The 72,089-nt window shown below is 43.3% G+C and overlaps 1 protein-coding gene across 2 annotated transcripts; it reads right to left on the reverse strand.

Annotated features, from left to right (window-relative positions):
* Positions 1–19,978: 19,978 nt before the first annotated feature.
* On the reverse strand, positions 19,979–26,993 carry LRATD2 (LRAT domain containing 2). Of its 2 annotated transcripts, none has more exons than XM_058810323.1 (2): positions 26,772–26,993; positions 19,979–25,971 (listed from the first exon to the last, which is right to left on the reverse strand). In XM_058810323.1, exon 2 carries the CDS (start codon positions 25,964–25,966, stop codon positions 25,070–25,072), a length of 897 nt encoding a protein of 298 aa, XP_058666306.1. In that variant the 5' UTR covers positions 25,967–25,971; positions 26,772–26,993; the 3' UTR covers positions 19,979–25,069. The 2 variants fall into 2 exon arrangements, with proteins under 2 accessions (XP_058666306.1, XP_058666315.1); XM_058810332.1 differs by lacking the exon at positions 26,772–26,993 and adding an exon at positions 26,156–26,325.
* Between the last annotated feature and the right edge of the window lie 45,096 nt (positions 26,994–72,089).

Raw genomic sequence — 72,089 nt, forward strand, 5'->3', positions numbered from 1 at the left:
CTGAAAAGATCTCTGAGTTCCAGTATAACACACCAGAATATGCTGAATTACTCAGCTGCATCGCCAAGCATGGCAAGCGTGTGTGGATGTGGATGTGTTTGTGTAATTTCTGTCAAAAACAGGAAGTAAAAGGGGTGAGGCTCTGCTGCACCAACAGATGCCTCACTGTGATAACCCTGCTGCCCACTTCACTGAACTTCCCATGCAGAGCCCAGGTGTGTCTTGCAATGAGTGCCAGCTCTCCACACCTCTGGGGTGCTGCTCTGAAGGCACTCCGTGCTCCTTTCAGTCTCCTGGCACTGGCTCCTACTCATCACAAAACAGGCGCAGATCCTGTGCTGCAAATGAACCCAGCCTGATTTCCCTGGAATGTGTTCCCAGCCTGAAGGGGCTCTGGAGCAGCCTGGATCCTCACAGACAGAGCAGTGCCACGGCACACAGCCCTGCTCTGTCCCACAGAGGCCCCTTCTGTTCCATGATGGGCACAGCCCTCGGTGTGAGCTGGCCCACACCAGGGAGAGGTTGCCCACAGGCTGCCCTGGCAATGGTTTGGGGCCAGCACAGAGCAGCTGCTGTGGGCTTGAACATCTTGTGCTGAGGACAGGGGCTTGGAGAGGGGGAATTAGATGTTGGATATAAAATTCATGTTATCACTTTGCTTACTAGGACCAGAAGAATGGTCTCTAGGAGGTTTTATCTAGACACACAATCTGAAAGATATGAGCCCAGCTCTTTTTACACGCAGCTTCTGAATCATTAAACTACAAAGCCCGCCTAAAAATGAAAGTTGGGACTTTGCTTCCATAGTGTTTTCCCTTCTCAGCGTCATTAATAAATACAAACTAAGTTTTACTCTCTATTACATCAACAATGTTTGGCTGTGCTTGCTCCTGTTGTAATTCCTGCTCTGTATTTTGGAAGGAACACAGCTAATGAATGATCTTTGTTGCCAGGGTTTCACTAATCATTTTCTGCTCTAGGAAGCTGTTGGGAAATGTGAATGTACCATGTTGCTCAGAAACTCTGAGTTTACTCAGTGATACCTGGTCACTATAAGAGTGTGAACCAATTTTTTTCTGAGATTAGTCTTCCTACAAATCTTCCAGGTATTAATTTAATAGAATGATTTACATAATTTATCTGCACTCACCTATGTATAGCCTGCCCCAGTTTTGTAGGGATTGGTTTAAACTTGTGTTGTGCATCCATATCAGAGAAAATATCCCTTTAGATGCTGATGAATCTATGGTGATAATTTAATATAAGTGGCTTTGATGTGATAGGAGGGAGTCAGACAGAGAAATTATGCCTGTGACTTTGACCCCTTGTTGAACCTGCGGTGCCTGAGGGGAGACATCTCCAGTGCTGAGAAGTGCACAGGATCCTGTCTGAGATCAGGTTAATCTCAACCCAAGTAAAATTTTAATGAATCTTTCCTGTTTTACTGCAAAATTTCAGGGTGTATGAGCCCCACTTAGCATTTGCACAGACAGGCTCCTTCTCCTCAGTTGTCACATACACCACACTACCTTTACAGAACTTTTGGCCTTTACCTTCCATTTCTAGGACACCTTCAATCTGGGACTGCCATGCTTATCAGATTTGGGGTCTTCTACCTTTATAATTCTCAGAGAGGTGAAGGGTCTTGAGTTGCTCTATTCATGGACTTGCCAGGCTTAGTGCATGGAAAAGGCTTGTAAATTGGTTTCTTTCTTTTCCACTGAGTTTGTTTTCTCAAAGACACCATTAACAGGTACAGTACAATTTTGCCTTTTCTTTCGTGACCAATGCAGTCACATGGATAACATCCACCTGGGTAGGAACAAGCCCATCTCTCGAGATGCCTGGTTCAGCCTGGAGCTGCTGGTATGAGTGGTTACTGAAGAGTGAAATGCAGCATCTTTAGAGCCTCCATTAGAACTCATAAGTTTCACCACTGCCTTGTTGGTTGTGCTTGCTTTTATTTACAATATAGGGTACATTGACTCCTCTGCCTTTCTTTCTCAAAATAAAAAATTATCTTTTCTCCTTCTCTGTGTTATCTGAAGGTAGGGACCACCCTCAGGGAAGATGCCAGTTGATGTCTGCCACCTAAGGTCCTGCCCTTGACGTTGATGGGATACTTGAAGATAATTCACATCTACAAGTTCATATCAAATGAACCCTTACACAAGAGACAGAAGAACCTGGGGCATGACTCATGATTTTCAGAGCTGGTTTTATGTTTTACTTTGCTTATTGAGTCACTTTTTATGTCCCTTTGTGTGAATTCTGACTGCTGCTTCTGGCATTACACAGAGCATCTTTTGGTCAAGTTCTGCTTCCCTTAGTCCCATAAAGCCTTTGAAGTCTTTCATCACTGACATGGTCCAGCTGCACTGAAGCATGGTCTCCAAATCATTTCAAAGCACTGATTCATGTTGATTTTTTGCTGTGGTATTATTTTTCTGTTTAACTTCCTCATTCTATTGCAAAATTTGAAGATGTCCTCAGTGCTGCCCAGCTTTGGGCATACAGTGCTCTGCTGGGAACTTTTACAGGTGACAGAAGGTTCCTGGTTTCTGGGATTGCAACAAGGCACTTCACAGGGCGTTAACATTTACTGCCACAGATAGTGAGAAAGTTGCTTTCTGTTTATCTTTATCTATAACCTTATTTGTGAGAAAATAGTGGCTCAACCTTTTTAACCTTCTGAACTTCCGTATGCTTTCAGGCAGCTGCTATGTTTCACTGTCTTTCTTTATTATAATCAACGTGTTCATGAAGTGTTATCTTCTGTTCCCAAACAGAATTTCATTCCTCAAACTACTGTGACTGAATTCAAAATAGATAATATTTAATCTCTGCCTGTATGAGTAACAAACAGAGTATTCACCTATCACTGGTCACAGTGAGTGCTGGATATACAACATGAGGATTTCTTTTAAACAATGGATCCAGTGTGAGGAATGGGAAATATCTGTTATATTCTTTTCACTCTGAGCTTCTCCTTTGGATCAGGGTAAGTAAATCATCTTTAGATTGAATGACAGAAATACTGGTAAAATGAAAAAAAATTTGAAAAGAAACAGCATTGCTGCACATATACAGAATTTATAGTAGGCTAAACTTAAGCTAATCTTTTTTTAGCGGCCAGCATTCTTTATTCTGTTTTGTCACTCTGTCTGTTTATTAAGTTATACTGAAAAGGTTAAGTAATGCTGCAACATAATATTGTGGCTTGTGTACATCACAGTATATCACAGACCAGATGCTCTGCAGATGTAAATCAAGGGGGATTCAGTGGCATCTGAGGAGCAGTATTGGTTTATTAATCAATATATCAACTGGAGATCTGTCACTTTATATGTAGACATACATTCATACATAAAAGAGCTATAGAAGGTATGTTCATTGAATTGTCAAGTTCCTGACACTTGGAAAGGAGAGCTGATAGATGAGGTACAAGTGTCCAGGTGATTTCATGGAACTGCATTTTTATTTTACAATTGACAGCAGAGAGAAACAAATTCAGCAAAGACTCTGCTTCAGAAGTTTAATCCTGACAAGAAATGTGTGAATATATTACATTATGTGTACATGCACACAAATGTGTATTTAGAGTGAGGATATGCATGTGCATACATGTGTGCTGTGCAATGTATATATAATATCAATTACACTATCTGCTTCCCTTACAGCTGAGCTGGGAACATGAACAGGAGCAGAAGATGTGTGTAAACAGCTGTCTCCAAAGAATCCCTCTCCTCTCCTGACTGCAGGTTGCCAGTGTTTCCTAGAGACTGCACAAGCTACAAAGTTGTGCATTATTTAAGAGAAAGGCACATAAATCCCTCTTGAGGATTCAACCCGAACGTGTTCTTTAAAGAGAGAGGTTGATGATGCTGATGCTTGATTGTACTGTAAAGCTGTGCACTTTTCCATGCCAGCAGAGAATGTGCACTGAGTAGTCATTCAGTGCCTCAAAAACATCTGTGGCAAGACACCTGATTCGATTTAATCCCTTACCTTGCCAGGATTTTTGCAAGGCTTTTCATGTTGAATACAATGGGCTCTTCAGCTTCTTTCCTGAAACCCTTGGCAGCTCTACCAAATACTCCATTGCCCAAACCTGCTGGGGGATATCAGTTACAACCAAGAATACATGACAAAGTGTGCTGTAGTATTGCTAATCATCCACACTACGCAAACAGGGACTTGGTCTATCAGGATTCCTCAGCATTTGCTGTATGCCAGGATATTCATGGTGGGGAATGGAGTTGGAGGAGGTGACACTGGGGCACCAAGCTTAAGGATGCCCAGCACAGCACATTCAGCACAGCCTGCTGCAGGTGCAGCCTTAGCTTGGCAGCCCTCTTTTGTGTGGTGCTGTTTGACAGGCTGCTGAGAAAACTGCACAGGCATTTTGAGGCTGTCAGAAGCCAAACTTTTCCTTGGGGCTGAGAGGTCTCTTGGCTTCCAGGGTCTATTTGAGGTCACTGTCATTGTCACATGTAGGGACAGTGACAGAGGTGTTTCTCCCTGCCCATTGCCAAGACAGTGGTTCCGCTGACTAATCAGTGAGTTTCTGAAATGGTTGTTTTTGTACATTTTCTGCTTAGAGATTAAGCTGAGCAGAATGACAGCCCTTGATCTGCTCTCTGTTCAACATGAGGGAGGCAAATTAACACAGACGTGGGTGGAAGAATCAAGAACTGAAGTCTAAATCAAGAGGAAAGACAAGTTTTGAGAGGGGCTGATAAGTGATACAGCAGGTTATGAGCAGCTAGGAAAGGAGGATGAAGGAGCACGAGAAAGGCCACCTCAGAATGATTGGTGAGTGCTCACTATTTTGGGGGAGGGTGTTTGGCTTGTTATGACCTCCCCTCTTTGCTGCATTTCTAGGACATCTCAGAACAGATGTCCAGTTCACCATGTCCACTACTAGATTTGATGTACTAAAGCCACTGAGCACCAATGCATGCCAGATCCTGTTTATGTGCTGGACTAAATATCTCCATATTTCCTAGAAAATGATTCACCCACATGGGGAGAAGAAAAAATGTTCATCAACACTGCAAGGAATGGGCTACAATACTAAATTAATATCAATAGAGTGAAAGTGGCTAAGGTTGGAAAAACTGAAATACTCCAGCAATCAGTTTGAAACATTAATAAAGACAGACACACGAAACCATCCTTATGGAGTAAGTGAGTTAACAGAGAAGTAACTCACTAGTGACACAGAGATAAGCCACTAGGCTATCAGCTCATGGTGTATTCATCAAGCCATCTCAGCTTAGATATGCTCAGTAAACCTTTATCTTCATAGAGCTTTACAACCTATGCAGTTTGTTTTGGCTGTTTTTTTCTGCACCTCCTGATTTCTGAGGAATTACAGAGAAGAATCTACTCCAGTCTGTGACCTGGCTGTTTATATTGTAGCTAGAGGTCACCTCTGTGCTTGAACAGAATTCTTATCAAGCTAAATGCTCTTTTTTCCCTCAGGCATCAAAGTTTTGGCATGATAAGATAACCTGAGTTGAAAGTTCATATTGATATGAATTCATATGAGTTCATATTCATATAATAGGCAGCATACAAGCAGGAAAAATAAGTTCTATCTATTGTTTTCCCATTTCTAGAATCCCATTTTGTTTGTGGACACTAGAAGTAACCGGCTCCACTCAATGGTAATAGTAGTGATGGCTCTTCTAACACTTAACCCTAGATACTAAAGTGTAAATCTAAGTTATACACACCAGGGTGAAAATGGTTGTGGTCTCTATAGATTTCCACAGCAGATACAGTCTTACCCTGCAGTAAAACAAAGCAAATAATTAATAACCTAGAGCCATCTCCTTCTGTTGGAGTATATTAAAAGAATGAGGGGAACTGCAACTACCATTAGTGGAAATAGTATCTACCCATTTTCTGATATTTACTCCTTGTTCTTTGGGTGACTCTGAATGCAGGGTTGGACATAATCTCTGAGGCCCAGCAGTCTCCTTTGCATGAGAGATGAGGGAATTGATTTTGCTGCTTAAAAATCACTGGCTGCCACATGGGAACTAGGGACTATGATCAGGATGTGGAGCTGACATTCCAGGGGTGTGTGTGCCACCTGAAATCTGGGGCTCTCCTTTAGCCAACTTGCTTTGAATTTTTAGCTAGAAGGTGGGGGGAAGACAGGAATCACTCTAATGTAATATTAACCACTTGTACAGGGATAACATGTGCAGCTACAGAGTTTTTTACTCAAGACTGTCAGTCATCACAATTTAAGGAATTCCCTTAAATCCTGTGTGCTACATTAGGTAACTGGACAACTATTTGCAGTAAGATAAGCCTGGCACTCCTGATGTTCGTGGTATTTCTTATGCAGGCAAAGACTGCAGACACAGAGTTTACCTGTTTATCTCTGGTTATATTTAGTAATCTTAAAAGATGGTGAAACTTAATGATAACAGTCACACTATGAATCCATATTGTAACTAAAAGGTAAAATGTTTTGTGTTTATCTGATTGAGATGGAACAGCTTCAGCCCAATCTTGTCTGTGACTGGAGTAGGATATATATTTACTTTCTGTTGTAAGCTCTGTAGTGACCTGCAAACAAGAGTCAAAATTCTGTTCTCCTGCATGTGGGAGGTTAAGCCTCCTTCCCTGAGCACTGTGCAGGGAGCGTGCAGCTCAGTAATGCTCATGCATTTTACATTGGTATCAGCAGGGTTTTGTTTCTCCACCGTGCTCAAAACTGAAATGGCACCTCTGGGTCAGAGAGAACCAAGGGCACAGCCCAGGCTGGAAGGAAGGGATCTGCCTGCTCTGAGGGCATTGCAGAAGAAAACCTGAGGCAAAATGATCCCACAGGGACATGCAGGGAAACCCAAATGCTGATCAAGGGAGGCTCTGACCAGTCCCTCAACTGGTCTGTGGAGGGCTAAGGTCTTTGGCTCATTTCCATGAGCTTAAGATGTGACTGTGACCTGACATATCTCTCAGGTATGATATTTAGTTTGCTGAACCATGTGTTAACTACTTAACTATCAGTTATATTCAAAACCATATAAATATTACTATAAGATGATGTTTTTGTGTCCCTTCCAAGTCAGAATATTCTGTGATTCCATGATTCTGTGATTTTATCTGATATGGTTTATTTTCAAAGCCTTTTACTAATATGAAGTAAATTCAGAGTAAGTCAGATAAAACTCCTCTATGCAGTATAGTCATAAAAACAGTGAAGGAGCAGAATCATAATTTGCTCTGTCAAACATCCATGATTGGATTTATCCACTGTAAGTGTGGGTGACAGTTTTGGATTTAGAATGCAGCTTGCAGGGGACTGTCAGCACATGCACACAATGTGTGTGGAACACATAGACTCACACAGATGTGTATGCACACATCTAAATCTTTCCTTGTGTGTGTGACTGTGTGTCTGTGTACACATACATATCTATAGAGAGAAAAGGTAAGAGATTGAGTACATATGAGCAAATAATTCAGCTCTCCTAAGATCCAAAATGTCCTCTGGATATGTTTGCCTCCCTTTGCTAAGTACTGAGAAAATCTAGGGAGGCTGAAAAAAGGCTATTTTTAGTAATACATTTCCTAGCTTGTGCTACTAATTCTGAGGTAATTTACCACACTGAAAGGTATTTGGGATTTAATTAACTTGGCTTTTAATTCTGATTGTTTGCTTTGTTCTTTCTTCCACTGTGGGCAGGGAAAACGAATTGTGGACTTTCACCTTTATTACCAATCAGTGCCCAATCACTTCCACTTTTGCATTCTCAGACATGTACACAGAGCCTCTGTGCAAGAATACAGACATTTCTCCTGAATTCAAAACTCTTTTTGTTAGCAGAAAGAACTGAATAAACAAAAATTCAAGGAACCTTGTCTGCTTTGAAAAACAATATATTTTCTACTGTCACTGTTGCTTACATTTCAAACTATTCAAGTTCAATTCTGCCTTTAAAACTTATTGTTTAATATATTTCTGGTCTTAGTCTGGGGGTCTGCTAGTCTGAGGTCCGTGCAGAACACTTCATTATTTCTACATAAAAATGGTTCCCAGTGCTGCAAGGCTGAGCCAAACAAGGGAATTCACACCACCCAAACCTCCTTTGAACTCCAGCCAGTCCAGACTCGTTTTTGCATACTTTGGCAAGCCCCAAATGCAGAAGATGGTTTGTCTTTCCACAATAGGTACAGTGACACTGAGTACACAACAGGGGCAAATTCTCAATCTTCTACTTCATGAATTGTTGCCATTTTAACCTCTTAATTTAAAGCCATTGTCTGAGATGACTGCTTCTTCAAGAACGAGGAACATTTGCCCAGTTCTGCCAAAGGCTGTTGTTATTTAGTTCAGAAAAAATGTATTGATAAAACATTGCTTAAATCAATGGCAGTATCTACCTGTTGATAAAACTGTTGTAGTAGTACATTTTAAAAGAACAGCAGAAACAAAATTGCATTTAGTGACTATTTGACACATGAAAACAAAGGTGTGTGGTTGCCCCCTTTCCTAGTCTCAGGGCAGAATCAACAACAGGAGGGCAGTGCAAGAGGCTGAAGAAAGAATTTAAGCCTCTTTTTCCTTATTCATAGCAGTCAGCTTGTTATTCAGAACCCGCTGTGTTGGTGAGAACACCTGTTGATGAGTGTTTCAGTTTTGTGGAGTTTTAGCCAGGTAAATTGTGTTGAATTGTGTAATTGTAATGTTTAACTGAAAAAGTCCAGTTTCTTCCAAATGTGAGTACTAGAAGAGCTCCTTGGTCTCACATCAACTTTCTGTGTATGAATGGCACAGTGCTGTTCACATTATCCATGGTGGCACTTCCATGCAGCCACTGGACAAGACTGACCCTTCCTCAAGCCAAAATTTTAGTTCTATGTACAGATCTGCATCTTATTTGCTCCCCATTCTACTTTCCAATTTGCAGATGATCCTTCTACAAGAAACTTATAAGAAGAAAACCTAATTTCAAGGTTGCACTGGATCTAGTTCACATCAACACAGGGTCTTTGACTCAGAGAGATGAAACACTGGGCACTGCTATCAATAAATAATCATATCTTCCACATGCCCTTTCCTTGTATAAGTATCTTCCATTTGGCCTGCATTAGAACATACTTCTGTCTTTGGCTAGGTTGTATTTTTGTTTCTCCACCAGAGATTTTGAAGTGTACGTTTGTGCCTGAACAGAAATTGCTCTCAGCATTGCTTGAAACAGCCTCTGTTTGCTAAGTAAACAGTTTGTACTAGTTATCACTAGCCTAAAATGATAGCAGACTTTTGAAAACTGATCTAAAGCAAAAATGGCTGCTTGAGATCAAAGTCCAGATCACAAACTTCATTCATTTTGCTTTTATATACCAGGAAAAATGACTCATATTCTCTGTCTCTGTTTCTTTTCATGCACCACAGTAGGATGTCTCATTTGCAGCCAAAAAGAGAATAAAGACCAATGAATGGCAAATTAAATTCTTGAAATTCAGTTTCTCTGCCTTTCCTGAAATTTGCAAAACATTATTGCTATCTTAACACTTCAAAATCTACAATATATTTTGCCCCATTTGTAGGTGGGCTTCTTTATTAAGTCACAAAACACTAACTGCAGTATCCTATAATAATGGTCTTAAGTGTGGCAGTAAATTGGCAGGAAATTATTGTAATTTCCCTTCTTGAAAAAAACAGGCAAACCCATCCACAAATTCATGTTTGTGTGAAAATACCCAAACTCCTTTTTTTCCATTTAACGTCTCTATTACCCACTCTAACATTACACACCCCTTATTTGCGCTACACATCTTGTTTTTCAGAAGCTACATATAAAATTATAGTTTAAAAATATGAACCAAATTTTTTAAAAAAATTATGAAATTCGCTCTAGAATTACGTTTCATGACACAATGTAAGCAATCACCCTATTTTCATCTTTCAAAACAACATTCCAGCCTGGCACAACATTAGCCTGCAGGAAATATATAGGACATCAGCAGAGCTGGCAGCCTGTTGGGACCATGTTTGCTCAGTTTGCTCAGTTTGCAGTGTTCACATTGCTCTAACCTTTGTACTTTTGCACAAGTGCACGAGGGATTTGAAACCTCTCACACCCTCCACAACCACACATTGCCAACCCACAGAAGTCTTTGCCTCCCTGGTTACCCAGCTAATGGAAGAGGAAAGGTGGAATGAGGAGTGGGTGAATGAGCTGTCTGCTCAGATTTGGACGACAGGGAAGAGGAAAATGCCTGGCCTCGGGAAGAGTTAATCCTGCCTAGCCCAGCCTAGCATGACAAGCTGCGTCATGGTGACTTCCCTTGCAGCACTGAAAAGTTTGACAACGCTGTTTATTTAGGGCTGTGTCCAAAAGCACAGTCACACCCTATCAGGAGCTACAGCTTTCCTTTGGTGCCAGCTCTCTGTGCAGTCCCCAGGGACCAGCAGGGAGAGAATCCCCTGGTGAGGCAGAGCTGGAGCACCAGCAAACATTGAAACGAGGCTTTATCATTTAATCGTTCATTTTCAGACCCTTGATTCAGAAGCATTTTTGGGTGTAGGCTTACAAAGAAGCAGGAACTTCCGCTGAGTGTCAGAGTGTTCTTTCAAGTGCACTTCCCTCCCAAACAGGCTTACACATTTCCCATCAGCTCGGGGCTTATTTAGCTCTAAAACATGTTTTGCTGTAACAAAGTGGAAAACCTGTATTTGTCAAAAATGAAGTGCTTCCAGGCCTACCCACATTTTTAAGTAAGGTTTCTATTCTGTTATGGCTCTGCTGTTGCAATTTATCTTTATGTGCACGTTTTAGTGCTTGCAGAGATGAATTCTGTGTCTACAAGTGGCCTGTTTTTCAAAGGCATGCTGTGGAGACAAAGGTTGAAACCCAAATCACTTCACAGCAGTCTGCAAGTCTGCTTCTCTCTTCAGAAGCTGTAAATGTGTCTAAAGCAAAAAACAACAGTTCTCTCCCATCTGTAAATAATGGGTTTGGGTGAAATAGCTCAAATACCTGAAAAAGTCCTTATTTAAAACAGAGAAAGAAATTCTGGTTCTGGGCAGTAGCCTGGAATACTTTAGGGCTGGATTAGTATGCAGGAAGTAAAGAAATGAAAAGGCAAAGGGTGGTTTAAAAATGTCATTGCACAAACAGGCATGCATATTCTCTCAGGCCCTGCTTGGTGGTTCAGTAATGCAGTAGGCAATGATAATGATACAATTTCATAGCTCCTCTAATCCCAGAGGATGCACAAAATGCTTGACAAACTGATGTTCTCTATAAGCAATAGTCTGGGCCTCTCTTTCTCATCTGTAGAGGAGTGAAAAAGATTACAGTACAAATATAGCAAAATCTGGTAAGCTCAGAAGCAAGGGGAAGGAAAATACATTCCATTCAATGAATACACTGAAATTTGTATAATAAAGAAATTAAGACAACTTTACACTTAATTAGCAGACAAGCTAGAACTGTTCCATTTTGGTTTTGGGAAAGCGTGTGGTAATAGAGAACAGAAATCACCTAGAAGACACATAGGCCTCTTGTACACATAAACCTCTGATTCAGAAGAGAATATGGAGGTCTCCGATCTCATTACATGGCAGAGAGAGAAAGATACAGCCCTGGTAAACTTTATTTGTGAACCTTGTAATTTCCCTTACTGTTGACTTTGCTTTTTGCAGTTTGCTTATTATCTTCTAAGTAGATTTTATTTAATTAAATGACACCCTATTAGAATCATGTAAAAATTCTTCTGAGGAAGGAGTCACCACATGTGAATGAAAGGTTTTATTTGAGTGGAAAGGTGAGGTTCAGTAAATTAGGTGTTGTTTCTTGTTGAAGCCTCTAAAGACAGGCTGCCTTTAAAGGTTTCTCAATTGGGTGATGGGATTAACTCTAAGAGTAGCCTGTCTTTTTTCACAGATAGGGAACCCTGTCAGACCAAATGCATCATTTGCCTGCCTTACATCATGCTCACAAAATGCTCCCCTGCAACACAAATTACCAAATTTGTGAGCCAATAAGTGAGCTTCTTGATTTGTATTGGAAAAACCTTAGTGCAATGTAAAATTACATTCTACCAGGCAAAAAGGAGTGTTCATAAGCTTAATACATTGATATACCTCAGCTGCTGGTGGACAATAAATGGTTATTTATCAGGACATCAAAATCTTTCAGAGAACTTCCAAACCTTTACAGTCTCTGGAGCAAAGCAGTCCAAAAGTCCAAGAAAGAACATCTTGTGCTTTGAAGATCTTGATACAGACTACACATCTGCTTTGCAATGTTATCCTCTGTTGTTTCTCTGTGGCATATTTAGGTAAGTGTCTTCAAAAGTGTTTGTAATCTCAGTGACAATTTCTTCTAAGAAAAGAAGAAAGAACTCTTAAGGTGTTTTTATTGTCACCTTAGCCACAGTCTACTCCAGGAATAAAGCAGCAGCCAAAGAGCATTGGGTGTTTCACACAGGAGGAGTGCAGGGGTGGGATGCTGGCACAGATCCCCAGGCCAAGGAATGGTGGCAAGACTGTGAGGCTGAGAGTGCTCAGCTGAGAAGTGTTGGTGCTTGTGCTGGGTGGTGATTCCTCACCTAATCCTCTCCCAGAGGAGAGCTGGTATCCCAGGGAGAACACACACACACCAGCACAGCTCTAAGAAATCAGACTAAAAATATTCATCATGGGACCACCTGTGGCACCTGCAATGTCATTTATTACTCAAGGTCTATCACATGGTGAAGGGACAGATGCTGTGGTCATCCTCAGCACTGACAGGCTGTTCATCACTGTTATGAACTTATATATCTCCTACAGGTTCTGCTCTCAGTTCTGACCCAGTTAAATGGGTCAGGCGAGGAAGTACATTCCCTAAAGGAATTGCAGTCTCCTATACCTCAAAAACTTCAGTCACAGAGGAAATATCCTATTTTGATGTGCTTCAAGAAGGTGGCAGGGAGAGGAGTAGAAACTTTATAGCAAGACCAGTTTGACTCAGAAGAGGGACTGTGTGCTACATATTCAAGACTCTTTGGGATGAAAAAAAACAGAGAGAAGAGCAAGAAAATTGTTCTCAGTCTACATGTGGAAATTGTTAAAGGCGCATAGAGCGAGACATTGTGATAATATCTGTATTATTTGAAGAATTATTCTTTTTATAATGCCTTTATTCCCACAACAATACATCTGTTCCAATAGCTCTGTCAGAGCTACTGAGTGGTGAGTTAACCCTGCTGCAGATCTGAGAGAAGTGGAAGCTGCTGAACTAAAGCAAAGAGTGTGGATAGACCTTTTCAAGCTGGAGAAGCCATCAACATAGAGGAGAGGAAGTGACTGAAAAAACAGGGTAAGGGAGACCTAATAACAATTTCCTGAGGAAAACTGTTGGTCAGAACAATTAGCTATGAATCTAGGAAAAGCCATAATTGAACAGAGAACAGAGGATTTATTTATTTTGGTATCTGGGAACACTTTGGATGGGAAATAAAAGAATACTTTCCCTTTCTAAGCAGATGTCTAAAAAGAGGTGACCAGAGCAGCCTCCCAGCTCCAGCTCTTCACTCTTCATTATGGCACATTATGGGACAATTGGAACAATAAGTATGGTGCAGTCATTATGCCAGTCACAGCTATGCTCTGTGAATGTGACTGCATGGAATATCTGGTTTCTAACACGGGCTGTGAAGGGATGTCCCTTTTTACCACGGTCAGGTAGGAGCTGACAGACTCGCCAGAGACTTCAAAAAACCTCAGCCTTTCAGTTAGCAAGGAGCTCAGTGCTCTCATGTACTCAATTTTCTCAAGGGGAATGCCATGCAATATTGCTCAGAGTAGTTATAAGGCATTAGCTGCCATCTCATTTACAAAAAAAAAAAATCACTCTTTTCTCTGCTGCAGTTCACCAGTGATCACAGTTACCCACAATACATCCTTGATCATGTCTCAATGGAAAAACTTCTTTTTCATTTTGCTGGGCTTTATGTATAGCTTGTGGGAGACCAGGCCAGTTAACAGTGTAATGTACTTCTAAAAGGAATGTGATTACTAGGAACTAATTTTCTCCATTAAAATCGGCAGAGAAGTTTACTTAACTCTTTGTCCTTTAATCAAAGCAGTAAAAAAATTCAACAACCTGTAAATCTGGCTGTATAGAGTAGGGAAAATTCACAATAGTGTCATTTTTCTTTGAAACTCTTTTATCTCAGTGAAAGATATTTGAGCAAACCCATCACAACACACACTGCTGTACAATTGACTGATGTTCCTGTTAGGAATTCTTGCCACAGGTTTTGCAGCGGAGGGTAAGAGCAGAGCGCAATCACGTTGAAAAGCGTTGGTGCTGGTGGTTTTAAAAATCACTGCTCTTTTTCTAAAACCCCAACTTTGTACCATGTGACACACACAAGCTGTGTTGTATTAAAATGTTAATTAGAAATATGAGTTATGCATTGCATAGTAACAAGAAATCACCATAAAATAATGTATACTCTGACAGTCTCAGACTATCACAGCAGTCATGCATAAGTTCAAATCCTTTTCAGTGGGACATTGATTAATTCATTCTTTGATGAATCTAGGCTCAGGCATTCAGCAGCTTCTTCCCTTTCCCAGCATGAGTTTAGTTATGTGAAGCCAGAAATGGCCTTAGTATGTTTAGACTTTGAGAGCACATTCAGCTGGAATCCTGCCTCACACCTAGGGCTAGACCTCTGCAATAATGCAGCTCTGCTTGTTCCAGCTCTGAACAAAGACAAGCAGGGCTGTGGAGTTATGTTACTCACTGCAAGTTGAGGAATCAGCTTTCCATGTGGCTTTATCCTCCCACCCCCTTTCCCACAGGAATAACGCAGTGTGAGTTAAGCTTGTGCCTTTGCCATTATCTTGCTTTAGTGGCTCAGGTCCAACACATAGCCATGTACCACCTCATTATTTATATCCTGCTAGCATCTTATGTAGTACCTCAGCTTCCACCACAAATGTATTGGTATAACTGGATAAAAGACTCATTATAATTGCAGCTTCTCTGCAGGGGTCAGCACCTCCTCCCCATGAATATTATAAGGTGCTCCAAGTGCCACCTCACCTGCAAATGGTGTTTTTCCCTGAAGACTCACTTCCCACAGGCTACAAGCTGCTGTTGAATTTCTGAAGTAATATTTTAATAACTTAATTTAAGATTTAACAGCATTCTTTCCTGTGCTTTGTTGTATAATTAATCCATGTGACGGGAACTCATTAGACTTAGGGATCTGAGATGCATCTGGACATGCTGGGGCTGTAAACAGCCCTAAACCTCTGTCAAGGCCTATTTAAGGTGGGCAAATGAGAGCTGTGTGTGGAAAAAATAAATTATTTTATCCTTGGGTGTAATCAGAAACTGCTTTTGATAGTTGGATGTGTCTTTCAATCATATCTGTAATTTGTTATAATAGTAGTAAAATCTACAATTTTTTGTCCACTGATATTTAATGTGGAATCCTTGACTTCCTTGGCTGAGAAGATCTGGCCCAACACCTCCAAACATCTTGCATGTCTGTGTGCATGCCCATGAGCTGTGTGCTCTCCTGCCTCCTGAAAACATACTGCAAGCAGATACTACAGAGACCCTTTGAGCCTGACACTGAACAGTCCACCATGGGATTTGTCTCTTTTGCTTGCTTGGTGCTGTGCTGCTGTGTTTATCACACGGAAGAGATGAGACCTGCCATCCTGAATTGCTGAAACAACTGAAGCCTTGGGATCCCACTTCTCCAGAGTTACTTCTCTGTAACTGCAAGCCTTCCATGAGGTTTCTTGTTTCCTGCTGGTATCAAAGCTATTCTGCTTTGATATGACCGAGAGAATGCAAATGGGTCTGGCCCTAAGCACTGGTTAGAGCATTTGCTCAAGTTTAATGTCCAAGGCCATGCTCTGGATTGGGCAGAGCAGAGGTTTGGAATCACTTTCCAGGAAAACATGTCTGAGTGAGCTGCCCATTTACCTGTAAGCATGGTGTGGGTATCTCATTTCTTCAGTTTGCAGTGAGAGCTGTGGAGCCAGCTCCAGGAGACAGGTTGTAGCAGAGAACACAAGGCTAAGTGTGCACACCAGTCTGCCCCAGTGCTGAATATTTCCCTCCTCTGCACATCCCTTTCAAGGGTGCACTGCTCTCTTGAGAAGCTGAGGAACAAAAGCATAGAAAACACAAAGACAAAACAACAGCATGAAAGGAGTAACACCTTTGGGCATCAGGGATGTGTTCCTCACTGTGTGCAGTGCTGAGCTTCCCAGCAGAGCACCTTTTCCCCACTGGACAGGAGCAACAGCTCTAATGAAATCTTTGTAAAGGAGAGTGCTGCCAGCTGCCTTCTCTGGGAGCTGGATGGGTTGTGTGCAGAGACCTGTTTTCCACAGACAGGACTTACATAAGCTCTGCACACATCTCTCTGAGTGCTGTCAGGGTGCCTCCATCCTTCTCTCTCTCAAGGCTCATCTTCCCCTGTACAATTTCTGTGGTGAGCCAGGTACACTTGTGTACCTGTTTTGCTCAATTAAAGCTTTTCCATGGATGTGAGTCATCTATTTCATGGTCCAGAACATGCTCATTTCATTTCCTCCGCCCTCTGGTTATTGAGTTAATGAATACTTTGTAAACACCCGGAGACTTCGTCACACTAACTACTGTACAAAGAACAGGGCTTGTCCCACAATGATTCTTCTGAATAGGACAGGTCAGAAGAAGCTCAGGAGAAAGAAAAAAATTAGAGAGCATAGATTTTATATGCTGCTCAATTCTTAATAGTCCCAGTTAATTTCTGCTGACGGACTAAATGCAATCAACAAATTCTGGTTTCAACATAGGGACTGACCACAATTCTCAGTGACCTGGGGTGAGACAAATAAGCCTCACTGAGCATTTAGGTTTCTGGCAAGCTCCAGACACTTCGAACAAGCTCTGCCAAATCTTCCTGACCATGGGCTGCTTCGAGTTCTTAATTTCCACTGGACTTTGGATCCAGTGTTTGGGAGAGAGGTGATGGCTGGCCCTGGCACACAGCCAGCAGTGTGTTTTGGCTGACAGGGGCTTTCACTTGCCCAGAAGGGCGAGGAACTCCATTGAGAGCAACAGAGATGCTCAGCAATGGTGGCGATGTGCCACTGGCATCCAAGGAGGGAGCAGCTCCAGAGGGACCCCAAAGAGAAGGCCTGGAGGAGGAGGAGTGCAGAAGGGGCTGCAGGCCCAGAGCAGAGATCCCCCTCAGGCAGCACCTCAGCTGGAGCACAGACACTCCTGTAGCCCAGGGAACACCCTGTGCCAGCACAGGGAGAAGGGGAAGGAAGGGGGAGCAGCCAGGAGAGGCTGGCAGAGACTCACCACAGCCCATCTCCACCCCTACACCCCTTGGTGTCATAGGAGAAAAGGAGGAAAGGTTTGATTTCATTTCATTCTTTCCTTCTCTCTTTCTCACCATTCAAATCTATTTTAATTGACAATATATGTAATTTTCCCCATTATGTGTCTGGCTTGCCTGTGACAGTCATGGGTCACTGATGTCCCTGCCCTAATCCCGACCCATGAGTTTTTCCATCTTCTCTTGCTCAGTAAAAGTGAGAGAGCAACTGGAGAGTTGGGGCCTTTACCCCAGGGAGGACCCAGCTGTGCAATCTCAGGCTGCAGGGTGCTCCTGGGGCTCCTTTCCTCCAGGTCTGTGCTGATGGAGCACCTCTGTGACCAAGGGAAGGAGCTGCAGCAGGAGCTTTGGAGCTACACAGATGATGGAGAGGAGGCTGGCTGGATGTTCTCCTGGATACAGGGGAGCCTGACCCTCCAGCTGAAGGAGGCACAGGCAGTCTCTGCTTATTGCATTGGAAAGCAGAGAATGGTCCATTCCTGTGTGCAAGAGGCCAAGCAGAGGTGTCATGGATGATCAAGGGGTCCTTGGCAAAACTCAAATACAAAAACCTTCACCACATAAGTGATTAAATGCTGCATTAAGAAATCCTCAGCCTCCATAATTGGAGTTATGAACAATAGAACTGGATTCAGCCTTGAGGAACCTGCTCCAGTTGCATGTGTTTTGAGCAAATGGGAGATTACAGGATCTCCAGAGGTCTCTTCCACCACTATGGATTTGCCATGACTATGCAAGTCTGCTGTTCCCTCTTCCCTTCCTTTCCCCTCTAGCCCTTGGGCACCTTGCCTTTGGCTACAAGCACTGCCTCCTGCCACAGTGCAGAGCTCTTTGGAAAAAAGCACAAGGCAGCCACTCCCAAATTGAAACTTGGGCATCTTCCTTTACAATGACAATGGCAACGTTAGTGGTGGGCAGTAGGATTTTATACAGTATCCTAGAGACCTGAGCAGAATTTCAGGACAGATGAAGGCTGAAAACTGATTTCCTTTTCTGCCTGGGGATTCAATCTTCCCATCACTCCCAGATTCTGTGGGGTGAACCTTCAAAGGTATTGTACTGGAAATGATCCATAGTGCACTGAAGAGAAAAACTCTCTGTATAAGTCCAGTGCTCAGAGAAACCAACCAGGAGTGCAGAAACCTTGACATAATCCATGCCCCAATACTTGCATTTTAAATTACCCTATTTCTAGCTCAGGTGCATTCTGACATAAAAGGGCAATGCAAATGTCCTCTTCAACATGCTTCTTTTTGGTATCTGATGTCACAGACATTCTGGAAGCAGCCACTGGGAGGGAGATCCAGCCAGCAGAATCTTCCTCTCTATGGGCACAGGCTGTGAGAGAATACATGCACTGCTTTGCTTTATGTACCTGGTGAAATTTCAGGAAAAAAAAAAAAAAGGCCCAGAGCATCAAGAAAACACTATGGTGATTAAATAAACACACACACACAAAACCCAGGTCAAACTATGAAGCTTCAGAATTCAGTGGCCTCCAGTGCTAAGTGATAACTGAGCAGGGATTTTCACATATTGATCCAGGCACCCAAATCACATTTTTGATTCTTCATGTTTTCAAATCTAGTATCAGACACCTGAAAATTCAGGCACTCTTGCAGTAACACAGAGCACAGCTGGGTGCCTCATAGATCCTGTTCAAAGTCACCTAAGTCCATACCAGAGCTACAAATTCGATGTTATGGTAGATTCACACCTGCAGCCTTGAGCCTTGAAAGCTGCTGTGTCTGATATAAAAATTTGTCTCACTTTCTCACACCTATAAGACAGCTGTCACGGACAGCTGCCACCCACAGAAGAGCTAAATCTCCACTGATACTTCCAGCAGAAGTCTCATCTTGTTACAGCTAGATTTCCTCAGGATAGTTTCACTCAAAGAATCCTTGCCAGTCCTTTTGTGTGAGACTCAAATAGCTCCTTGTGGTCAGGACCTTGAGGACAAGTACAGCTTGTTGGTTGTATCCCTGTTTTGCCATTGTGAATGCATCCAGCAGAAGGATTTAACTGATTAATGGTTACCCCATGGGTGTAATATTTCCCACAACACACAGCCCTTGTCACCTTGATTAAGCAATGTCCCTTAGGCTGGTGTGGGTAGAACGATGATCTCACACCAGCCATGGATCTGCCATGAGACCAAACACACAAACTGAACAGTTGTACAGATTTCCCCAAAAACTCCCTGTGAGTTCTGTTCTCTCGTTTCTCCCTCTAGCAGACACTACATCTGTTCCTTTAGCAGTAGCTGGCAGAAAAGACAAGCCCTGCTGCCAGCTAATACTATATGATCTGCTGCTGAATTAATTTTCCACTTAAAAATTAAATTATGGGCCAGATCCTCATTGGATTTAATACAGCTATCATCTATTAAGCATCTGATGGTCTGGCTTTTTATAGAGATTATTCTTCCTCTTTCTTTGAAGCAAGAATACAACCAAAGAGTTAGATTTTGATCTGATGTGTGAAGGCAGTGAAAATATTGTTTTGTGTCTGATGCGTCCATCATGGGAAATTACAACTTTTTTCCGAAAGTGGGAGAAAAACATGCTATTCAAAAAAACAAAAGAAAGAAAGGTTGTAAAAGACACTATAAATCTTTTATTTCTTTTGAGTTACTATGAAATGCCCTTCATTTTGAAGGAAATGGTACAATCAATGATGTGTACTTCTTTCTCAGGAAAAGAAGATATTTGCACTAACAATTCAACATTTACTGACAAAAGACAGCTTACAGAAAATGCTCATGGTGGGAAAAAAATCATATTTGTGATTACACTTCTTATTGTGGATGATTTCACGAAGTGTTACAATGTTAGGAATTTCAAGTGTGCGCTTAAAGAAAGATTCTAATCCAGTATTAATGCAAAGGAATTTAAACCATCTAAACCACTGGTGTTCAAAATCACCCTCATTTCTTCCTATTCACAGTTAAAGAAAAAGCCTAATCTGAAAGTCTAAGCCCATGATATAATACTCCTCGCCTTATCACTGCACACTGATTTTTAAGAGCAGTCAAGCATACTCAATTAATTGTAGATTTCTTACAAATAGAAACTGTGGTGGGAAACATCATATTTCCTACCTCTACTTAGTTACTAGTCTCTGATCTCTTATACAAAATTAAAATTTTGCTTTCAAAAATACTTGTTCCTACATGGCTGTTAGCTTTATGGTTGGTGCTGTTAATTGTCAGAAAAGCACAAGTGGGAAACCACCCAACAACACACTTCACATACCCAAGGACAGACCTTTGGTAAAACTTAACCAAAGGAAAAGAGAAAAAGAAAACCACCATTACATTCAAAATATGAAACAGATTAATCACACAATATCACCTATTATAGTACTGAATGGAATAGTGAAATCAAATGAACAAAAGGAGTTTGCCTATGGTTTCATTTATACAAAACAGTTTAAAGTTTACTTCCATAGTTTAGGGTCCTTCAGTCTGAAGAATGTATTTTTCAAAGTAAGAAAATACAGATTTTGAAGCAGCTTTTGGGAATTTTCCCTGCCTACTTGGCAGCTGCCTACCACATTGGCCAGAGGAGTTCTAGAGTTGCTGTAATCAATACCTTGCATTCACACAGAATCAGGGATAACAAAATAGTCTTCAGTTTATGTCTTTGTTCACTGCCACGGAAGGTGAATGTCTAAATTGTGTTTTTAAAATTACTCAATCAACGGATAATTGTAGGTTTTACTACAACGCCTTTTCCAAGGCATTATTTGCATCAAACACACCAATACTCCAGGGAAATAAGACTGCTCATCTACATTTCCTAGCTGGAGCTGCATTTGCACATCTGGGGCTCAGCCTTGCCAGCCTACACATGTGCATATTGATATTCACAAGAGTAGAGATGCCCAAATGAGTAAATTCATATAGATTAATGCTAGCACCATCAAAGGGCTTTTAAAACAAATTGTATTAACTTTAAATGTTAAAATGCAAGGGAAAGCTTAAGCACGACAAGACAAAGATACTGGAGGAATCTGCAGCAGATCACCAGCTTAGCTTACAACTGCTGTGTAACACACCTCTCACCAAATCAGTGCAGCTCCTGCATTTCCAGAGGGAAACTGAGGCCAAAGTTTGGGCTGGGTTCCACAAGCTCTGTTTGGACAAGAGGCCCTTTGAGAAACAGCTTTCATTGCACTACTTATTCTCCCCTGTTGATTATGCAACCTCAGAAGCTCCACACCCCCATCAGAGACATCATATTGAAATTCCAGACCCTCATTAATAAAGAAATGCAAATATACACTTAATTTCAAGCACAAGAATAGGCTTACTGATTCTCAAGGGGCCTCAAGTAGGTAGGTCTACTCAAAACTTTAAACTCAATCTAGACTTAAGACCTGTGAGGAAGCACAAGCTCTGCAGAAGGAGCACACCTGCATTTCTCTATGTTAAAGCACTTTATCTATTCCCTTCCCCTCTCTTTTGTGATCCATGTAAAAGTCCTGAAGTAGACATATACACAAAAGAGTCAGTTTTCCTGGGAGACCTTTTGTTTTTTTTAAATCAAGCTCCAGAAATCCCAGCTTACTCTGCAGAGAGTAACTGAGCAAAGAACAGCAAAGACAAGAAACCAAGTAGTTGAGCTGTGCTCCTACAGCAATTTCTGTTCTCACATCCAGGTCATTACAGGTCCATGGCTTTAAAAGCAGACTGCTTAGAAATGTGTGCAGTGGTGTTTAGTAGCACCTATTAAATAACACTGCCTAACCAACAAGTAGGGGAAAAGGACCTGCCTGTTAAAGATTCAACAGTTGCATCTTTATCTGCTGGAATAAGAAATCCCTGTATGTAGGTAGCCTCTTAGACAAAATTTTAAAAAATGCCAAGCTTTCCACCCTCTTTTACTTTTTACACATAATGGAATGTCAGGGGACAATAAATTCCCAAACATAGCTTGCAGGGAAACTTTATGATTCCAAATATCAAACACCTGTATGCCAGAGGAGCACAGAGGTTTTATAACATAGCAGAATGCAGCCAAACTCTGCTGTGAAGCAAGCTCCTCCTTCACTCTCTATCCTATCAAAGCACTGCAAGCTCTGGAATTCTTTGCTAAGGCCTTGTGCCTGTGGGGGAATTTATCCCAAAAGGCATGACCGGTACAGAGAAGCACCAAGACCAGCACAAGATAAGATTTCAATTGGTCAAAGAAGCTTTGCTCTCCATTCCCAAGCAGATTTGGTCCTTTTTTAATTAAAACAAACAAAAGAAAAACACCCAAAAAAACAAAACAAAAAAGAAAAAAAGTGGGGGAAAAAAGAACAGAAAACAAAGGCAGACTATTCAGGATATCTCAGAAGGAGAGAAATGGCTAAGTGTCATAGTTCTGATGTTTCAGACACAAAGGAAAAATATTTTCACAACTAGTTTACTGTTTAGTATCCTGTAGATACATAATATTTGACATTTATAGCAGTTTCAATATTTTATGACCTAGAATATACTTTAGATCATGAATGAAAAATAAACCCATTCAGAGAACTGGAAAATAACGTGCATAACAATTTACTTTCAAATGCAAGGTTATGAAGGGTTTTTTTTAAACTTCCAAAAATATCTCTAGGAAAATATTATTTTACACAGCTATATTACACAGTGAAATAAACTTTGTTATGTACAAGGTTTCAGTATGAAAGAAACCACAGCTAGACATTTGCTCATGGTCTAGATAATCTGTTGTCTCATATCAGTCAGAAGTACAACAGAGAGACTCTCCTTCACTCTTTTTCAGACTGTCTCAGTGATCATTTCAGCTTTCAGTAGTTACTAGTAGTTGTATAAAACCTGTGTGCAGACATTCACATATTAACCCTGTCACAATCAGATATGGGTAGATATGCTTTCAAACAAGGTTAGACATCTGCTTGACAACCACAGTAACCTGAGAATAACTCAATTGCATATTGGTGAAAAAAACCACACTTTGTGTAGGCACCTGAGCTATAGCATTCTAAGGGAGCTTGGTATTAAACTCTCCCCTTGATTTGTGTTTCACAGGCCAAATCCTAGCTTCTCTATTTTAGGCAGAAAACATGAGACCACAACCCACTTGGCTCAAATTGGCAAAGTTGCTTCATACAGTCTTAACTGATCAAAAGCTTGTGTCTACCTATTCTTGAACAACAAACTCTGCTCCTGTCACAGAGGTGGAAAGGACATGGAGTACTTTGCTATTTGTGGTAGAACTGTAAACAGCTTCGGGGAAGACCATATTAATTATGCTTCAAGTTTACATCACACTGTTAGTTTCCATTACTTAAATGAACTCAAGCTTATCTTCAAGTTCACATCATCATATTGGGTTTTAAAGGGAAGGAATTTTGAATTAGAAACTGCCTCCAAATCAGTGCTTGTTCATACACCCCAGATCCCGGGACAAAGATCTGACAGTGGTGCCTGTGTGGGAGATCTGTTCAACAACTGAATAAAAGTTCAGGGATTATTCAGGGCAGGCAGCACTGCACTCCCCCTTCCTGAGGGACTTGCACAACTTTGGAGGCATGTCCTCTCCTCTAATGCTATAGCTTAGCTGCATACCATAGAAATTAGCAAAAAAAGAAACAAAATCCCTATTGAAGAGGAAACTGCTCTGGAACACCTAAGCCCTGTAATGTCTTCCAGCCTGTGCTCCCTTCCATCACAGCTTTGTTCACTGTGGTGCAGAACCTGTGGCACCCTCACAGCCAGAAGCACCCAGCCAAGAGGTCACCCTCTTGAGGGACAGCTTACTCTAGACATACTCTTACACATAAGCAACCTGCCTCTACTGCCTCTGTGTGTATTACAGACATGGTCAGGAGCTCTGCCTCTTGCTTTAGGAGAGGTCAAGGCAGCCTGCAATGAGCCCTGACACAACTCAGCATCTGCCTGTAGGAGTCCCAACACACACCAGTGTGCAGAGTACAGCTAGGGTGGCAAACTTCCTTCCCTGGGACCTGCTGGCAACAAATTCATCTTCTGTCCCCAAAGCCACATGCTGATGGTAAAGGAGAAGGTCTCCCAGCCCACCTGCGACATCCTATCAATTAAGAAGGCCCAGGCACCTCAAACCCATTTCATCAAAATCAGTGGAGATTTCTGCCTTAGACCTTCTGGGGAATTGGTTCCCAAACCCACAAAGCCTTGAACCAGGCGAGGAGCAGCTCCTTGCAATACCAACAGAAGCCACAGCTGAAGAGAAACAGTAGCAGAGAAGGGAAAACAATATCCTCATGTTCAGAGCTACACGGTCATGTCCTGGAAGTTGTTGGCTACTTCTTAATGGCATTAAAAACTATTAACTTCTGCTGATAAGTAGATGTCAAAGGCATTTAGCATCTTGTAGGGTCAGGCCTACTGGCAGATGGTTGAGGAAAAGGCTATGGGCGAATATGGCAGAGAGGAAGGGAAAGAGAGAGGAGAGGGGTAGAATTGCCCTGAGTTTTATCCTCTACAAATATTAAGTCAGGGGTTTTGTCATCAAGCACTGAAGGAGTTAAGCACTAAAGCACAGACACTTAAGCAGCTTTCCCCCTTCCTTTCACATGTGATTGGAATGAAGCTGCACCGAAGCAGCCCAAAGGGCTTATAACAGCTCAATTTCGCAGCCTTCAGTTTTAATCCCCATCACCCAGGCTAAGCAGAATGGTGGTGCTGAGGCTGCTACTCCACAGCAGTCTGAGCACCTGGATGATGATGGACTTCATCCTCCTCTTCCTCCTCCTCTGCAGCCTGCAGGTGGCTGGAGAGCTCCTGGATCACAGCAGCTCTACCAATCTGGTCATTTCTCCTCTTCTCCATGATCAGATCCTCCAGGCTCTGAAACTCCAGCGTGTGGCTGCGCTTGTCCCCCAGCCGGATCTGCAATCGGTAGGGCTGCTTGCCTATGCGCAGCTCCCCGCCGATTTTAAACTCTCGCTTGCCGTATCGGCACCAGGCAGCAAAACACTCCGAGTTTCTCCAGCTCAAGTCCCGATCCTTGCAGCCCACCTGCTCCAGGGCATTGCGCACCACCACGGCCGGGCTGAGGGGTTTGTAGCGGTACAGCTGGTTGGCAATGCGGCCGCGTCTGCCCTGGCTGGCGTCGGTGAGGAAGCTGTTCACCACCTCCAGCCGATGGAGGTGCACGACTTGAAAATCCCCCACATAAACCACCCAGTGCGGATACTGGGCTTGGCACACAAACTCCACCAGGTCACCTGGCTTACACCTATTAAGCAGGTTCTCCGGAGTGTAGGTGCTCAGATGCCCCCCACCTCCTTCATCACCCTCCTCTAGCTGCGTGTCCTCCTCTGAAAAGCTCTTCTGGTAAATACACTCATCCCGGTAATAAACTGAGCACTCCACCTCGTGCAGCTGGGGATCGTAGGGCTGCAGGGCAGGGTTCTCACCGCCCAGGTCATGCACCGAATCCTGCTGCTGCTCCAGCTCATCATCGTCATTCGAAAAGATGTAGGAGACCCCGATCCTTGGCCCTTCATCTCTGTCCATACCTGTCGGGTCGGCTGTGGGAACTTCCTTGTAGTTGAGATGGGTCAGCTTCTCCACCTGGTTCCCCATGCCCGCTGCAACGACAGACACACGGCGGGGCCATGAGGGGCGAGCGCTCCCGGAGCAGCAGCGCGGGCACAGCGCGGCTCCCCCTCCGCAGGCGTCCCGGCTCTCCCCGCCCAGCGCAGGCTCCAGCAGCGCCCCGGGGCTGCGGGAGCCCGTCGGGGACGGGGGGAAGGGGACCCGAGACTTCCCTACCTGTACGGAGGAAGGCGCGGCGGCACCACCACCTGTTAGGCGGCGGCGAGGAGAAGCAGAGAGGCGCAGGAGCCGCCGGGGAGCGGGGCAGGCACCGAGCCACCTGTTAGAGAGGGGCTGCGAGCGCCTGGGGAGGTGGGGAGCTCCGAGCTGGGCACGGCAGAGAGCGCACCCCCCCGCCGGCCAGGTGAGCCGCGCCGGGCCGCCGGCCAGGTGCGCCTTCCCCGCCCTCCCCCGGCACCGGGCGGCCGCGAACTTACCCCGCGGGGCCGGCGGCGGCGCCGGGAGCGGCTCAGGGCGAGCGGGCGGCGGGGCGGCGGCGCGCCCGGATCATGGCCCCGGCCCGGCGCGGCTGCTGCTCCCCGCGCAGCGGCAGCGCCCGAGCGCCGCGCCGCCGGCTCCGCGGCTGGGCATGAGCGCCGGAGAGGCACGGCCGAGGGGAGGGAGGGAGGCTGGATCCGCCACGGACGCCCCGGCAAGCGCTCAGCCCCCAGCATTTAAAGAGGCAGCTCTTTTTTTTTTCTTTTCTTTTTTTTTTTTTTTTTCCTTCCTTCCTTCCCACCCCCCCCCCCCCCCCCCACCCGCCCGGCTTCCTCCCCCTCACCTCGCTCCGCACCTTTTCCCTCTCTCCGCTCCTACATGCCCGGCGCTCTGCTCCCCGCCGGCGCTGGCGGCAGGCGGAGGTCGGGCGGGCGCGGGCTGTGGGCGCCGCCGCTGCGCAGCTCTGCGCGGGCAGCGCGCTCAGCCCCAACTCGCCCGGGCGCGGCGCCTTTAAGGGAGCGGTGCCACGGCAGCCCAGCCCGCCGGTGTGTGCGGGGGGAGGCTCCGCAGCCGGAGTTTGCCCGGGACGGCGCCGAGAGGCGAAGCGGAGCCGCGGTGGCCGCGCAGAGGCGCGGAGCTGCCTCGGGGGCAGCGCCAGGAGCGGCCGCCCTGGGGCCGCGCACGGTGACGGGGAAGTTGTTAAGTGAGCACAATCAAAGCGCCCCGTTCTCCTGGGCTGGCTTAACGCCTTCGATTCCTCCATGCGCGGAGTGTGTAATTAGGTTTATTAATTTATTTTCTTTCCGACTCCGAGAGCTCAGTCTCTTTTTCAATATAGAAAATTATGATTTTTTTCTCCCCTGGAAAGGAATTATGTGATCTGGTGGGAATATTTTGCTTTCTGTGTTTTGGAGAACACAAAACAATATTTTGCTTTTTCATTAATGCCTAGTTAGTGGGCTAGGTGTGTTTATTTTTCATACTGTTTTAACAGACACTGGTAAATTCACGCTGTTAAAACAGACTACAGAGAAAATTTATGGGATGTAGGAGTAATGTCTTTAATTTTGTCTCATTTATTCCCTTACAAGTCTGTTGTCTTGTAAGGGAATAAATGTAAGCCCAGCTGCAACTGCTGTTCTGAGTATCCACTAAATAGCGGCAAATGAAGGAACAATTGTTGTGTTACCAGGGCCCTGGGCACTGCCCACAGGCTCAAAGGATACGATTTCCATCAGTTTCTACATCTCTGTGGTTTCAGACCTGCCCTTTGGCGTGAGAAGAATTGCTCCATCTGGGACTGGGGAGATGAGCACTGCTTGGGATGGTGAGGCATTACAAGCAATTTTAGCAGTGACAGACAGCCAGATCAGGACCTTTATATTTTGGATTCAGCTGGTGACTATGTCCATGGGAGCATTTTTGAAATGAACCTCCCAAACATCCAGCCCTGACACACATGCACTTTGGTTTGCATCTCAGTGTGTTTTCAAACTGTGCACGTTTCTTTCACATCCCACCAAACTAGATGTACCCCGTGTGGCAGGGTTGGATCAAGGCTAGTTGAGCAAATGTCCAAAATGTATTGAATGTAGATGTGATTTCTGGGCACTGCATGTTTCCCCCTGCAGTTCCTCTCTATAACTTCTGTTGGACAAAAGAGGGCCTTGTTTCATAGTCAGGGTATTGTGAAATTGCTTTGCTAATTAAAGATGGCCATGTGTGAGAGTATCCTAAAACGAGGAGCTAAACTGAACATAGAAGTGATTTCTATTTCCATTGGAAGCTTTATCTCAGCACTGTATCTTCCTATCTCTGGACCACTTATACTTCGTTAAAATGTTTGGCAGCCCTGTGTTCAGGGCCAAGTTTCTTTCTGATTCTTCTGCAGTGTGTGGAAAGATGTGTCTGTGCATGAGTGGAAACTCAGTGTGGCCCAGGCAGTCACTTGTGTGTTCATGCACATCCACAAAGATGTGCAGCTCTCTATCATGTTTTCTCTTTTTCTTGTCTGCTTCATTTCATCTCAGTGCTTAATTTTCTGCACCTTGTCTGCTGCTTTGATCTCTTTGAGCTTCCTTGCCATGACTGCTCCATGGAATCCATACTGTCTGTTCAATCTGCTGCTTTCTAGGCTAAGAAGCCTTTGGTAAGTATTTTTGTATTGTAAACCACATCCATAATGGCTTACTGCACACGTAGGTAAGGAATTGGGTGGAAAATCCACAAAGAATCTACAGTGGCTATATATCACTGACTAGTGCCTAAAATTATGGTGGCTAAAACTTCTTCATGCTTCATCTCTAAACCTAAAAGCACCTGTGCGTGCACATACACTGAAGTCAATAGGAAGCCCACACTGTGAGTGTGATTCCTCTCTGGGGTCACTCCCAGGTTCCAGTCGTTTTCTTGTTCAGATTGCAGAAGTATTTCTTCTTTGTAAATTCCCTTTTGGAGAGAAAGCTCCACCCCTGACAAAACACAGCTTTGCTTCTGGAGAGGACTCATTCCAGCAGCTCCCTTATCTGAGTCCCTTCAAAGACTGCAAGGAAGCAGGGTTCAATCTGTGTGAGATCTGCCTCAGCTCTACAAGAGCCCTCCAACATTTTCACAGCTGAATTTCACATCCATATGCTCTCAATCCATTGTTGAATTCAGCAACACATCTACAGGTTCCTGACATAAAAATACTGTTCTGGTGGGTCTTCATATGGCTTGTATGGTATTTGGTATGCCTGAAACTTTGATAGCCCCTTTTAAGGCAAAAATACCTGCCCTGCTGAAGGGCTCTGTGGGAAGCCAAAGCTGCTTGGCCATATAGTCCATTGATGAATACAGAGGGGACTGCACCTCTTGGCTTGGAGACTGTGGGACATCTATGTAGCTGCTATCATCCAGGGGCCTTTGTAGTGCTGGTTGTGGTTGCCTTAAACTTAAAGCTAATTTTGAGAATTAGATGTAACAGTTATTTTTTTGTCCCAACAGTTATTTTGTTGCTCCAACTGTGACCTTACAAATATTTTACATCCAGAGATCGAAAAGGTGATATTGATTTGAAATCACAGTTCATCCTTACTTGGATATGATGTGCTGTGGGCACGCTGTTATTGTTATTAAAAGATATCCTGGATGAGAAAAAGAAGTCTTGCTATGTGTTTTTTTTTTTTTTCTTAGCAGTGTTTCTGAGTAAGACAAGGTTTAGTGTCATATTCTGTAAGCACATTCTGTTTCACAGGTATTCAGCCAGCTGATGGCTATGACACCCTTGAATTATTTAATAGCTTCCATTTCTTTTTTGCAGTAGAGTTTTATGAGAACTGAGATAAACGATGCTCCATTTGGCATGTAAGCACTCTACATCATAGATCTAGTGAACCAGAGTGCTTAAACACCATGGTGGAATTAGGGGCACTGGAAAAATAAACCACTTCCTAGTGCAGTCCATGGAAGTTCTCTCATGGAGTTCTGTAGAAATCAGTTATGTCCTTAACTGAGGTAAGTGTATGACCTGAGAGTCACTTGATGGATGGTGTCCTTCCATACCAGCCATGGCTAAGTCCTCCAAGGATATTTGGATTCAGAATAGTGACATTTCTTTTGTGACCTCTTTGTCCTCCAGTTGAAGCTGCATCCCCATGTCAGGCACCAAGGTCCTGTAAATCCAGGAATGCCACCTAAAATGAGATTCATCCAACCTGGCATGCCAGCACTAGATGGTAGGGAATGGGACAGAGAGTTAGTTGGAATGGTGCTTCCTTTCACTTTTGTCACCCTAATACTCTCCCAAGGTTAAGTGCTTTAATGAGGTTGAATTTTCTCACATACAAGAGGAAATGGTGCCACGTCAGTTAATAAAAAGCATTAATATTTAAGATTGCTTCCTTGGGGTATGAAAGACCAAGGCTGAAGTCTCTTATCTCACTGAAGGAATTTGAACTGATATCTCCCGGGAGGGTACTGGAAGCCACCAGACTGTAAGCTCTTTTTGAGCAAGTCTTGCTTTCTCCGTCCCACTGAAGCTGTTCAGCGTTGCATGGGCTCATTAAATACCCATTCAATCTGTCTGAAAGAAAAGAAAAGAATGACAACATCTCTTAGATCAGATGCAAGAGAGTGCTCTGAGGTCTTCTCTAATGAATATTCAGATGTCTCACAATCATGCAGTATCTTCATCAGAAGCCATTCAGACAGACCCACCAGAAAGATCTGAAAGTTTTGGTTTTAGGATGTGATTATGAGAGAGTTTTTATCATGTCTGTGCTGGAAGAGATTGGACCTCTGGGTCTCACATGTCCAGCATGAGTGGTGTAACTCAGTGCTATTAGGTATCAGCTTCTCTTTGTTTCTGTTGTGTTAGAGCCCTCTCACACTGCTGTCTCTGCTGGGCCAGGCCTCATGAAGGCAGAAGTGAGAGTTTGTGACATGAGTTTGGGGATCTGTGGGAAACACGCTGGCACTACTCAATGGTTCTGCTTGTGTCTCCAGGGGAAATACCAGGAACCAGAAAATTTATGTACCTCATAATGCTGAGAAATATTGTAGAATGTTGGTATTTCTGAACCTTGAGTTTCATATTTGACTTGAGACAGATAATCAGCCTCTGGTGTCAGGAAGGTTTTATCTGCATTTAGCCTATGAATTTTTGATTACATTGTAGAGAGTTTGACATCTGTGTGCTTCTACACATATGATCTTTGCTATTCCTTGTATTGTAGCATGGCTCACCATATATTCAAGAAATGAAAGATAGGCAAACTGCAGATAGAGGAGAGACCCACATCAGAGAGAAAATTCTGTTTTTTTCTAAAACTCTTACTGGAAGCTTATGGCTCTGTTATCTACTTCCAACACTCTAATTTGTGACTAAATGTGTTCTGTGGCAAAATAAATTGCTGTAATTGCCAAAGCTACAGAGTTTTTAACTGAGACATCCAAGCTGTATCTCAGAAGCTCTTCCACTGTGAGTTTTTAATTGTTGCATTTCAGCAAATGAAAATGAAGTAATTCACATGTCAGTAGGGGCCTGGATTCATAGGAATTGCTATCAAACCAACTTGAGCAGCAGGAAAAGATTAATTAAAATGTAGTCCCTTTTTGGGGGGTTTTTAAAACCAGAAAATAGCAACTATATTTCAAACATAACTTAACAAGGAAGGAGGTACAGCACACACATCCTTCCAGCGTGAGAACTGCTCATCCCTTGCAACTCTCATCTGTCTCATGCTGAGCTTCTGCCCTGGAAGCTCCTCCTGTGATGTGTCTTTTAGCATGTCACAGGACTGCTGGCTGCCTTGGTAGCACAGAGTGTCCCTGCAGCTGGGAAGGCGTGGGGCTTCTGATGGAAGAAACTTCTGATGATTGCTCCTGGTGAGCAGTACCTGAGCAGAAGCCATTAGTAAAGGGAAAGAGTCTTTTCTTTGGCTGTTGCCATACTGCTGATAAAACATTACTGTGAGGTAAACACATCGCTCTTTCCAGCAAATTTGTGATGTGACTGCAGGTAACTCAGAGAAACTGTTTGCTCTATCCCTCAAAGTGTTTGGGCCAGACCAGATGGGGACTTAAAGCAGCCTGATCTAGTGGAATTGTCCCCCCGCCCATGGCATGGGGTTGTAGCTTTAAGGTCTATTCCAACCCAAAGTACTCTATGATTCTATGGCTGTGTGTTTTTGCCCCCATTTAAATGGGGTGGAGCAAAGGAAACATGAGCCAAGTCTCCTGTGGGTGGTGGTGAGATCAGGCCGTGTGACCATACACAAGGTGCTGAAACAGCTGGGAATGTGTGGGGTCTGCTCTCTTCAGCCCAGCTCTGGATGCTTGCTAACTTGACCCAGAAATGCTGGCCATGGCTGCTTGCCACAGCTGCAGATCCCTGGCAAAGTATGGGAACAATGGCTGAGCAGATGATCCACCTTGTCATTCACCCATTAGACTGAGAACAGGTTAATATTTTTTTCTTGCATAGCCAATGGAAAGCAACAGATATGCAAAGCCTCAAACCATCTGTGAAGGTGATGTTTAGGGCTTTCTGCTGGACTTGTTCCAAACCCAGCAGAGCAGGACGTGGCCCCTGGCTGGTGTCACTTGCTGAGGCTGCAGTGCTGCAGCTGTGGGGTTGTGCAGCCACCTGCACCACGGAAGGCCTTGGGCTAGCCTGGCTCATGGGGTGTGTGTGTGGAGGATGGGAAAGGGCTGGTGCACAGCTTCCCCTCCTTGTAGGCCTCTCAGAGCCTCCTGTCACATTGCTTATCTCCCTCAGCCCTCACCACAGATGAATGCACAGAATGAACCCACATCAGCCCCAGGTGTGTTAGGGGTATGCCCGTGGAAGGAGGATTTGCTGAGCAAAACAAGGAGGGAACTGAAGGATTTGCTCTGGGGCATTAGAGGCAGAGCTGGGGGAATCTCATGGGCCTCAGTTTGCGTCAGTCTGAGGCAGTTTTGCACACACCCCCATCAGAGTGAGGCACAGCAAAGCTGGATGTGAGAGCAAGGCACCCCTGAGAGCACCAAGTGTGCTTTAGCAATGAATTTGAACTTCTAATGATATGAAATGGAAAGATCAATGCTTTCAGGGCTCTGGTCTCCATTTGTGAATAGCAGCAACTCCTACTTGTTGCACTGAAATGCTGCAGTGATTTATTAAACCATTAAGGCCCAAGGTGCTCAGAGTGCCTGCTAACAAGGCCCGTGGAGGCAGAGAGGCAGATTGCTAGGTAGGTGACATGTTTTTCCAAGGAGCAGGAGTATCCAAATTTGAATCAGCCTGCTGATGTCCACAGTGCTGGGTCTGACTTGGGTCTCTCGGTCCCTGACTCCTTACCTGGGCCTGCCTCTGGAAATGACTGCAGGAAATTCCCTGCAGCACATGCACCAAACACCTTCCAGCGAGGAGGATTTCAGTCAGCTGCAAGCATCCCTCTCCTGTCCCTCACTAATGATGCTGCTGAGTTGTTGGAGGCTGCAGGGGACCAGCCAAGCCCAGGCAGGCTGGAGTGACTCCTGTGGGTTCATTCATTACTGCCTGCTACCAAGAACCATTTTCTACCTCAGTTAAATGCACATGCTGAGACAACCTCCTTGGCTTCTAGACAAATAGCAGGTACAGAGAGAATTGTTAACTGTGTTAAGCAATTGCTGCCCCTTGGTGGAAGGTGCATAAGTGTGAGGAAATGCTGCTGTGCTTCTTCTTAAGAAAGCATCAGTATTATCCTTATCTTCCACTAAGCCCTGTCTGATAGTGCCTGTGGGAGGAAAGCAAGGAGCAGATGGTTATTCCTTCAGTCCTGTGAACTAGTTAGATGAAAACCATATTCCTAGTAGAATCTACTGTCAAAGAAGCTTCTGGCCTGCTGGATGACAGTGCTGGGTTGGATTTATAAAGTGGTCTCTGGATAATAATGTGTGTGTTAGTAATAATGACTTTCATCCTTGTTAGGACTGACAGCCTAATGTGTTTGTCTTTCCAGAGACAGATGTTCTCCTGCCTGGTTATGTGGGTTGCTTCCAACTGGGGAAAGAGGACAGCATGAGCAATGTGCTGTTCATTGTTATTTCATTCTTTTTTTTATTCCTTTCCCTCCTTTCCTCCCTCTTTCCTTCCCTGGGCTGTCTTTTGGGCAGAGCCTGACAGATCACATCAGCTGCTGCAGGGAAGCCCCTTGGCCATCTGAGTTCATCCTGCTCTGCCATCTATCAGAGCACAGGAGGAGGCTCAGGCAGGGCTCTGAAATTGTCTCAGCTCAGCAGCACTCCAAGCAGTTTGATGATGCTTTCCATCCTCACATGTGATACCAGCTGAAGACTGGGCTTGATGCTCATGCTTACAGGCAGTGCTTCATCTCAGACAGCCTCTGTATAACTTAAAATTGTCAGCTTGACACCAAATCCCTTTTCTTGGCTTTTTCTGCATAACATGGTGTTCTCTTGCTCTGATTCAAGTGTTATGTGGTTCCACATGAAGGAGATAACAGCATGAGCAAAGCTGTGGGTAAAGATAAATCATCTGTAGGAGAAGATAGAAATGCTGTTTTTTGGAAGGCAACAAGGCCACCATGCCAAGGGACCAAAACACTTACTGTAGCAAATGTCTGCAGCGATCAGCTTAAATCTCTACTGCCTTAAATTCAAAGTGATTTCAATGCAAAGCCATTTTTCAGTGTACTTTTTTGTCAGAATGAGCTGTATTAAAAACATTTCTCTATGGAAGACTCAGATTCTCATTTTTCACCTGACAAGTCCCTTATTTGTTGCTATAAAGTAAATCCAGCCCATGGTTAACTTGACGGAAAAACTCCAAATTACTTCAAGGGAAGAAAAATTAAGTTGTGTGCGTTGTGCTCTTTCAGGGATACACTGATTCAGTGATCTAATTCTACTGGGTGTCCTCTCTTTTCAACAGTTACAATCTACTGATCCTAAGAGTAATCAGAAAGAAGACAGTGTTATTTTGCTGCTGTAGAGTAGATCAGGGAAAACAATTCCTACAGTCTGTGCCATTTCCTTGTTCAAAGTAACAAGAAAATACACATCAAGGTGATGACTTTGGGATAGATTAATGAACTGGATCTTGGTAACAAGAAAAAAAAATGACAAGTTAGTCTGATTTTGGGTCCTCTAAAGAAGTGCCTCCATGACTGTGCCACACAGAATAATTTTGTGTCTTGATGAAACTCATCAAGACTCACCAGTCTAGTGAATATGGGGGGTTGTATTGGTTTAGTTTGTCAGGGGTTTTTTGGGTTTGGTTTAGTTTGGGGGGTTTTGTTTGGTTTTTATTTGGGTGGGGTTTTTTTTGTTTTTTTTTTTTTTTTTTTTTTTTTTTGGTTTTTTTTTTTTTTTTTTTCATTTCAATCTTCATTTCGCTCTTCTTTCCTTGAGAAACTCTGAACAATTTGTGGCCTGAGTCACAGTCTCTGTTGCACTTTCTTTTATAAATGCAGAGGGGAAACATTTCCAGTTCTAGGTTTCCAGTACAGACTAATTAAAGCCATATTATAGCCAGATTTAAAGCATGTCCTTCCACAGCAGACTGTGTCCTGGATCCATCCCAGAACAACCTGATCTAAGCAGACCTTCTTTGCAAAGGGTTGAATTAGATGACCTCTGCAGGTCCCTTTCAGGACAAATTATGATTCCATGATTCTCACAGGTCACAATAAATCTGCTTATTAATAATTCCTGCTGGATCCAGTGATTATAATTTACAGCTTCTTTCAATTCCATCCTGGAGTCTGATTCAGTAAGAACTCAGATAAAATCTTCTGCTCAGTTTGAAACTCCGTGAAGAGAAAAGAAATCCTTGAGGCTCTCCTTGTCTAAATACATAAGTTCTGAATTTCCCGAACTTCAAAGGCAGAAGCACTTTTCTGCTTGGAAATGTCTTTTTCTGTGGATGCCTGAGAATAAAACTTTCCTTATCCTTGCAGATACACTGGGTCACCTGGCCAAATGACCCCAAACATCTTCCCTGATTTTGCCCCAGCTGTTTGGTTGTTGTAGAGCTGTGCGTGCACCCTATCCTGGGTGAACAGCACCCTCCCAGCTACCTTGGGTGGTGCCCAGGGGACCTTGTCACTGCCCTAGGATGGGGCTGAAGGCTGCAGCACTCAGGGGTTCTTATGGTCAAGGCTTTCATGAATTCCCTTCCCCATCAGAAATTTTGGCATAATGGCACGGATGGGTTTAAATCCAAAATCCAAGCTCAACACAGTGCTGAGGTGACTGCAGTGCCAGGTCTTGGGAAAGATGGGCATTACAGATCCCAAATAAATGCATGCTTTAAAGCACGAGGTTGCTCCCATTCTTGACAGATCTAAGCAGGCTTGTGAGAAGGTGCTGCTCCTTAGGCAAGGCCGTGGGAGCTTGGCTCTCAGGGGCTGTGGTCTCCTTGGTACTGCTGTGCTCAGTGCTTGTGATGGACAGCTGGGTGGCATCTGGGGTGAAGCCACTGGAGCTGTGCATGTCTGGGCTCCTCTGGCTGGAAGCTGGCCTCATTCACTCCACAAAAGAGGCTTTGAAAAGTTGATTGCTTAGGTTTTAACTTTTCCAAAAAGGTTTCTCTGTTAAAAGCTTCTGGTTAGAAATACCAAACCCTGTCGTTGCTAAGATTAAGGTATTTGTTTCTTAGAAATGGCTTATAAGCAGAGACCAGCACATGGATTATTTCTCCTTCTTTAGCCAAGTGGAGCGAAGGTGCTTCAAGTAAATTGGGTTCTAGGAGGATCAGTTTTGCATGTGATTTTGATAATGGTTTTGGGGAAGGAAGGGTCAGATCTAATTTTTCATGTTTGTAATTAATATGGAAAAAAAAAGAAAAGAAAAGAAAAGCAGTACTTACCACTAACATATTGGGGGATTAGGCTGTTTTAAAAGAAGATAGCAAAACCAGCTACTGTGTTTCAGTGAAAATTTAGAATGGGTTTTATTTTTGAAGACTAATGAAAAAATGGAATATCGTCAGATTTATGGGTTTTGCTTTTCTGGAACAGGTTTTTTTCCCCTCACTTTTTTTCTGTGGTTCACCACTGCCTCCCTCCCCAAGGCTAATGTCATAAGCAAAATAAAATCTGACTAATTAACAAGACCTCAGGAAGATTGTAAATACCTGTCAGGAAACCAGAATGTTTTTTGCTGTTGCTAAAAATGACCTTAACTGCGACCTGGAAAAATTGTGCTTGTAGTTTGTGAATGAAGTCAGTAACCATGCTGTGGTACTGCTGGCCTTATTATGAAATGCACATCACAGATTGTGTCTAATTGCACACGGTGGTTTTATGGTATCTGTAGCTACTGATCCAAGACTCAGATGTCAGATATCAGCACTCTTGCTATAGTTAAATGCTGCTGCCATGTAATAGGTTCTGTTTACCTCTCTTCCAGCTTCCAAATTGCTGTGTCTTGGGTCAGTGGCCTAAGTTCAATTCCTGACTGAAGTTATTAGCTCTCCTCTTTAAAAACCAGGATGAATTAATGTTGCATTATGCCCCATTCATGGAAGTGTGGCCCCAGCTTTTATCATTGTCACTGGGCTTGCTTGTGCTAGGTTTCAGCAGAAGGTTGGTGGAATTCCTTCAGGAGGGTGTATCCATCCCTTTGCTTACATGAAGAGGGAAGCTTTCTGCTGTTCACAGATATTGCAGCATTGCTTTATCCCTTTGGAGGCCTGGAAAAAGATAGATCTCCAATGTGGAGAACAGATATTTCCTCATTTCCCCCAGCCTCAAATGCACATCAGCTTGAGATGTACTTACAAACAAAATGTACAATAAAAAAAAATGGATATTCATGTTTCTAAAGCTCAAGGGTGCAATGCTGATGCCTCAGAGAGCACTGAGGCACTACCACCACTACCTTTCCATCCTTAGTCCTCTTGGTCAGTCCTCCCTGTGCCTAGCAGATTCCAGACACCAAGATCTGCTTCTGTATTGCCAAAGGGCCCTCGTGGCACCCATGCCTGGATGGAGCCTCCTGCAGTGCCCTGTCTTTCATCCTCCCCTTCAATTTCACACCAACAGCAGTGGTGTCCTTCCACAGTGCCACCAGAACAGGATGCTGCTGAGAGGGATTGTGTGGGTCCTGTTCTGTACCTGTTTTTCAGACAATCAGCACTGCACAGAGCCACTTTCAGTCTTTGGCACATATGGTGTCAGCTGCCAGGAAAAGGACTAAAGTGCTGGGCTCCTTGCTGCACTTCATTTTCATGCAGCCCTGTACTGCTTCCTGTTTTCAGTTTCATAACAGTTTTTGCAGAGTGCTTTGTTCTTCCCCTATGCACTTGGAATTGGCAGTAAAATGTGGATTGTTCTCAATGTTTAGCATCAAGTCCTGCATGTGGGAAGTGATTTATCAACAAGATTACAGGCTGGAGTACTGTGAAAATTGGACTCCAAGGTGCCATAATTCTTTGGAAAATGCCAGCCACGGTAGGTTTTACCTCCCAGAGGCTGTCCATTATTGATAGCCTTATTCTAATATTATGTTTATGTTGTAAGCAGTGACCAGCTTCTCAGCTTTATACTTATACAGGAGCAGCTAATTCAAGTTTTTATCTTCATACTCATCTCTGTTCTTTCATGTCAGTCCCCTCTTCCTCTGCCCTCACAGTCTTCTTTTCTTTTTTTCTTTCATTTTATGCAAGAAAGCGGATATCTCTTCCAAAACAAAAACAAAACAAAAAAAAAACCCAAAAACTTTCCATGCAAAGTAGTGCCATAAGAAGTCATAATCATTAAGATATACTTCTGGAAACATGGAAATGCCTAAAACATTCTGATGTGACAGATGAGATAGACAGGGCCAGTTGTACAGTACTATGGAATCTTCATGCCATTGATAGATGATGCTGCTGCTCAATGGCAGAGAAAAAAGAATGTTGTAGTTCTCCTGGGACATTTTTTAATTACTGGACCTATGGCAAGGGAAAGAAATAATTAGCACAAATGCCCGCTTTAAGATATCCAGCCATTGTTTTTTTTTTTCATGGGAGGACTACAGGCTGTATTACAAAATGTGCTCAGTGGGGTGATGTGGCTGTTCTTGAGCTGACAGCAAGGAATGAAGTGGTATTTCAGTCTGTCTCTCTGCCAGCATTGCCTTCTCTTATCTTAGCTCCACACCAGAGCTTGCTGGCCCATAAACATTGGTGATGCTCTTAGCTGCCAGACAGCCAAACCACTGAACCTGGGGACCCTGAACTCCTCTGGGCAACATCAAAGGTCTCAGAGACAAAGTTAGTGGGAGGAACAAAGAAACAGGGAAATTTGACACGTGTCTCACATGACCCCATGAAACTTTGAGAAGTGCCAGACTAAATTGCTCTTTACATTTTTTTGCTTTATATCCTCTTTTATCTGCCTGTCAGGACATTGTCTCTTTCCCTGAGAAACTAAAGAACAGCAGGCACTGAAAAAAAAATCAAAGTGGTTGAACTGCTTGGAGGCTGCAGTCAGTAGTCCCACTAAAGCTGGAGGTATGGAGACTTCTAAGACAGGCTGTTATCTGGAAGCTGCAATAAAATACCTGAGAAGTGATCCAGTGTAAAGTTTACCCATAACTGTGCCAGCCTGTTTTAGACTGGAATTCTTTGATATTGAGATAGGTTTCACAGACTATCCATAAATATTTTGGAACCAGCAAGTTTAGGAGGTAACTGTGATACAAATAAAAGAAATTTTGAGGGTCATGAAGCAAGCAAAATTAGCAGAATTCCTACTGATTTCACCAGGAACAAGTCTGGGCCTTGAGTTATTTGGCTGATAAATTTTCAGCCAGACTGAAAGAAAAGGAGTCTAGGATTTTTTTGATTCTAAGATTTTATTAATGTCCAACCAGGATGCTGTTTATTCTTCAAAACAAATTCCAGCACTCAGAACACATCAATTGTTTGTATTCTGAGCTCTGTGTTGCACTTATTCATGGACAGGGAAATTACAATAAGAATAGTCATTGTCAGAATACTAATGTGATGTAAACTAGTGTAGAGATATTTATTCAATAGAATGCAATTACCAGCAATATTCTATTTTCTGAACAGTGTGACTGTAATCCAATTTAGGCTGTTTAACCCCTGGTGATTTGTTTCCGTTTGTATTGTGATAGGCTGAAAACAGGCAGGATTGCTGGGAGCAGCAAAAGGGAGAGTAAGGGGAAATAGGACCCCATGTAATCTTAGATCTTAAAGACTTTACTAAATCTACATAACTATAGGGCTGTTCTTCATGGTTGTGTTGCTAATTGAATTTTAAAATAAGGGTAGATCCTACACTCACTTTCTCCCAACATAATTTCATTTTCTGACGAATGCTTAGTCACCCCTTTATTACTTCAATCTGAAGTTACATCAGACCCTGGATTTCTTATAAGAAAGAATTCTCAGGTACATGGTGGAGGCAAGTGATTAAGAAGATATTCAAAGTGACTTTCATGACCAACTTCTTTTACAGAAGTGTTCTCGACTGCAGAAATTGCGGCAGGATCCCATGGGCAAAGTGCAGCTCCTCTCCTTCAGAGAGAGGGGCATCACGGGAAGGACAGAGCATGGGGACCTTGCTGCAGGCAATTTCTTTAGACTAAAAACTTTCAGCTAGATACTGGTACACTCATTAGCACAGAGAAGTCCCCCTGAAACTAGCACAGTTTCTGTGCTTCTGAAACTAGCACAGGATATCTTATCAGCACAGATAGAAGTCTTGGGATCTGGTCTTTAAATAAAAGAAGTGCCTGAGTGATCTTGTTTTATGTGCAGAGGGATATTTTGTAAACACACAAAAATAGAGGGGGAAGACCTCTGTCCATCTGGTACAGAGTTTGCTAATGGTGGTGGCAATTTCTCCAAGACAAACAGCATTCAAGCAGAAACCATTGCATAATTCTGCCACACTAGAAAGCCACAGAAAAGCAGCTCTCTCCAGAGAAATGGGCCCTGGATGGGAACCTGAGTAAGACTTCCAACTTTAGGGCTTCTGCACTTCTGTTCAGGTTTTTGTGTCACTTAAGCACCTGCCTTGGGCAAAAAATGCCAGCTGGGGCTTGCCCACTTATGCTGTTGGTTCATCTTGCAATATAAGAGGGAAGCAGAAATGAGTGGGTAAGAATTGCACAGTCAGGACAGAGTGGTCCTAACTCCCAGGGATTCTGCATATGGGAGATTTGCAAAATTAGTCCCTCAGTATTTCCAGCAGCCATTCAGCCATAAAAGCAGTGACTGAAAAACACAGTGCAGCTACTATTCTTTTAAGTCCCAGTCAAGCTGTTTATTTTTTCACTTAGTTTTTAATATAATTTGTCTTGTGAGTTTGTATGAAGTGTCTCTCCCCAGCCATTTACCAAGAGTGCTGTGGGGATTCCTGACAACACAACTTTTTGTTGTCACCACACCAGTAAGCTAAGGAAGAAGGCAGTTGTGTTTCCTACAACAGTTCTTACCTGGGCCCAGCTGGATTCAGTCTGCAATGCAGTGGGAACTTTGTACATCTGTAACAAAAGACCACAGAGCAGACTGTCAGGTGACGAATTTCCTCTCTCTGGACTAGCTCTCATCTAAGCTGAATTCTCTTTGCCAGTGTTCACAGCCCATGATACTTTCACTGGTGTAAGATAAGGGGAATCAGAGCCTTTCTTTCCTTAAGAAAGGAAAACACTGGGAAAACTTTGTCCAACACGTGGCTGCATAGCAAACCTGGCTGCACAATGCCCAGACAACTCCTTTTCCAGTGCCATTCCCTCTAAGCAGTCTGCTCATCTTGAACAAGTTGCAGCACATGGCCTCTGTGAAAAGCCAGACCCTCTTTGCCTTTTCTCATACCACCAGGTTTTGAAAGAGCAGTGTCTTACAGTGAAATAGAATGTTGGTTTCTATTCAATACAGATGAACTATGAGATGAATCGTAGTTCCATCTAAGTGAATTTCCACTGACCATAGACCTTCATAATTCCTACAGATTGATTATAGTAATTTCAGTTGATGAAGACTCTATGCAAGATTTTGAGGTAATGTTTTTGGCTATGAAGGTACTATACCATTTTACCTGGGAGAAAAGACTGACCTCTACCTGGCTACAACCTCTTTTCAGCTGCTTATAGAGAGTGATAACATTTTCCCTGAGCCTCCTTTTCTCCAGGTTAAACATCCCCAGCTCCCTCAGCCACTCCTCATCAGACTTGTGCTCTAATCCTTTCATTAGTTCCCAAGTTGCCTTTCTCTGGGGACTCCAGAACCTCAATGACTTTCTTGCAGTGAGGGGCTCAGAACTGGACACAGCACTCGAGCCTCACCAGTGCCTAGTACAGGGGGACAATCACTGCCCTGCTCCTGCTGGTCACACTATTGCTGATACAAGCCAGGATACCATTGGCTTTCTTGGCTACTTGGACATCATCATCATCATCATCTGCTGGCTTATATTCAGCTGGTTGATCAATATCCCCAGGTCCTTTTCTGCTGGGCAGCTTTCCAGCCACTCTTCCCCGAGTCTGTTGTGCTGCAGGGAGTTGTGATCCAAGTACAGGACTCAGCACTTGGCCTTGTTGGCCAAGTTGGGCTATTGATCCCACCATCTGTTTTGAGTGGGAAACCCTAATTCCTATGTGACCATCCTCCGGAATTTCTGTGCTTTCTATCACATCAATAGCCCTTGTGTCTTTGCTGGCACATGGATCTCTATCTCTACCTCCACTGAGACAGCAGACTGAAGGCCCTTGCTAGCACACTGTCCCTCAAACACTGGCATGATGCCAGGTTTACCCCTAGTGATCTTGGTTTTATCCCTTTTCCCCTTCAACTCTAGCTTAAAGTTCTCTCAGTGAGCCCTGCTATCTCCTGCACAGATCCTTTTGTCTCCTTGAAACAAGCATACCCAATATTGCCAGCAGGCCTGATGTCATGTAGACCAGGTCATGAACAGAAAATCCAAAATTCTGTCAGTGACAGCAGGTTCAGAGTCAGATATTGGGCTGCTATTCTTCCTATTTCTTCCCCCATCATTCCTTGCAACTGGAAGGATGGAGGAGAACACTACTTGTGCTTCAAATGTTCAACTGCAACCTTACTGTAATTTACAGTGATGAATTCCTAGAATTTTTAGAAGTAAGCATGGAGACTAAATCCTTATTTGAGGGGACACTAGGACCCATATTTGGCACTCAGTCAGATCTCAAAGTTTCACAGTCCAAGTAATTTTGCACCTGAGAAAGCCAATTGGTCTGCAGAGGCTTAAATGGGAATGTGTGATAAAGAGTTTTTAGAGAAAGAGTTCAATAGGCAGAAGAGAAAAGAAAAAGTTATTAACATTTCAGATTGTCCATGGAGACGCAAAATAAGGTGGGAGACGAAGTTTCTGTGTACTAATCATCACTGTCATGGTCTGAAAGGTCCTGGTGTGTGCTCCAGGCCATGTGAGGAAGCTCTCTCCACCTGCATCCAATATTCTTGTTCCAGGACAGTTCCTCCTCATGGCTTGCCTTGTTGCTGACAGTGTAACACTGTAGAAACAGCTGCAGGGGAAGTGTTTGCCACTCATTTGGTGACAGGGTTGAACATGGAAGGATCCCATACTTTTGCACCAAAAGGATTAAAGAAATGCCCCTCACCACCTCCTCCTCCTCCTCCAGAAAAAGTAGCAACTGACGAAGGTTGAGGAGGGACATAAAGATGAAGAATTGAGAATTTGTGCCTTGACACTCACCTATTTGCTGGAGTTGTGGCCATGAGTTTTGGATCTTTGCTGCTTTAGGGCTGGTGCATTTGTCATCAACCTTCCCTCCAAGGCTTCATTCATAAATCACTTTTGGAGTGTGAATAAGCCATGGGGATGCTTTAATAAATGGTTCCTCACATTAAGTTTTATTCCCCAATAATGATTAGCTTATTAGTAAATCCATGATGGCATTACTAAGGAGGTCATTATCATTATCCCTGTTTTATATCTGCAGAAACTGAACTAGAGAAAGGAAAAGTCACCACTAAGTAAGATTTGTGGATGCAAGCTCCTGAGTCAAGGTACATGCTTTCTTCAGCAGGTCACAGGACTAATAGGAGCTTGAAATAAATGGTCAATGAACTGGTTAATCAAATCATTACATCAGAATGCTATAGGACAGTGATATCTTTTTAGAATATATTTAAAACCATAAAGAGTTACCTGCATCTCTGGTTGGTTGTCAACATTTAGCAGCCCAAACTCTTCATAGAGGCTAACTTAAAACACAAATAACTATAGAGTTCATCTTTAGGAACCTGCATAGGTTGTGTGCTGTCAGAATTTGTGCTGGAATTTTCTGATTTGTTAAAAAGAAACTGGGATGCCATTTACTAAGTTTTTTACTCAGAGGCATCATTTTTATTCAGCTTATTCCTGATAATTTTGAATATAGTTCTAGTACATTTGATTCTTTTAACATTGCATTACTGGCCGTAGAAAAATCTACTGTTGTCTCAATATAGAGGACAACAAAATGCAAAGTGGAGTTAAATCAAAATAGATGTTATGAAAGCTGCTGCAATGATTGCATCACACAAGGCAGTCTTCAAATTCAGTGAAAGACTTGCATGTCTTTTTCTGACAGCAACGAGAGAGGATTTCCAATATATAAGGATTCCCCTTGAAATAGAAACCTGCCATGCCCAGCTATACATGAGTGGCCTAAATTCTCCTTAAGGAGGAGAGAGAGGTTTAGAGAGAGAGTGCTTCATGTCTGCATTGTATAGAACAACAGAATCATAGAATTTTGAAGGTTGGAGCAGACCTCTAAGATCATTTGTCCTACAGTTAGCCTAGCACTGCTCTGTTCACCACTAACCCATGTCCCCATGTGCCACAGCACACCTTTTTGAATGTTTCCAGGGATGGTGATTCCAGCACTTCCTTAGGCAACTTGTCCCAGTGCTTTTCCACCTTTCACATGAAGAAATTTTTCTTTATATCCAATTTAAACCTCCCCTGGCAAAACTCGAGGCCATTTCCCCTTGTCCTATCGTTTGTTACCTGGGAAACTGACCCACACTTTGCAACAATCTCCTGTCAGGGAGTTGTAGAGAGCAATAAGGTCCCTGTGAGCCTCCTTTTCTCAGGCTTAGACCCTCATCTCCCTCAGCTGCTTGTAAGAGGACTTCTGCTCCAGACCTTTCACCAGCTCCATTGCTCTTTGGGCATGATGATACCAACTGCAGCTCGTCCAAGCAGGCTCAGGCCCTGAGAATTTACAAAACTTAAAATTCAGTGCAGCAAAATTAGTGTAAATTTAGTACATTACTGAGCAACTTCCCAATTCCTTTTGTAATGAGTTATGGGGAAAAGAGATACTTTTAGGTACCATAGGTAGGTACCATCTGATTTACCTCTAAAGTGCTGAGCATCGGGTCCTCCAAGCCAATCAAGAAGCAAATCCAAAAATAAGTTTGAGAGACTGTTATCTGGGCTTATTGATCCTGCTACTCAGAGTCTGAAACCATTCTAGAACTAAGATCATATGTTTGGAGACTCTTGGAATACTTCTGACACCATTTCACCTATTGACATTGTGGTGAAAGCACCCAGTCAGGAGGTGGAATTTGATGGTTTGGAGTCCTTTTCCACCTGACGAGCTTTGACTCTGTGACTCCATGAAAAAGCCTTGAGCATCAGGGTGTTACAGAGACCAAAAGAGCAGTGGGGTGAGCAAAGGTGCCCTCCACACTTCACCAAGTCACAGGATAGCCAGGGATTCATTGCTGCAAGGGAAAGGCCAATTCAGGTTCCATTGTACCCTGTGCCAAAGCTCCTGTCTGATTCCTGGATCTCTCCTTGCTGCTCTGAGAGTTTTTTTCCTGGTTGCTGTTTTTATTCCTTCAATCCAGGCTCTCTAATGAAGAATGTGTAAAGAGTTGTGGGAGCAGTGTAGATTCTTCAGGCTGTCCCTTGCCAGCTGAATATGCAGAAAGCTCACACACCATCCGTGTTGCTCAGGGGAGCTGGTTAAGGTAGGATTGTGTGTATGAAATGGGCATAGTTAATGCCTGTGAAGTAGTTTAAAACATCTAAGGGCAACTCAGACACAAAACCTCCTGCTCCAGTGTGCCGCAGAAACCTGAAAGACCCTCTGGGGGAATTGTTATCCCCCTTGGTCCAAAGACTGCCTGTAAATTGGTCCCTTCAGTGGAGTTTTTGCATGTGCAGATAGCTGCCCACCTCCTGCAACACTGAACAAAGAAGTGCAAGGCAAATTCCAGCGCTTGGAGTGTGACATGAAGAGTTTGACGTGCTGCTGAGGAAGCCACACATCCCTATAATGACTTAAAATTCCATGCCTGGCAACCAGGTGCAGGGGGTTAATTAGGCTCATAAGCTGGGAGAGCAGGGAGACCTTTGGGAGAAGTTTGTAGACAAGCAGCAAAGCATATGACCTCATTTGAATTTTCCTATTAGATTTCCTGCAGAGATCTCAAAAGCATCCTCCGATCACTGTCTGAAACTGTGAAGTTTTACATTTGCAAACACAAGGAATCTCCATTAGATTCTGAAGCTGCTGCACATGTTTTAAGAGATCAAACTGATCTTTTAAACTGATGATTATGACAAGCAAATAGATCTCCCCACCTCCTTTTGTTTGTTTGGACTAATGATTCTCGACTCTTGGGGTAAACAATCTGCAATTCTTCATTTAGAGCTCTTGTGGTGATGCAGATTGGAGCTGAAATGGGTGAGACTGGCATTGCTGGACATAAGGCTGTGCTTATGTGAGGATTTGTATGGTCCAAAAAGGCTGCAATAGGAGCCTGAGCTGTGTCTCTGTAATCTGCAGCTCCTTTGGTTGCAGTGGGCTTTTGAACAAGTGTTTGGTGTTTCTCTCCTGTTCCTAAGTTAGTGTACTGTTCTTCTCCTTCCCCACCAGGTCATAGCTGCGGTGCCAGTACAGCTCATTTCAGTCCTACAGCCTTTTGGTCAGAATAGGAGAGATTTCCCCAGACTAAATGGCAGCTAGTCTGTGCCTGTGCAAAAGGCTTTGCTGGAGAAGGAAAAGATAAAAATAGGAATGGGCCATAACATGAAAGCCAGCACAAATCCAGCACCAAACCTTTCTGAGTCCTTTCTCCAGCCCACTGCTATTCATGGGGGTCCTTCCACTGGCCATAACAAACTCCGGTTTCACATCAAGTGCAGCTCTGGGAGCACTCAGGAGAGGGAAGGGGAGTTACCCATCACCGTGTCCAGTTGCAGCTCATGTCACTGGAGAAGTGTCAAGGGAGTTTCATTTGAGTGCCCTGATCCCTCCTGTCCCAGATGCATGTTTTGCTTCTTCACATTACAGCTACCAAAGGGAGATGGTCCCTGGTGTCAAGACAGGAGCAAATAATAACCTTTACATCCATTCAGGCAGAAATCATGCTTGGAATAACTCGCTGTGATGGTTACAGTCAGTTTCACCTTTACTGTGGTACCCATTCCTTGTGACAATGGCATCAGAAAATTCACCTTCAGCCTTTTGGGCACCCTGTGATCCCAGGCAGCCCCTTGGCCATGGGCTGTGTGCAGAGCACAGACGTCACACTCCTCACCTTTTCCACTGTACGTGTGTGAGGGAAATCAAACCTGGGGGATTTCTTCCCAGCACTCCAGACACGCAACCACACCGCAGAATACAAATGTGAGAGCCAGGCTGACGCAGGCAGGAGAAGCTCAGCCCTCCACCCCAGGGACCAGCAACAGGCAGGCAAACCTTGGAGGGCAGGACAGCTCATTAACTCCCTGCTTTAAATAATAGCAGTGGTGAGGGTGCTGGTGACAGTGTCCCTGTGGTGTCCCTGTGTCTGTGTGGTTTGACGACAGGCGGGGAGCAGCACTTGCTTCTTCGCTCCTCAGGCAGCTGCCCTGTGCAACAGCATCAAGGAGGGCATAGGAAAGAGGTTATTTATTTTTTTCTTCTCCTTGGAGATTTTGGACTGATTAAAAATCTATTTTTGCTAGGAAAGCAATGAGGAAAGAAACCCCAGCCATACACAGCAGGTATAAAAGAATGTTTGATTCTTCCAACAAGTACTATAAGATTTAATATCTTTGCTGCTCGACCCAATATTGTATCACAGGCATCACTGGTGTTGTGCTTCCCAGCATGCCCTAGCATTCCTTCAAGCAAACATTCACAGTAGCAGAAAGTCCAAGAAAAGGCTTACTCCCTTGAGGATCAAGAAGAAAGCAACAGTGAAGAAAGGTATAGTAGCTATTAATATTAATGTTAAAAGAAGGGGGGGAGAGAGGACACAGGAGCAGCAAAAAAGCTACTATTTATGGCTTTGATGTGTTCATTTTCACAGGACCAATAGCAACATGGAGAATATGGGAAGCAGATAAAGAGGAAAATGAGGAGGTGGAGGTGAGCAGAAGGCAGCTCAGAAAATTGCACAAGCTGTGGGGAGATTTTCCCGTCTAGACACTTGCACACAGCAAAGGGAGTGACTGCCATCTGCATCTCCTCCAGAAAAAGGAAAAGAAAAAGGGACAGAGCTGAGACTGAAAAGGAAATCCACCTTCATGCCTCTCATTTTGGCTGTGGTATGGCTGATCCACACTGCATGCCTGCTGTGGGAGGGGAGAGAAAGCTTAGAGAGCTATTGTTGTGTCTAAGGAGTCACAGCATTAAGGCAGCATGTGAATCCTCATGCAGGGCTCTGTCCTACTGACACAGTGGGAACAGGAGGGAAGGAACTATTTTAGTCTTGTTGACGCTGCTGAAGAGTAAAAATGGAAGTAATTAAAGGCCTATTCTAGTCTCACTTAAATCTCCAAGTCTTCAGGCCAGAGTTATTTTTGTTACATTGCTTTAATGGTGTTACATTGATGGTTAGACTGGATTGGATTTTTTTTTCCCTACTCTGAATTTAGGAAATGAGCCAACACTTTTCCGTGGCAGTGCACTCACTTCACTGAAATTTTGCCTGAGGAAAATTGTTCAGGTCCCGGAAGGAATTTTTCTAAATCCCAAGCAGCCCCACCATAACCAGTGCTTGGGGCAGCTGGGTTGGTGCCTTATGTTGTAGAAAGAGGAAGTTTGAATCCCAGCATTAGCTAGACCAAAGCTAGACGGGAAATAAGAATGACTCCTTATTCTCAAGGATAAGAATATCCTTAAGAATATAAGCACCTTATATTCTGCACCTTAGGAAAGGTGCTTGATAAATAGTGACCCTAAAGTCTTATTGTCCCCTATTTTTTCACTGAGAAAAAAACCCCAAATCTTCACTGCTTAGGGCAAGAGCGGGACAGGCTTATTTGTAACAGCACCACTGCTGCCCATTTTGTCCTCAGTAGTCTGCAGTGGCTGTAAGCAGTGACAGAAATCCAGCTGCCATGCACATCCTCTGTGAAACTCATCTCATCTCAGCATCACTTTTAGCCTTTCTGCTCCCAGGTTCCCCTGTGCAGCCATGCAGGCTGCACCTGTGACTGTGTCTCCTTGGCTGGCACCTGTCCCATGTGGGATTAACCCACATCTGCACCCTTGTGTGGCCTCTGACAGTGCAGGGTGTCAACAGGAAGAGGTTGATCTCTTTTCAGAACAGATCTTTGTCCTGTGCTGGATCTCACAGGTCACTGCAGGCAAGGCAGTGTAAAGAGCACAGAACTTGAGGCTTGTTTTTTCCAAAAAAAATCAGTGTTGCTGCCCTCCTACATTAAGGCCTCACGTGGGTGTTTCAGAACTACCAGTTCATATAAGCAGAGATACAAAGTCCTCTGTTTGCAGAGTCAAGGAGGACCCTCAACCCAGTGTGCATTAGGTCTAAGCAGCCACAGAAAGCAAAGCATGGCAGGAGCTCACCATGGGAAAGTCCTTCACCTCCCTTGCAAGTGGGGCTGAGCATCAGATCCCAGCAGATGCTTAGAGCCTGCCCAAAACCTCTCAGTCCTTTGCTCCAGAATAACCCCTGAGAATCATCTTCCTGTAGAGCAATTGCCCCAAGGAGGAAAAGGATGTATTTAACCAGCCCCAGTGAGAGGTACTGCTCAGTTCCTGAGCTCACTGAAAATGCCTGTGCTGGGTGGCCGCAGTACAGGTACCACAGGGTCCTTTAGAAATGGGGAAAAAGCTACTCCCTGTCTTCCCAGAAAAGCAATAAAGGACTGAACCTTTGGACCAATCAAAGGCTCAGGTCAACAGAAAAGGAAATGCTTGGGCAGAATGAGATATCATAAGAGGAAGGATAATTTTCTGGTGTGTAGGCAGGGAAATTAGGTCAGACACTTTGAAACTTAGTCTACATGTTTTCACCTCCAAGTGGTATTAACTAGTCATACTCTTTTGCAGAGACTAACTGAATGCTACAGGTGTATTTTAGACCTTATACCATTCTTGTTACTCCACCCTGAATTTTCTACAGTTCTTGTTTCAGTTCCTGAAAGCTATTTTTCCAGCTATACACAGGGAAATTGCTGAACTCCTCTGGCTCTGAACAGAGCAAGAGAATTATAGACAATATGTCTTATGGGCAATTCACCCCTTTATTCATCTCGGCAAGGGAGTGGATTGTTACATCTCAATGTCCCTTCTGAGCCCATTTTTTGCACTCATACAATCCTTGTAGCCTCTCCAGGGATACCAGCCACCATCATGTAAGCTCATCAGACTTGATTTCTTGTGGTTGCCACTCTGTGTGCCTCACACTTGCACAGGTGTGTGAGAAATAAACAACCTTGTTCATTTCCCATAGCCTACCAATCTGCCATGATGCTGTCCCAATGCCAGCACCCATGAGAATCACTCACTCACCCTCTCCTGCTACAGCTGGGCAGTGGAGAGAGAAAAAAAAATAATGAAGGGTTCATGAGTGAGATACAGGCCTGGAGAAAACACTTCAAGGGCAAAACAGGCTCAACTTAAAGTTGCAAAGTAACATTTATTACTAACAGAACCAGAGCAGGATAATGAGAAATAAAATAGGCCTTTTAAACACCTTTCTCCCTGCAACCCTGCCCTCCTTTCCAGTGACAGCACAGGGAGAAAGGGCATGGGGTTTGGGTCAGTTCATCACCAAGATTTTCTTGCACTGCTTCAGGAGAGGAGTCCTTCCCCTGTGAGACCATGGGGTCCCTCCCACGAGAGACAGTTCTCTGTGAGTTCCTTCAGTGTGGCTCCAAATCTCATGAGCAGCACTTCTCCCAAAACTGCTGCAATGTGAGTCCCTCCCACGGGCACACAGCCCTTCCAAAACTGCTGTGACATGGGTCACTCCTCCACAGGGTGCAGTCCTTCAAGGCCAGGCTGCTCCAGCCTGGAAGCAGGGTCTCTCTCCTCTGAGTCTTCCCCTGGATCACAGCCCCCTCCAGGCATCCACCTGCTCTGGCATGGGCACCTCCCCATGGGCTGCAGGTGGATCCCTGCATTCCTAATGGATCCATGGGCTGCAGGGGCACAGCTGCTTCACCATGCTCATCACCATGGCCTGCAGAGCAATCCTGGCTCCAGTGCCTGGAGCATCTCCTGCCCCTCCTTCTCCACTGACCGTGGTGTCTCCAAGTTGTTTCCCTCACATATTCTCACCTCCTCCTCTTCTCTGACTAGAAGCAGAACTGTGTGACTTTGTTTTGATTTCTTCTTAAATATGTCATCACAGAGGCATTGCCAACCTCTTTCATTGGCCCAGTTTTGGCCAGTAGCATGTCCCTCTTCAGAGCCATCAGGGGTTGGCTCTGTTGGACATGGTGGAAGCTTCCAGCAGCTTCTCACAGGGGCCATCTTTGTGGGCCCCCTGCTACCAAAAACCAGGCTGTGCAAAACCAGTACACAACCCTATTTGATTCATCATCATAAGCACTTGCCCAGCAAACAGTGCCACCAAATCCCATGGCTGCCCATGTTCAGGTTCTCTTTTCTGCTGTGTGTTGTTTGAGAGCAGAGAAGTGGCCCAGAATGGTGAGCCTGTGTCCCTGGATGTGGGAGCTTTGCCGGGCCATGGATATCACCAGACTCCCAGAGTTCACAGAACAGTGAATGGAGCTGCTTGATCTCTCTCACTTACTCATTCCAGCAGATCAAGGCTGATAATTCCCTGTTCTGGCTTGTGGAGTTACTTTCCTGTTCTTCCAAGCATGGCTCTTTGCAAAAAGATAAACAAGATTTTGAAGAAAGAAGGCAGTGAGGGCACTTCTAGTCCAGGGAGGTGCTGTAGTTAGTTCATTACCAGCAAGCAGTTGGGGTCCTTCCCAATGATGAAGGCTTGTGAAGTCCTGCTTTGGGCTTGCTGCTTGCCCTTTCTGTAGGATGAAACTCAGCAAGATGTTTAAGCTAAAGCACATGAGTAATCATGTATGTGTTTGCTGGCTGGGATGAATGATGAAGGAACGTGCTGAAACACGTTTCTGAATCACAGCTACATTTGAGACCCCTTTAAAATTCACCTCTGGCTATGTTCCTTTGCAGGGCTGATACAAAGTGGTCTGGTTTTCAGTACTTTGTGTTAAAAGTGATCCTTCTGTGCTGCCAGCAGGAAACTAAGACACAATACACACTCATCTCTATTTTGTTAAAAGTTATTTTAGATCCCCCAAATGTGCAAACACCAGCACACCTTGTTGGCATCAAGAACCAATTAACAAAACTGATGAATGAAAGGAAATCAAAATACAGTCAGATCTAACAGACCTAGAGTCAGGAATGTAAATTGCACAATTGCACATTCTGTAAGATGACTTGGTTTGTTCTCTCTCCATTGTAATCAAAAGTGAATTACAATCTTGAAAGGTTCTATCTCTCCCAGATAACTGAAAAAAGCTAATTAAAAACAAAAGTCACAGATGTAATCATTGCTTAATGTTGTAAGCATAACATGACCTAATGCTATTATGAGTTCTGAACAAATTTCAATTAGGACTCCAGCTGGTAAACAGATAAATGTGATAAGGACATTTTAATATTACTTGATAATTTGTTAGTAAAAGCTATTTTTATTTCAGCCATTTTTAAGTGTATAAAATGGGTTTCGATTTAGATAAGTTTTTCAGCACAATTAAAGGACTAAAAACCATATCAATGAGTAGCATTTGAGAGGATCCTCCTCAGAGATGTGTTCTATTTTTATTAGTTAACCAGTTTGGGGGTTTTTTTACACAGTCATCATCACTTTGTATCTTGCTAGTGATTTACACCATAACCAGATCAGAAGAGTAATAACAACACATACTTTGTACTCTGCATTGGGATGAATCACTTCTAGGCCTTTTGTTGTTTTGTTATTTCTTGTTTTATTGAGCTTAAGGGAATGTAGAAAGTCATGGCTGTGATGTGAGGTCAATGGTATTTCAGAACATGTGGGAAACCTAAAGCGCAAAACCGTAAGTTCTTTCCAGCAGGGCAGGAGTTGATGTAGTTCTGAGAAGATGAAACCATGAGTCTGACTGGATCCCTGTGATACACCAGGATGCTAGCATGGCTTTATAGAGCCAGGATGAGTTCCTCACTCTGCCATATTCCCAGTGAAAGTCATTATTCACATTCCCATGTGAATAAAATAGTCAATTTACTGTGTCTCAGTTTCCCTAAATAAAAAAGGACATAGATACTGACTTAAAGTGACTGTGCTAAAAACCAGGAGTACAATTTAGCTCAATCAATCTACTTTTCTTTTTTTTTTTTCTTTTTTTCTTTTTTTTTTTTTTCTTCTTTTTGGAGAGGCAAAGGTGAAAAGCCTGGCTCTGAAGGATGATCTCTCCTGCCCAGACTGGCATTCTGGCATTCCACCTTCTGCTGAAACTGGTGCTCAAGACCAGCATTTGATTTCAAGACAGGTGTGGAGTAGCTGCCTGGTAGAGTGGTGACAGCTTATCACCTAATCAGCACACAATTCCCCTCTCTCGTAATTTGGAACAGAGATAAATAAATAAATTCCACCACTGGAGGAGCACAGTGGCCTGACAGCATTGAGGGAGGAAATCCAGTCCAAAATTAAGACACTGAAGGAAGGTACAATGTCCAGCTCTCCCTGCTGTGCTTTTAACCACTCTTGACCTTGTTCTCATGGGACCACCCCTAATGTGGGAGCATTCAGCATCCACTGCCTGGCCTCTGTGCTGAGGGGACTCACCTGCCATTTAGATAACAATGATGCACATCATGTGGACACCCATATTTCATTTACCTTCATTTGCATGCAGCAGCCTTCCTGAGTTCAGAGTTATTTGATGGCTGTCACTACCCTGAAATACTGAAATAAAATCCTTGCTTTCCTTCTGTGACATGATTTTTTTCCATTTCCTCCTTCAATTTATCCATTTAAAATATTTATTTTATACTCCGTAAGGTTACTTTTACTCTTGAAAGAGCAAGGGCTAAGATTTCTTCTTCTTATACAAGAAGAAACATTGAAATAAATCACTTTCCTCAGCAGCAATAACATACACCAAAAAGAGAACAAAATCCGGTATGAAAACATACTTTTCCTAGTTAAAAGCACAATCATTCTTGGGACTGAAAGCTCTCCTGACTAGCTGTTGTGTCTTCTCCATTATTTACTCATATCACAGTAGCAACTGGAGGTTTGAAATGAAATACTGGATTGTGTGTGCTAAGCCCTGCAAGATGCAGCAGGAGCTCTCAGTCTGCAAAAGCAACAGAACGCTCTGGGAAGTGGAATGCCACTGCGTCCATGAGAGAGACAGAAGTGTAGAGAAACAAAGTGACTCAGTGACACAGGAGGTGGCAGATGCAGTTTGTGCTGAGGTCAGGACTGAAATGATGCTCCTGAAGCATTTGTATGCTGTGAGTTCCTTCTTCCTGATGGGAATTTATGTGAACCTCCCAAGACTTGCCTTATCACTGTGATCCCCGAGTGACTCTTAGGGGGATTAGCGAGATGCTGTTTTCTAACCTGACATTTCCAAAATGTAAGAGCTTACCTTTGAGGCAGTCACGTGGAATTCAACTCTGTTTATGGAGAGCCAGTCAATATTATCCATAATACCTGAGGCATGATTCATCTGACCTAAATATAAGTGTCTGCTTTAGAATAAACTGACTGATGCCTTCTGGCTGTATTGACCAGCTCTCCAGCGAGTGTAACAGGAATACAGCCAATAGACAACCTAATTTAAAGAGATGAATAACACCCCATTTCAGTCTGTGCACAGTGATGCCTTTGCAAAAGGTAAAAAAAGCTCTCCTGTCTTAACAAATGCCGATGTGTTGCTGGAGTTGGCACCCAGGGTGCCGAGATCCTAAGCAGATGCAGGGATCTGAATAGACTGTAATAAAGTTAGTTAATGGGAGACACATTTTGCCAGAGCCAACAAAAAAATTGGCAAAACAATCTTTGGACTGCTGCAATCTGCATCACAGAAGCCTTTTTCTGTGTAGTGTAGGTAGGTATTTTTATTGTCTGCATCTGGAAATAGGCTTGGCTGTCTTAGAGCATACCATAGCAAAGTAGACTGTCCACACACCAGAAGAAGTCCAAGAGAGCTTGGGGGTGAATGATGAGTGGAAGATATTCATCATTTTGACCATCTGGCCTGTCTGTGCCAAAGTTGCACGGCTTCAGGTGAAATAAGGTCCATCTCTGCTGAGTGTCATTGTGGCTCCAGCACTTTGAAAGCATGGAGGAAATCTTACAACAGCATCACATTCTATGATACTGCCCTCAGCTGCCTAATATCCCCTCAGATAAAGTGACACAGCTCAGTGGCCTCAGCAACAGGAGTGGGATCTGGTCTTTGGCACTGGCCAGAGCAATGTCAGGCCAGGTCATTCATGGAGGTCTCACAGAGTGAGGTGGCTCCAGCGTGGCTGTCCCAGCAGTAATTTCAGTAGGGTCCTGTAGAGGTTTCCTTTTTCAGCTCTGAGTTTACTTCTTTAGTGCTTATCCTCACCTTACTTCTCTGCTGAAGGCTACTGAGGTTCATTCCTATGAAGTATGTCACACATTCCTGGTGGCAGGTCATTTCTTAAGCCCTGTTTTCCATTTCACTCTCTGCACAAGATTTCACTGATTGCTATCCAGATCAGATATTGCATATCAGATAAAATATAACCAGCAATTCCTTCCTTCAGGAACCTTCACTTTATCTAACCCCTACTGCTTAGTTTATGATCAGCATTCCAGCCCATTGCCTACCTTTTATCCTATTCTCATTCCCTCCCTCATGGTCCTCCACTCAGAGGATGTATTTTTTTCTGAAATATAGGCCTACTTTTGTTTTAATTGATCAAAATCCATTGCTTTCAACCCTCCATATGCTAAATGCAGTACTTAAAGTCAGACTTTGATGATGTCAGACCTTTCCTAGTCCCTTCCTTCACCTCCTTTCAGACTGCACTGACTATAATAACTTCTTCCAAACCAGCACTCCACCCTCAGCTCTCTTTGACACTATCAGCAGTATCTTCCATGATCCAATTCTCTCATTCCTTTTTCCCCATCTGTAACTCTTCTTTCTCCATATTTCTCATTTGTTCTCCAAAGTGGTAATTGTGTTCTAGAAATGAAATATTTCTGGCTCTTCTCCTGCCCTATTCAGTTACTGTAAAGGTACAACAACAAATCTATTTTAGTAAAGTAGAATATACAGAATATCTGTAAGAATATAGAGTATATTATTGCATAAAATATACAACTCAGCTGCAGCAGCTGCATTTGACCTCAGAAATGTTGCTGTGCCTTAAATATTCTAGAATTTGTATTTTATTTTATGTGCCTCTTCAAACATTTTTATGCTTCATAAGCCCCCTGAGTACCTGTGTAACTACTCAATGACCACAAATCACAAAGAGGAAAACTCAGCACAACTCCCTTATTTATTGAAGCCATCCTACTACAGATTTGCTTCCTTAGTTCAATATTTATCATACGGTTTTTGCCTATCTTCTGGTTTCTGCAAACCCTAATTAACTGGATCTCCTTTAAACACTGTTTTATTGGCAGGGTGTTCAGACAGCCCTGAAAACACCATATTAATTGATATTGTTGAAAATCTGGCTTTTCACTGGTCAGCAACCTTTCCTCTAATTCATCCTTCCAATCTCTCAACAAGGTCTTTTTTATGCTCTGGCAAACGGAATAGATTTTTTAGTATTTCTATAGTTAAATTGCTCTGACATCCACTGATTCTCACATCAAATGTATGCAATTATTACCATCCCTCCTTTATCAAGGGGGAAAGAAAGGGCAGCATTCCCAGAGCATGAGCATGCCCCTCAGGTTAGTCTCCCCAGGCTCTCTGTACAGACACAAGCTCCTCCAAAGGACAGCATTAGAAAAGCCTGCTGAGATGAGCCTACTAAGATGAGTCAGATAATTCAGCTGGCTAAATTAGACTCTTCAAATGAGTCAGTGCTAGCACTCCTAATGGCTTCAGAGGATGTATATTCCAGCAATTAGACACAATGTGTAACTGGAGTTCTATATAATTAGCTATACAAATTGCAGCAATATACAATAGGTTGCTATGTCTTAAATAAGCAATGAATAAGTACAGTGTGACTGGAGCTCAAGGTTATTTTTGTCTTCAATTACCTCCTACAAGAAGCCTGCAGGGCTTTGATTTCCAAAGGGAGATGAAGTTTGTCTTTGTTAAGCCAATAACCAGATGACAATTCTTTAGGCCTGGCTTAGTATTCAACTTAGGCACTTCTTTTCTGTCTGCCTTACATATTCCTTGGTTATTGAATCTCATTTTGTGCAGTGACATTTCTGGTTTTTTCCTTACACCTCATTTCTATTCTTCTCTAAAATCTTACAACGCTATGATTGACAGAGAACTCCAGAGGCCAAAGCAGGATGGCATCAATGTTGGATCAGGTCCCTCAAGGCCTTTGTGCTGTCTTGCTTTGAATATCTCCAAGGATGGAGGCTGCACAGCCTCTCTGGGTCTCTGATGTAATGTTTGTCCACCCTCACTGTGAAGAACTTTGCCCTTATAGCTAATTGGCATTTCTAGTTTCCATTTGCCGTACCCTGTGTCTGCCAGCCCTTAATTTGGATTGATCTCTTTTTTAAACTCTCTTTGGGTAGTTGAAAATAATAACATTATTCCCCTTAGCCTTCTTTTTTGGCAGCTAAACAAGCTTGGCTTCTGAAGCCTCATCTTGTCCATCATATGCTTTGGTCCCCAACCATCCAAGTGAAGAGCTTGCTTTAGCTCATTGATGACTTTGTTATCCTTTGAAGCCCAAACTGAACTCAGTAGTCTGGATGTGTTCTCTTCACAAGTGAAAAGCAGAGGGGGAAATCCACTTGCTCAGACTCTCAGCTGTGTTTTTGCCAATGCAGCCCTTTGTGCAGTTGACTTTTCTCACTGTAAAACTGGTTTGTAGAACTCATGTTCAACTCCTTGTCCCTCAGCACCCCAGGTCTGTTCTGCAAGGATGATTCGTAGTCAGCCACTTCTCAGCCTTCAATTATTCCAACCCACATGCAGATCTTTGTTTCCAGGAACAATTTCCAAATCTTAATCTTCACAGGTTCTAAGACTGCATGTCAGATCCATCACTAATGGCTGTTGGCAGAGTTCTGCTAAAGCAAATGGAACAAGTAACATTTATGTAGCAAAAGATCTTGATCTCGCTTTCTTTTTAATCCTGATATTTTTTCTCTCAATATCCTCCTTAATGGTATAAACATCCAATATTCATTTCTATTCTTACTGTGCTCTTAGCTTCAATATTAACTTGTGGTAATGATTTAATTTTTACTGGTTTTTAATCTGAGATGGTTGGTTCAGCTTGTTTCTTTCTTTAACAGGATCTTTATTTCACACTGCATGTTGTAAATATGCTGATAAATGTGTTAATTGAAATGACTGTCAGATATACTGAAAATGAATCCTTGCAGGAGTCCTACCCAGAGAGTGTATTCATAGCTAATTCTAAAGCATAGATCTGTACAAGTTAGACTGTTTTTTGCACTATAAAGAAACAGCAATTAATAATTTGCTGTGAAGCACAAAGACACACATACATAGGGATGCACACACCAGTGCACACTCTCAAGGAGATGCTTTAGTTAGATTCATTATAATGGTGGACAGTGTGGGCAGTTTTGTCAGTCAGCTGAGCTCTAATCAATCTGTCTAATGCCTTTCACAATATCATTTCATTAGAGGCCCAAAATAATCATTTGCTCATCTGCTCTTCAGCTGCTGGGTTTGATTTGTGTTCTTTTATTGTGGGAACTAATGTGTATCCCATAAGAGCATTTCCTATTTATTGCTTATGTGCTAAGAATATGTATTGCCTTTATTTTATAGACATTAGAGGGTGAAATCCAGTGGGGGATTTCTACAGAGTATAGCATGTAAAACAGTTAAGTTCTTGTAGATTTGAAATGGCTCAAATATTCACTGACTTATCAACCATCTTCCCCACATGAGCCAGGTTAATTAACATCCTACAGAAGCCCTTAGGCATTTTTATTGCAATTCTTCAGGCTGAACCCCACCTTTATTTAGACCTCAGTTTTCAATGAGCTTAATGTTAATTTGAATGAAGAAGTGGATGGAGCAAAAATCTGCCTTCCACTTTCGACAGTCTGTGTCCATCTAGAGAGAGTGGGAGCAGAGATGTAATCAGAGGGGTGAAAGTTCCCTCTGATACAGAGGAGAGCATAAAAAGAGCAGAACCATTGAAAAAGCAGTGTCCAGTAAGGAACAATGAAATCCTTAGGCCAGTGTGACCAATATTCCTGTTTCCATGTGTTGGTTCCTGTCCTTAATCAACTACATTTTTCTTCCCCCTAATACTTCCATAATGTCATTATAGAATCTTATACACCTTGATAATTATGTTTACATTTTCCTCTGTTTACATGCTGCATGTATTCACATCCAGTATTTATTTGTTTTCATGTTAATAGCTGTCATTATTCAAATAACACATTTCAGCTGCCTTGCTGAGACACCAGTGAACCTCCATAAGGGACGTGGGTGTTTTGCATGCCAGACTGACTGAAGCTCTCTTTAACCTCTGTTCAGGATCCTCCACAGGCTGCCTCACTCAGATCAGAAAAGCTGTCTGAGGAGCTTATCTTAGGTTCTTTGTGGCTGAGTGGAACTAAATTACCTTTCTCCCTTCCTTTCTCCAGCTCAAAAGCTGGGCCACAAAACCCATGTTGCCTGAGGGAACATGACTGACCAAGAAGGAAGAGGAAGAAGCATCTGCAGCTGAATTTTGTCTCTTCTGGCTAGAACCCTTGTGAGAAAGAAGGAAGTCTGGGGCCAAGGCTTTCACCTGCTTGAGAGAGGTACCACAGTTCTTATTCTCTAGGGATGTGATCTAAAATATTCATGGGACTATGAAGTTCTGGTTCTGCTGAATATGGGCCACTGTGCAAAAAACAATTGTATGAAATCAATTGTATTAATCCAGAAAGATCCTGATTCTTCAGCCTATTTAATGGGGCTGTGGCTGCACAGTACTGGATTCTTTTATCTATTTCCAGTGCCTGTGGCAGTATTTCATGTAATGACCTTTCTGTGTGAAAAACATGCTGTTTCTGAAACAGGCACTACTGCTGATTGCAAGGCAGTTCCTCGTCAGCTAAAACAAGGCATTCTCCCCACCACTGAATTATCACAGAGTGGTTTCATCATTCCCAGAAGACACAAGAACATCATTTATACCATCTTTGGTGGAAAAATGCCTAGGATTTGTGTTTCCACCTCCTCAGTCAGTTGTGTGACCCCAGGCTCCACTGTAGGAATACATTCCTCCTGCTCTCAGCTCTCAGCTCTGCTTAATGCAGTTTGAGTTCTCCTAGTAGGTTGGTCTCAGAGGTTTTCTGTGTCCCTCTGTCCACCTCTGGATGACATCTGAGCAACTCAGCTTTCCACAATGAAATAGCAATGCAGCTTAGCTACTGACAAGGTCAGGCAGCTGTCCCAGTGCTCAGCTTTAACATGGGTTAAGACACACTGTGTCTTAGGTATTTTTATTCCTTGATAGTTTTTACTGTCTGGCAAACTTAGTAGGAACAGTGACAGTCTCTCCAGTATTTTTTCCTTGTCTAGTAAGTTAGGTTCCCTTGGTAATGTTAGGAGTCCTTCTCTGCCCATCTCAGTTTGAATTCAGTATTCCTGAATGTGGTTACACACTGCATCCCACATAAATTTCAGCAGAGCTGTATATTAATACTTCAGTATCTCTCCTGATATAACCAGTCATTTACTACCGTCTCTCCTGTCGCTTAAATGTCAGAAAAAAAAAGTGTTTGTATGAGCAGGTCACCAAAGTAATTTCAGATTATACAGCAAGATGGTAGCCAGCAGATCATAAAGGGTTTTACTAACCTTGGCAATGCTGAACATAACTTATTTATCTGACATGTTGCTCACAAAAACCCTTAAAACTGAGTTTCAGACTTTTTCTATTTACAGCACCTAATTTTTCTTCTCTCAGACATTTTCTCTGAATTTTGAGGGAATTCTCTCACTTCTACCTCTTTCCAGCTTCTCTACACTGGTGACACAATTTGTCATTTTTTTTGTACCTACAGAGATTTCTTGTTTTATTTGGGCATTGAGGTTGTCTTCTACCCCGCTTCAAGGTCATCTGATGATTTTAAGATGTCTGGTTGTGAAACAATGGTACAGCAGGATTAGGGAAATGATCACCGCCCTATACTCAGTACTGGGGAGGCTGCACTTTGAATATGTGAATATATTAATTTTGGGCTCTTATTGCAAAAAAGACACTGAGGGGCTGGAGCAAGTCCAGAGGAGGGCTGAGAAGGGGTCTGGAGCACAAGTCTGATGAGGAGCAGCTGAGTGAGCTGGGGGTGTTTAGCCTGTGGAAGAGGAGGCTCAGGGGAGACCTTACTGCTCTCTGCAACTCTCTGAGAGGAGGTTGGGGAAAGAGGGGGGTCAGCATCTTCTGCCAGGTAAGAGGGACAGGACAAGAGGAAGTGGTTGTATGTTGCACCAAGTAAATTTAGTTTGGATCTTTAGAAAAAATTTCTTCACAGAAAATGTTATCAAGCACTGAAAGAGACTGCCCAGGGAAATGTGGGGGATCACCATCCCTGAAGGTATTTAAAAGACATGTAGGTGTGGCACTTAAGGACATGGTTAAGTGATGGAGTTGGCAGTGCCAGGTGAACAGTTGACCTTGATCTTAGACATTTTTTCCAACCTAAATTGTTCTGTGATTCTCCGATACAAGAGAAACTATTAAAATTCTGTACAAATGAAGTTATATTACCCTAAGAATAACCTAAGGATCTTATATTCACATTCATAAGCGCTGCATCCAGCTCTGGGGCCCCCAGCAGAGGAAGAACATTGATCTGTTGGAGCAAGTCCAGAGAAGGCCACCAAAATGGTTAGAGGGATGAAGCACCTCTCCTATGAGGAAAGGCTGAGACAATTGGGATTGTTCATCCTGGAGAAGAGAAGGCTTTGTGTTGATCTAGTTGTGGCCTTTCAGTACATGAAGGGAACTTACAGGAAAGATGGAGAGAAACTCTTTACAAAGACATGTAGAGACAGGACAAGGAGGAATGACTTCAAAGTGAAAGAGAATAAATTTAGATTAGATATTAGAAAAACATTCTTTACTGTGAGAGTGGTGAGACACTGGAACATGTTTCTCAGAGAAGCTGTGGATGCCCCATCCCATGGGAGTGTTCAAGGCCAGGATGGTTGGAGCTCTGAGCAATCTGATCTACTGGAAGGTGTTCCTCCCTGTGGTAGAGGAGGTGGGAATGAGATGATCTTTAAGGTCCCTTTCAACCCACACCATTCTATGATTTTATGTTAAATGTTGCAGATTCAGGGTGTAGCATCTTGGGCTAAGAGAAGTAGCAATAACCTGGTTATTGAACTGATACCATGTGAGGTTTTGGTTATCACACTGATACCAGATGGTTACAGGTTCTTTGTTCTTTGGTCTGACCCCTGTCATCTTTTGCTCAGTCTGCTGTTCACATATCACATTGAAAACACAATAAGAAACACTTGAGCATTTATCAAATGATTTAGGGCAACCTACAGATAAACCAGGTGATATCATATAATTTCATCTCAGAAAGCAAAGCAAGGTTTATACAAACCCTGCAAGGTAACCCCAGTTGCAAAAAGCAATGAGGGCTTTAATATTCCTGCTTCAAACAAATTCTTGAGTTTTTCCTAAGATGGACTTTTGAAGTCCATGCAACTACATTCACATCAAGCTGAACATTATCAAGTTATTTTTTCACTTATTCAAATGTTGATATAAAATTTCCAGTCAATGTTTTTTCTTAGTAGAACTGTATTTGTGCAGCTCCCACAAAAAGGAAACTGAAAAGGTAACATGGGAAGTTACCACATTATGTCTTTTTCTTTATTTATTTTTTTTAATCTCATACTATAATATTTATTCTTCAATAATATTTATTTAGGCTTTGTTGGTAAAAGGAAGCTGGATTTTTCAGAGGTCAATTCTCACTACTGAGTCAAGGAGATCCAAATGTAAATAAAGGCTTTTAAATTTTATCTAAAATAATTATAGTGGGAGCTAATAAAGCATTAGGCACTTTTGAACATGTGACCTCTACACAGGGGATTAAAAACAGTTGATCCTTTCTGAAAACTTTGTTCTTACCTGCATACTACAGGAGGTCTGGCTTCTCCACTCGTCAGTGGTTTCTTGTTCTTTATCCAAAGATGGGATCCTCTTACTGAGGCTGAGACCTGCAAACTCCTGAGAATCGATCTGAGAGTGTAAAACATATTAAATGATTGCATGCCAGAAGGCTAACTGCAAGGCTGACTTTCAAATAGAATTTTTGAACAAAATCTATGATGCTGCTGGAATCCTTTCTTGGAAGAATAGCAAGGGTTATGTTGTACAGATTGAAATCTGGCAGGAGAAGGGATTATGGCATACAGTGAACAACAGCAGGGAGTCAGCCATGTCGAAAGTTCATATGCAGTATGTGATATTAATAGTTTACAAGGCACTTCCATTCCTTTTGTCTATCAACAAAGCTGTTTGGAAAGTTTGCCTAGTTCACTGATTCTGCTACACCACGAGTCAGTGAAATATTCTCACATATAAAATGATGTTATGTCACGTATGTGTATCCTTACTGTGCCTCCAGTGCAATGCAGCAGGATCCATTGGCTGTATTCAGCAGTGCCAGGGAACAGGGAACATCCCTTGACATCATCAAATCCACGGCTCTGTTATTGCCACTGAGATCTCTGAAGATTTTGCCTTTTTTATCAGCCCAGTCTTACACATCAAGAGACAGGAGAGTAAACCCTATTGAATATGTGTGTGTCTGTGTCAAAAATTGCTGGGGGGGGTGGTCCTTGGGAATGTAAAGGAGTTTTGTTAATGGCCTAAGGCATTGGAGGGGCATCCCAGTTTGATAAGTCTCCTAGAGAGGGTTTTCAGTGAAAGGAACTGGAATGCAGGTTTGCTGGATTCCCAATGGCACAGAGGTATGAGGGAGAACAGATTATATTTCCTATCTTTTCTTCTGAGTACAGTACTTGCATGGTGCACAAGATGAGATATTGATGGTCTAAGGGCATGGCTCTCCCAAGACCATGTTTTTGAAAACCTTATCAGTGCTCTTTAAGGGATGAATAACTGAACAACAGAAATTATGATCCAAACGTGAACTGGGAGGACAAAATGGTAAATCACCAACTTGAGGTATATTCATTCTGAAATAGAAGCATGAGGAAGGGTGGTCTTATCTGTATAGACTGCCCCATTCTCAGTTATTATATGCAATTTTAATTAGGAGGACAAACTGGGGCTAGAGATCCTGAATGCGGTTCTGTGTATTTACAAGCATGCACTAGGCCTGTTATCCCTGAGCATGGGAACAATCAAATATGCTTTCCAGTCTCATCTCAGCACCCCCAGACCAGCCCCCGTGTTCTGAAACTCTGTCCTTGTCCCATCTTGGTCAGCTTCTTCTAATGGATTTACTCAGCTTGTTCAGTTTTCCTAGTTATATTCCTGTGCTGCACTCTCCTACACACACTCACACCCACACCCCTTTCCCATAAGAAATAGTCACTGAAACACATCAGCTTAGAAAACTTAAACTTTCCTTCCTTCCTTCCTTCCTTCCTTCCTTCCTTCCTTCCTTCCTTCCTTCCTTCCTTCCTTCCTTCCTTCCTTCCTTCCTTCCTTCCTTCCTTCCTTCCTTCCTTCCTTCCTTCCTTCCTTCCTTCCTTCCTTCCTTCCTTCCTTCCTTCCTTCCGCCACTTCCTTCCTTCCTTCCGCCACTTCCTTCCTTCCGCCACTTCCTTCCGCCACTTCCTTCCGCCACTTCCTTCCGCCACTTCCTTCCGCCACTTCCTTCCGCCACTTCCTTCCTTCTTCCTTCCTTCCGCCACTTCCTTCCGCCACTTCCTTCCGCCACTTCCTTCCTTCATGAATTTTTTTCCATTGCAATTACAACCCTTGGGGCTGACCCTTGGCCAGTCCCAGGGAAGGGGCCACATCTGTGAGAAGCCAAATGGGATGAATTGTGCACTTGTTCAGCTATTAGAGGATTGGGATGGGTTCCCGGAACTGTCCCAAAGTCTGCTTGTTACCCTGTATAGCCGTGTCTGCTGTGACTCTTCAAGGATTCTTCAGAAGTTGGTTTCCTCTGTACCTCTGAGGCTTGGGAGCTCTGTCCACCTCCCATGGAGCAAAAGGGAGTGACAGTGGTTTTCCCAGAGCTATTGCAATATGACACCAAGATAAAACAGAGAGACATGGAAAGACTTTGAGGAGGTCTCTCTGTTTGGTGGGAAGGAGTAGGCAAATAGATGATCAGGCTTAAATAGCAAGCACCAATTTCCCTGGAAATGAATATTCTGTCTCTGTGTACACACATTTTATGGCATCTCTTATCTTGCCTTCTTCTGCCACACATATCATAACAATACCTGACCACTTGTTTGCTCTCAAAAGATGACTTTGGAAGAGTAAAAGGAGAGGAATGTAACAGAAGGAAAAATTTGGGGGGGGGAGGGTGTTGGGCTAGCAGGATAAAAATTACACATATTATAATCCTCTCCAGCCCTGATGATCCGATCTGTGAAGTGATTTAGGCTGGCACTGCTCTGCTTGCTGCATGGAGCTGAGACCACATGGGGCCTGGCCTTTTGCTCCCAGCATCTGCTGGTGTGACACAGACTGACAGCGAGGACAAAAGGAGCATTCAGGCAAACGTTCAACACCTTGCTCCATTCTCACTGCACTGAGGGCCAGGTAAATTCATGAGGAGTTTTAGGGAAGTCACAAGGAGGAGTGTCACAGGTGTTCATAGAACTGTTTAAGACACTGAGCCTTGATTTAATAGTAAGTTCAGTGTAGCTGAGTGTAATTGAGACCTGGCCTTCTGAATCTCTGTCTCTGAGACTTATCAGCACATTTTTAGCAGTTTGTTATTTGTCAGGAGTCACTGGAACGTAAGGAGGAAGGGAGCATGCCAGCCCTGGGTGCTCACAGCCCATGCATCTGTCTCCAGCAGTGACCCAGGGCAGAGGCACAGGGAGGAGAAATGTAACACCAAGCAAATAATGGGGTTTTTCTTCACCAGAACACTCTGAGCTATCATGTGATTTAAAGTATAAACACAGATTCAGTTTTCATTATTCCATTTACATACCTCCACAGGATATTTCCAACTAAAGAGCATCTTTTTTGTCAGTCAAGAGGTTAGGCTTACAAATGAGGCAAGTCTGGCAGGCCTGTCTTCCCTGCTTACTGACCTAAAACTCCCTGTGGCATTTGCCACTTTGCCATCAGTGCTCTTTCAGCTTTTTTTTTTTTTATCCCTTATGCAGCATTAATTACTCTTTCACCAAACAAAAATGAGTCTCAGAGATCTAAATCTGGGTGGCTGCATTTCACATTGAGAGAACTGAACTCACATGGTGCTGCAGTAAAGCTGAATTCTTTTCCTAGTGACTAATTATATTTCCTAGTGTATATTACAAGCCAACCCTCTTAGACTAAACCTTGAACTATTCCTAGTCATGCCCAACAAGGGGATCCCCAGCTGTTGCAGGCCTCCTGACCTAAGAGGTCATTAATTAATGTCTACATTTCTGCATGTGTATAAATATGCTTATAATCTAGCCATTCTGTAACTAAAGTCCAGTAGTTTTCACCAGCATATATTTGCACTTTGCACTAAATGGAAAGATATACAGTACAGAGACATTCTAAACATACTGTATTGTTAGGTTTAATAATTAATTAGGTTTAATCCTTTACAGTTTGTCCAGGATTGGATTTTTCCCCCCATGTACTTATTTGTTAATAGTTTTGCTACATAACATTGTAGGCATTGCTGATGTGAGTGTTTTGAGTACAGGAAGTTCATGTTGTTTTATAAAAACTAGTTTTCTGGAAACAATAGATTCTATTCTTCAGCTTGGACTATCACCAGTAATTATCTCCTGGCTGCTATGCAAATATCTCATGTCCTAATTTCCACACTTGTTCATTTAACACATAAGCTCATTACAGCCGAGGTGTTTTTTTAAAGGCGCTGCAAATATCTCAAAGTGAGTTGCTTGAAAGCTTTATAAATGAGAAGTTTCTTCACTGGCAAATTCCACTTTCTCTTGCATACATGGTCTGCAATCCACAGGTATTTTTTCTGTAGTCTGTTCAGAACGGACTCCACAGCCAGGCACAAGGCCAAATTTTGATCCATCTCTTTATTGGTTTCAACTGAATAACTTCAGATTTCAACTGGTTCCCTGGCAAACTGAGCATGTCCTTTCACTCAAGTATCTTCTCAGTGCCTAGCTGCTAAGGGGAAAAGCAAGATAAAATAATCCTTGTTTGCATGTGACACCTGACTTGTTACCTCTCTTTGCTAAGAAAACTGAAAATCTGAGAGAATAGCACCGTGTCCCCCCTCTCTCTCCAGTCCCAGCGGAGCACAAAGGGGTGCTCAAACTTCATCACACGATGTCTGTGTTCCTAGAGGCTTCTGAAGAGTACCCCTGACAAATTGCTGGCAGGTGCAGAACACACACACAGACACAGACACACTCACACAGAGTTGTGTGGGTATTGCAGTGACTTGGTGAAATACCCAAGGGCTGACCCCATAAAGTCAGCAGTGGTCTGTCTGTTTTGTGGAGCACCTTTCTGGCCAAGCCCTGCTCCCATTCCCAGCCCTAATGAGGCTTCACACCCGTGACCAAAGCCAAAACTTGGGCTTCAGCAGTGCTGCCTGCAATACAGCTTTGGGCAAAGCATGATCAGTTTTTGAGGAAAGCTGATCGTAATGCTCCAGTTGGATCTTTTCAGTGTTCGGAGCACGACCTTGCTGTCCGTGCAAAGAGATTAGTAGAGTTGTTTGGCATAACACAGTGCACAGCTGGCAGCTTTTCTAACAAAGACTCACTAAGCAAAAAGAGAAAGAAAAAGTAGTTCACACATTCTTATCTCATTCTTTTCTCCTTCCCAACCCCTCCTTCTGCTTAAAATCCCTTAACACGAGAGTCGTGATGAGGGCAGCATCCCCATTGCACTGCAGGGCTGTGCACTCAAGTGTATCCGACCATTTGTCTGAGCTGCTGAAGCCGTGACAGGGACAGGAATGTGGGGGGAGGAAACTAGCCCGAAGGATCCTCCAAAAATGTTCCTCCGGTCACTACTGACAGGCAAACCTGCCTTTTTGCTTGTCCTGCACTCCCTCTCTGGATCAAAGAGTGAAGAAATGTTAGCCAGAGGCCCCAGAAAAAAACTCAGTTGCTGCCTCCTTTCCAGTTCTTCTAGAATGAAGTAATGGCAAAGCTCTTGCAGAGACTTGTTCATAGCAATGTGCACCCCAGAGCCTGAATTAGGACAAGGTGGCAGATAAGTAGGAAGTGACTTGTGTTTTCAAGGGTTTGTAGCAGTCATACCACATAAAAATCCTCAGATTCTTGATTGTCTCTGCTTTCCTAAGCAGCTTGGAGAATTGAGCCATGATTGATGTTCCTTGCCCCACTGCAAGCAGGCTGGAGCATCAGGCCGTGGGTGCCAAGGACAATGTCCCTCCTGGACGCCTCCACCTTTCAGAGATGTCAGACTGAGATATCACTCTCTTTAAGCAGCTCTAAGCAGGCTCAGAGGGAACTGAGATGTGCTTTCATCCAGCACTGGGAGCTGTTTTGGGGTGCAACCTTTTCAGAGCTGGGCTGTACCACAACTGCCTCAAGCTTAGTCAGCACTCATGGCTTCTAAATCTAAATTCAGAGGTTGTTCCCGTCCAGTTTCCACTGCTCCGTGAAGCAGAACCACCCCTCTGTGCCTTTGTCAACTCAAGGTGTACGACCCCCCAAAGATTATCTGCCTAAATGCCAAAAGCGCTGAGATACCGGCAGCCAGGGGAAGGTGAAAGCCCATTATCAGCAATGCCAGAAGATGCTGAAGGGCACACACAGTGCAGCTCATTTGGTTTACAACAGCCCTTCTGGAAGCACAATGATCTATTGAAGAGTGACTATCTCTGCTCTTGAGTGGATCATCACAAAGAAAGGTTAAGGCAGCACCGTTTGGTAATTGGTTTGTGTTATATAAATTGAAGCTTAGAAAGCTGGGAGGAACAAAACAAAACCAGACCAGAACACACAGCAATTAAATTCCTTTAAGGAATGCATGGAATAAATACTTACCCTTCTTGCAACTCTCATAAACCTAATCAGGATTAATTTCCATGCCTGATTTGAAAATTGTTCCCTGCCAAATGTCCATTCTTTTCTGACAGATTCCCTCATGATATACCTATATAGCTGAGGCAGGCAAGTTTCAAAGCCAAAAGGCTTTTCCTAACACAAAAATCCCCAACACAGCCAAAAAAAAAAAAAAAAAAAAAAAAAAAAAAAGATTCTGTCTCTTAGCTCCAAACATCCCTTTCCTGATCGATTTTGAGCCCCACTAAACACATTCATGAGAAGGAAAACAAATTCCAGTCTCTGTTTGTTTAATCTGTGGCAGTGAACCAGCTGAACTGGTTCTCACTGTAATCTCAGGACACCAAACTGGGATTTTTCTGGGATGACCTCCTAGCACTTCAGAGGTGTCACAGTAGTCAGTTTGCACAGTTTGCACTAAATTCACAGATCAAAAATATTATAGGGTTTTGATTTCTCCCCTGAAAGAAGACTTCTTACATTGGTAAAACCCGCTGGTAAATGGACCTCAGAGGAGAAAACTATCTGCATCCCCCAGGGCCCAGTGGTCCTGTCCTTGTTCAGGGCTGACACAGAAATACATGGACATGCATGTAAAATTTGTACAGATTGAGCAAAACAGAGAGGCAAATGAATGCTTAATGAAGAGCCTTTTCTGCGCAATTAATATTGGAGAAGCTTTAAGGAACTCATAAATTCCTTAATTCCAGTCCTGTGATTAGCCCACTCCTCTATGCATGCAGCAGCTGTCTCCAACCTGCAGAGTTCAAGCTAACATTAAAAGAAAACGTTGTGGGAAGTGAAGCCCTTTAATTAGTATAACAAATATATTCAGAAAAAAAATGATGCAAGGAGATTTTTTCCTCAGACAATGCACAATTTGCCTGAGGAATTCATTACCATAAGAGATGAACTTTACAGAGTGTTGTGAAATTCAGAAACAGAATGTTTGTTCAGAAGATAGTAATAGCCACTTCTAATAGGAAACAGTTACTTTTAGGCTCCAACCTAATCTTCAGGCAGTTTGAACACTTTCTCTCCAAACACTGACAGGTAGGAACCTTCCTTTGGGCAAATGTCTTGCTCCTTCCCTCTGAAACCAGTGATGCTGGCTGCAGCCTTGGCTGGGATAGTTGGTAAAGGGAATCACAGGGAGAGGACTGATCTCATCTGATTCCATCCCTGTAGTAACTGGTGTCCAGGTTAATCTGGCATTCTGGGTGCCCTCTCCAATGAGAGCACAGCACAGGTACTTGCAGGTAGCAATCACTCGATTTCTCCTAGATAGCAGGCTGGGATGGATCAGCCCTTGGTGTTCCGATAACTTCCTTGACAGGAGGAGGAAATTGTAGGTGGGAGACAACTCCAGATTACCACATCTACAGGTGAGTGTCTCCACATACATCAGTTGCTGGAGCTCCACTGCAGGTGAAGATCTGGTCACTGATTTGCATCCCCAAGCAGAGAGGACCATGCAGGGAGGCAAGATTTTCTTCCCCCTCTCTTCATCCTGAGCCACCCCATTCTGTCGGCATGTCTGGCAGAACTGAGAGGACATTTCTAGTCACAGTGGCCTCTTCACAAAGGCTGGCCTCCTCCACTGAGGTTGCTGAGCAGCTTTCTTGTCACAGACATCTTTTATGAAAAATCCTTTCCTTAGCATTTTTTCTCCTGAGAAGCTGAGAGGCCTCAGGAACAAAATGTAAACAATGATTATCTGCTGCTATGGAATGCAGGTGCATCTGTGATTGGTCTCATGTAGTTATTTCTAATTAATGGCCAATCACAGTCAGCTGGCTCGGACTCTCTGTCCAAGACAGAAGCTTTTGTTATCATTCTTTCTTTGTCTATTCTTAGCTAGCCTTCTGATGAAATACTTTCTTCTATTCTTTTAGTGTAGTTTTAATATAATATACATAATAAAATAATAAATCAAACCTTCTGAAACATGGAGTCAGATCCTTATCTCTTCCCTCATCCTAAGACCCCTGTGAACACAGTCACACTTTCTGATCTTGGGTGAAAAGTAACTCATCATCTGGCAAGACTGGCTTGATAAGGCTGGGTAGAAACAGCTGCTTTACTACATCTGCTTTAGAACATCTGCTTTACAACATCTGCTTTAGAACACCTGCAGCCTCCCTTTGCTCAGTACCAGTTTCATCCATGGTACAGAACCAATGAACAGAGCAGTCTAACAACCAGCAACAGCCATGAAAATTAAAAATCTGCATCGAAGGGCTTGCTTTGAGCTCTGGTTATGATAAACACTTCCCTCCTAACCCAGCCACAAAGTCAAGCCAGCTACAGCTTTAAAGGATAACATCTATCAGATCTAATAAGCACTAATCTAGCATGGAAGAGATAGCAACCGATTGAGTCGACAGGCAGGGAGAGGAAAATGTCTGGCTGCAGCACACTGAGAATCTATACAATTATAAATCATAAATTATAAAACAGATCACTCTGGAATAAGGGTACATCCACAGTAACAATTTTAATAAATATTTGAAAGACTGCTTTGATTTGGTTAGTGTTATAAAATTTGACTACAAATCAAATCCTTATACCTGCAAAAAAAAAAAAAA

This window comes from Ammospiza caudacuta, chromosome 1 (genome assembly GCF_027887145.1).
Source record: "Ammospiza caudacuta isolate bAmmCau1 chromosome 1, bAmmCau1.pri, whole genome shotgun sequence".
In the NCBI taxonomy this organism is placed as follows: Eukaryota; Metazoa; Chordata; class Aves; order Passeriformes; family Passerellidae; genus Ammospiza; species Ammospiza caudacuta.

Bases quoted from the DNA above. Each gene is read 5' to 3' on its own strand.
- LRATD2 (XM_058810323.1), bottom strand. From the start codon at position 25,966: ATGGGGAACCAGGTGGAGAAGCTGACCCATCTCAACTACAAGGAAGTT.